The sequence below is a fragment of the Mytilus trossulus genome, chromosome 8 (assembly GCF_036588685.1).
Source record: "Mytilus trossulus isolate FHL-02 chromosome 8, PNRI_Mtr1.1.1.hap1, whole genome shotgun sequence".
Classification (NCBI taxonomy): Eukaryota; Metazoa; Mollusca; class Bivalvia; order Mytilida; family Mytilidae; genus Mytilus; species Mytilus trossulus.
The window spans coordinates 29,450,104-29,520,158 of record NC_086380.1 but is presented as its reverse complement, the minus strand read 5'-3'; the positions used below and the strand labels follow the sequence as shown (position 1 = coordinate 29,520,158).

Sequence of the window (70,055 nt, the reverse complement as noted above, 5' to 3'; positions counted from 1 at the left end):
CTTGTTGCCTATAATTTGGTATCCAAATATCATATGTTGTAATTTTGTTGAAAAATCTACTATTTTTTTCAAGAAGTCATATATTTGTTGCCAAAATCTTGTCATATAAGAACAGTTGAAAAAATAATGAGCATAGCCTTCTTCTATGTTACAAAAATTACACAAGCAGTTCTTAATTATTTCTATTGTAATACATGTTTTTTTATTATTGGTGCAATAAGCTGTAAAAGTTTCCATCTGTATATTTTCAATATATTTCTAGTTAAACATTTGACGTTTTTTTAAGAATTAGAGTAATGACATTAATCATAACACTTTTTTTTAGATGTAATCAACTAGCATACGGCTTTATCCTATATCATTCGTTAGCATGTCATTTTAAAAACACTTAAAGAATATTTGGTTCGAGCGTCACTGATGAGACTTTTGTATACGAAACGCGCGTCTTGCGTACATAAAAAAAATCCTAGTATCTATGATGAGTTTATGTATTTTTTGTATCCAAACGATGTAGTCAAATAATCTTTCCGGCTGATATTTGTCATATCAAGGTCAAAGGTCACGAACGGGCCAAATCTTATTGTTCTAGACATCAGCAATTTAGCTTATCATAATATAGCAAACGTTTAGAACATAGACTCAAATACACTAAAAAAGAGTATTTTCGAGAAATTTTAGTTAAAATGTAAAAATAAAAAAACAGGAAAACCAAAACATTTGAATCTTTTTAATTATTCAGAGGTTAATGTCCAACTATTCTTCATTAAATACTAAGAAAGTTATTGACATATGTATGTGCCTGTCTCAAGTTAGGAGCCTGTAGTTCAGTAGTTGTCGTTTGTTTATGTGTTACATATTTGTTTTTCGTTCATTTTTTTACATAAATAAGGCCGTTAGTTTTCTCGCTTGATTGTTTTACATCGTCTTATCAGTGCCTTTTATAGCTGACTATATGAGGTATGGGCTTTGCTCATTGTTGAAGGCCGTACGGTGACCTATAATTATTAATGTTTGTGTCATTTTGGTCTTTTGTGGACAGTTGTCTCATTGGCAATCATACCACATCTTCTTTTTTATATAGTTAAGATGATTGCTAATTTAAAAACCAGTTAAAAAAAGCCAGTCAGAATAACTAACACAGTTTGTTTCTAATTCCACATTTTCTCTTTTATACCTGTTATCAAATAAAAAATTGAAGTAGTTAATATTGGTTGGAGACGCTTCTTTAAATGTGAGTAATTAAAGCGAATAACACGCAGTAATTTTATTTCATCTTTAATAAAAGGCCGTTCCATAATTATATACAATAATTGTAGTATAAATTGTTGAACATAATTATATAAATTCCTTGAACTATTACCGATAACCTCGTTTATTTAAGAAAAAAATAGATACATGTATTAATCTAAGTAACAAATTCGTAGATTTTGCAGTAATTTTATCTTTGTAATATTTGTAATATTTGTTGGAGAAATACGAATCATAGTATAACATACATATACAAGATCCAGAAAAGACCATTTTGGTTAATTTGTTTTTATTTTTTGCATAATTGAGATAATGGATTTTTTGACATTTGAACATGTTTATATTAAAATTGTACCGAACGATTTATTGACTTTTTAACAAAACCATGAAAACGGAAAGTTCAAATTATTTCTTTTCGAATGATAGATTATATAGCCGTATGGTCAGTGTGTGCATTAAATTCGTAATGAGACTTTTATAAAAAATTCACTGACTTAATTATATATTCAATTTAAAAATGTTTTGTAGTTTACAAAATAGATTAATCCATGTTGCTGTTAGACTTTATTGTTAACGTGTTTTAAAATGTCTTATAGACTTTATGTCAAAACTACTAAGGCAAAGCAATATTTGGTTTCGTTAGCATATAGCATCCAGTGCGGAGACGTACAAAGAGGGGAAAATAAGAATACAGTTTATATCATTAATATGTGTATGAAATTGTAGAAATTATGTATTATATTAAAAAGGTAATTGATAGTATATGTGCATATATATCATTTACCTTTTGAGCTATATTGTTGTGGCTGAAATCAACGTCAAGGTAGCCAAGAGTATCTGTTTAAAAAATAATCATCATTATTAAAAACATCTAAAGAACATATTTTACGGCAAAAAAAATATACTAATACGGTCGGTCTGGCTCACTGCATTGTATGAGTGTTGATTAGCGTATTGTACTTCCTAAAGGTTACGTTTGTTTCAATTACATATATATATTTCCTCTTGGAATATGTATTGTAAAATACTACAGAAATGAGTTTTGCAATAGTGATACTTTCATCCAATATATTCTGTATTCACTTCAAAACCTACTTTTAAGAAGGATTTTTTGAAACAAGAATGTGTCTACTAATGAAGGTGGGGCATAATTAAACCATATTCATTGTGTCAAATACTGAGATGTGACGGTTGTTTTTTTTTGGTTGTATTTTCTACTTTTCGATTAATATACACGAGTTATATATACAATTTTATCAATGGTCTAATGTGCCTCCATACTGGTAAGGGTTTAGGTAAGGGCGATATTACATTTGTTAGTACTGTGACTCATGATCATGTAATATAAGTACATGGTTGGAACAGAAAATCATAGTAACCTTTTCCAAGGACTGGGAGATGGTCCGGATAAAACTGTCGTGCTGTTCTGTCCTCGCATTGTAGTTCCAAAATATTGTGTAAACTTCTTTTGTGATTAGTCAACCATTGTACTTCAACAACATCCTCGATAATTACTAATACTACACCTTGACATGAATCATCAAGATAATAATAACAACATGTTAATAGTGCATTATATTTCTACGTAATGCAATAGTAACAATAGATACACATAGGTAGATCCACAACGTTATACATTGTACATAGTTTACCTAAGTTAAACTTTCCGAATGTCAAGGAAAAGTAAATCTGATTTGTAAAATGATAATACTTTGCATTTAACTTCAAACTGAAATTCGAAACTACACCACGTGTTTCTCTTTTAATTTCTGGAATATAATTGACTGATTTTCTTTCCAATTTGTAAAATATTGGTATAAAGCATATACAATCGAAAAAGGTGCTCACGTTTGTTATTTAATCATCGAACCTTCAATTTTAGTGTCATAGATAGTTTTTCAAAATTGTGTCATTTTTCTATTTTGTTTATTTAAAATAATCATATGGGCTCCGACTTAGTTTTCAAGCTTTATAGAGTTGTTTTCCTATCGTTCCGTTAGTAAATGACGTTTGATTTTGTAATTTATTTTTAAATATCATGTGGAAATTACGTTTGAGATCTGTATTTTTGTCATACATGTTTTCTACTTTTTACATTCAACATATGCCAACAATTTTCGAAATATCGATCACTAGAAGCCCGATTTCAGTCTGAAACGGCCATTTTGGTCTGATCACATCTTGATTGACTGGATTTACCGCTAGAGAAATTCGTCCAGATATTTCAGATCGTTTAGTCGCCGTTCAGATCGATAGCCTCATCAGGTAAATCAGTTCGTTAATGCGTATCAAGACGGAAAAGACTGAATCATCTAGCGGGTTGTTTAGACCCGTTAAGACCGTGTCAGACCAAAACAGACCATGGATACAAAGTTACGTCAAGATGTTGTCAGACCGTGTCCAGTCGTGTTCAGATTTTAATCATTTGGACACAAAACGAGTGAAACTTTCCCATTGTTTATCAGGGGTTGCTCCCCTTTTAAAAATAAAATAAAAGTTAGAAAGAAGACGGTTTATGTTAACTGAAAGTCTACCACGTCCCTTTAATCATGTTAATTAAATAAAAAAAATATTCAATTTGAATTCTTACTACATCCTATTTAACATGTTTTGTATATATTTTAAAAAATAGCTCAAAGTCATACTGCTGAACAAACCGCCGCGAAATGACTAAAAAAAATTCAACAGATTGCCGAAATAACATTTATTTATTGAATGTAAGCACTTGAACCTTTATATTAAAGGTTTACAAGTGATTACAATACATGTTTTTGCAATTACAGACTGTCGTGGTGGTGAAAAATGTGTCATGTTGACGCAATAGATCATTTTTACACCCGTATTAAATAATTACGGATGTCGGCCGTGAACACACAGGCACTTGTCTCTGAAAATAAATTTCCTATATACCTTATTATAATAAGGTATATAGGATTTTTGTTTTCTGAGACAAGTGCCTGTGCGTGAAGACTTGAAAACGCGTGATCTTAATAATTATGTTTAATTAAATTTAAGATGTAACATTTTTTAATATTGTAAATGAATGCATTCATTTTGCATTCATTTAACTTTTAATGTTGGCTATATAAATTGCATTTGAGTGAGGCAGGGAAAAAAATATATATATAACTAGAATCTATGTCTTTTCTCGTTTTCCGTTTACTGTCATGCCATTGTCCGTTCATTTTTGCCAGACTCATGCGTTTGACTTTCCATCTTTATTTTTCACTTAGTCTATAATTCGAGAGCCTTTTATAAAAAAAATATTACACACCAGAAGACTTTGTTAAAAGATAAAGTTTGAATATTATAGCAGAAAAAGACCAGTGTACCTGAAGTACATTTGAAGACCAGGTTATATATATTACATGAATACAGCACAATAAAGCTGGTTTAATTTGAATTACTATCCATTAGGGACATTTTCTGACGATAATTAATCAAATCTGACAAGTTTGATTAAAAACGGAAAATAAGCCCGTAAACGATTTAACGTTACCGTACCCTCTTTACTTGTCGCATGTCGGCATCTTCAAATGGCAAATTTATTTTACACAAATTCGTTGACATGCCATGATGGTAGATGGACACTACAGCACAATATAAGCTGAGCTGGAAATTACAATTGGTGAGTAGAAATGAATAATATTTAAAACATGCCTATCAGACATGAGAATAATCATTGATCCGGCCAAGAGTTTGAAGGAAAGATGTTTACATTTGTTACATTTGTGCATACAGGTATGAATTGACTTTCTAATACACCACATTCTTGTACAGTAACTTGTTCAAAGGTAAAGTAAGAATTTGGGCTTGTAAAAAAAATTATTCCTGTGATTGGACCCCCCCCCCCCCTTTTTGGAAGATCAATGCATGATTTGAAAAAGGTACATATAAACTATGGTTTAAATCCTCCCTTTTAAAAAGGGCTGGATACACACCTGTTTATTGCCTAAACCATTGTGTGTATTCACAATGGTTTGGTTGGGGGGGGGGGGCCTATTACCAGACCTAACCCCCTGATGGAGTAACCCTAGTCCAAATAATTATGACGTCTGGCAAGGCTATTTTTTTTCTTTCTGAGACGCCTGCCTAGGACGTTGTAGGAAGGCGTCCCAGAAAAAAATTTAAATAGCCTTGCCAAACGTCATAATTATTTGGACTAGAGTAACCCTACATATTCATATTTATTGTATGTTTAATAATGTATTGATAACTGTCACGTCCTAAAATTTGCATGAAATATCTGTCACTGGATTTTTTATAACTCATAACCAACCAATCTTCACATGTATGTTACAATGATGATGCACCTATTTATATAGCCACTGGTGGGTGATGTACAATAATTATAATTTATCACATATTTGTTATGAATACCTTCAAGGCTTGGGTTTGCATATATGCAATAACCTCTAAATTGCCGGGGGCAAAAAAAAGAGTATATTGATATTGTGCCCTGATTCCAAATGATGTGACAGCATTGCGTCCTTAACGACAATTTTTTACACTTTTGTGATAAGAAATTTAAGATAATTTTCCAGGCATGTTTCATTAAATTGCAGGCGCGGATCCAGAGGGGGGTTCCAGGGGTTGGAACCCTTTCTCTTTTTGAGGATCAATGCATTTGAATTGGGACATGTAATTGGAACCCCCCTTTGTCCTGGTTTTCAAAATGGCTGGACTCTCCCCTGAATTGTTATCAATGATTTGTTTTGCTCTAAATTTTGTAGAACTTAAATATAACATGTTATAATCTATGCATACCATTGCTTTGTCATGTATGTAGTAATATTCTACAAATTCTATTTTGAAATAAAAAAGTATTATTAAAAGAATTTGTTGAATTATTATTACTACAAATATCACAAATCAAATACATGTAGTTACTGTAAATTCAGAAATTATTGCTTGCAAATTATTGCGAATTTTTCATTTTAGACTTAAATGCGATTTTAATTTTTACGATTTTGTGAAAAATCCTGTTTAATTCATATAAAATATCACAAAATGTGCGTTTAAGTTATTGCGTTTACAACTCAGTCGCATTTTTCGCAATAATAAAAACCTCACATTAATTTCTGAATTGACAGTAGTATATAAAATAGTATTAATGCTATTGACTTATTTAATTTTATACATGTTATAGAAGTCGCATGTAATACAAGTTATAAATACTTAATTCTTAATGTAAATTTTTTTTGTAGATAAGATATCACATTGGTTTTAGCATGATTCCCAGCAAGATTATGAAGGGGCATATATATCATATATACATAGGAAATATATATAGTGTCACTAAATTACTCTCATACGGTACCTCACCTCTGTAGCTGTAAATTGCGAAACGGTGGATTCATTCATAATTTTGAGTTACTTATTGCAATTGGAAATAACGTTGATAAAGCTAACAGCATTATGCCATGATGTTGATGGGATGTTCTGATTGGACAAAAAGGAAATTGTGAATTGAACAAATAGCAAACTTGAAATTCATAGGAAAAAAAGTAGGAAATTGGAATAATGAAAATTCATAGTTTCAGTGATTATCTTACAATCATCATGATCATTGTCAATACTACAAGTGCATCATCATGATCATATATATCTGAATTCACCTTGGATAATTATACATTTAAAATAAGAATTTGGATATAATAAGAATTTCTGTGCTGGCGTTGCTACTGTTGGCTTCATGTACCACCAGCTGGGAGTGTTAAACCTTTTTGACCTTTCGTGAGGGTCTGTCATGGTCCGTCACAATTGGTTAGTGTCATATATGCATGATTATGGAAGTTTCACCAACCTAGACAAGCTTTACAGCCCTGGCACGGTTGTTGGTTGCACTTAGAGTCAAATGCAAGCTTGCTGTATACATTTGTAGTTCAAATAGTCTGAATGAATCTACATGTATGGTGACAATCTTTTAAATTACTGTTCATTCTGAAACTGGCATTTTATACTAGTACATGTAGTAGTCGAACATATTAAACAATTCATGTACTTCAAAGTATCAATTTATTTTGTCTCGCCTTACATGAAAGTCATGAAAGTTGGTTGTATATATGCAAGAAATATGTATTACAGGGGTGATGATGTAAGCTATTTTTAATAGAGCTTTACATTTATAAAAGCTAAAAGAGCTGGTTCAGGGAATGAGTGTAAAATATACTGTTACATTTTATTACATGTAATTGGATACATTTTATTGTATATGAGTACCTTGCAAGGTCTACTTGTCTATCAGGTTAGGTTGACCTGACCTTAATTTTATTTCATGGATAATCTAAGTGATTTAGGTTATTTCAGTTTAATACAATGTTAACATGGTTAGGTTTGTTTCTCAGATACTTCGTAATGAAATTAGAGACTGGAAATGTGGAATGTGCCAATAAGACAACAACCTGACTACAGAGCAGACAACAGCAGAAGGTCATCAATGTTTGAATTGTTTCTCAGAAGCTGTAAGCTACATTGAACATGTTGGAAACAAACATAATTTTTGTTTTGCCTAAGGAGATATGGAATCAGGGGTGAATCCAGCCATTTAAAAAAGGGGGGGTTCCCAACCCAAGACAAAAGGGGGGGGGGGTTCCAACTATATGTCCCCATTCCATGATCATCCAAAAAAGGGGGGTTCCAACCCCCTGAACCCTCCCCCTGGATCCACCATTGGGTATGAATTTTGATGAGTCGACTTGCATTACTTAAACTATAAACCATGTAGACCAAGTGATTTTCTTTTTAGTCACTATATAATAGGTCACTGCACACCCTTCAGCAAAGACCAAAAACTTAAACTTCATGATGAGCACCCTATAAATGGCTCTGCTTGGAAAGAGCTAGGCTTCTAACAGAGTTAATGTAAAAAATTCAGACGAGAACCCAACAGTGATGACAACTTGATTTATACTAGTATACATGAGCTACAAACAAACAAATATGTGATAAACAGCAATCAACAAAAACACTACAGACAAAAAATTAAGGGGAGACTATTTAAATATAAAAAAGAAGATGTGGTATGATTGCCAATGAGACAACTCTCCACAAAAGACCAAAATGACACAAACATTAACAATTATAGGTCACCGTACAGCTTTCAACAATGAGCAAAGCCCATACCGCCTAGTCAGCTATAAAAGGCCCCGATAAGAAAAAGTAAAACGATTCAAACGAGAAAACTGACGGCCTTATTTATGAAAATAAATGAACAAAAACAATTATGTAACCAAGGATTTGTATAGTGTCTCACTATACAAATCCTTGATGTAACACAAAAACAAACGACAACCACTTAATAACAGGCTCCTGACTTGGGTTTATTTACTTTAATGTAAAGTAAATAAAATTAACTAATGTCTTGTACAAGTATTACCCTGACGTTCCGTGAAAATTGTTTTCAAAAATCTAATTTGTCCATAATTCTTTTATGTAATAAACTTATTTAAATAAATTCAGACCTTCACCTGTCTGATCACCAGCATGGCTAAAGGTATTACTCCCAGATGTATTGGCAGGTGACACCTCCAGGTATTCAAGCGATTTCCTGTCGGACTTGCAAGTTCATGCATCATTTCACTTCTGTCAGTGTACACGACCGAAAACTTGAATCTTTCCATTTTAAACTTTCAGGTGCATCGGTAATCATTTGATAATATACATCTCTGTCCTGCGTGTCCGATAGTGATACACTAGTCATTACTGTTTATAAATAACATTTCTGGTGTAAAGAATATTATTCATAAAAATTTAAATAATTCCAAAAAAGAGATTTGAGAAAATAAAAATTTGCTTACACATTTTTTCCAACATGTCCAATGGTAAATTTGGGGAAATGTAAGTACTCGTTGTCAAAAGTAAAGGCCAGTTTGAAACATACAAGAAAAATTGATTTAACAAAAATATATATATACGCACTTATTGCGACCATTCTTTTATATGCCTTGATAGAAAGTTACGGAACTATAGATAGTTGCAATTTAAAATTATATACATTTTTACATTGGACATTAGAAAGAAATAAAATTGAGAATGGAAATGGGGAATGTATCGAAGAGGAAGCGGAAGGTCACCAACAGGTCTTCAATGCAATGTAACGAGAAATTCCCGCTCCTGGAGGTGTCCTTTAGCTGGCCCCTAAACAAATATATACAAGTTCAGTGATAATGAACACCATACTAATTTCCAAATTGTACACAAGAAACTAAAATTTAATAATACAAGACTAACAAAGACCAGAGGCTTCTGACTTGGGACAGGCGCAAAAAATGCGGCGGGGTTAAACATGTTTATGAGATCTCAACCCTCCCCCTATACCTCTAGCCAATGTAGTAAAGTAAACGAATAACAATACGTACATTTAAAATTCATTCAATTCAAGAAAAGTCCGAGTCTGATGTCAGAAGATGTAACCAAAGAAAATAAGCAAAATGACAATTAAACATAAATAAACATGCAATTTGCCCCCTCCCTTTTTGGGAAAAAAATTGGTTCCTTATATAGGGAATCACTGAACCGTGACTGGAGCGGTCCCTCTCTTAGGTCAGTCAGTGGGCCATCACTTACGAAAATTCCTGGATCCGCCACTGAGCATGTTATCATGGGATGTCGATGGACTATTGTATACCAAAAGAAGAAGAAGAGAACCAATTTGAATTAAAAACGGGTCGATATTTAACCTGCTCTGGTTCGTCGAAGTAATGGACAAAGTAAAATCACAGATTTCTATTTAAATAAAATTGTTCTCGAACAAAGGAAGGAATTCGTCATCACAATTGTTGGGTATAATGTATTATAATGTGAACATCGTTCTGAAGTACTGTATGCCAAATTTTCTGTTCCAACATGCACGTTATATATATGCTACTGGACGTCCCAAGAGAATTTTCTGTTCCGACATGCATGTTACCAAGAGATGTGAATATTTTCTTGGAAAAGTATTCAGTAACAAAGTTTCAAATTAATATCGGGATTTATTTTCTTTTTTGATATATTCAGTAACAGCAAAAAGAATAACTTGACTGCTTGTCCGCTAAATTGGGCTGTTCTTGCCAGATAAAAGACTTATAGTTATATAACTCGAAAAACTTTTAATTTGTATTTTTTTTTAATTTATTTTCATCACTAGATAGCTGAAATTTATTGGGAAACTTGCATTTCGGGCATAATCTTTGCTTCTTAGCTCGAATTAAAGAGTGTTATAAACTTTTTCAAATGTTGAATACGCAACCAACAAATGGAAGTTTTTCACGACCTTGACTGGCTATACAGCCCTTGCACGGTCGGCCCTGGCTTGCGCCTTTTTGGGCATTAAATAATTTAATATGTTAACCATGTGGTAATTTAAATAATTTAGAATGATAAGAAAGTTTAATAAAAACAAAAATTTAAAAAGCAAAAATTTGGATAAATAAATGAATAAAAAAAGTAATAAATTTAAGATTAAGTAAATAATAAAATAATAAAAGAATATAATACGCAACCAAATCTCCAAGTATTATTTATGTTTCTGGTAAAGGCGTTTGATTGGGTATTAGTTTGAGGTAGGCGTATTTTCGGAAACATTCCTCCAATCAGACCTATATGACATACATGTGTGCGCTGATGCGTGTACACTGGCTATTGTAACGGCACGTGTGACTGTCTCATATCGAAATCTGTCGAGCGTGACCAATGTTTATTGTAGAATGTTTTGTCATGTGGTCAAATTATTTGACATACAAGTTTTAAATTTGCATTTTGAAAGATTATTTTCGGAAGTTGTCCCGTATATACTATTCTAAAGTGTTAGAGAAAAAAAAACAAGACTTTAAAGGAAAGATACATATCAACGGAGAATATAACCTGAGAAAACTATACTAGTCTACTAGCATAATAGTCAAAGATATAAAACATGTATTATATGGCTCTGATATTAAATTTAACGTGTTCTGGAAAATTTTGACAAAATATAATTGCACGAATTTTTAATCGATCGCTGACCTTTAATTCTAGAAGTGACTTGTGACTGTTATAAACATGCAGAGACAATTCTATGCATTATGGTTTAAGTTTACAATGAACACACTATAGTTATACATTTTCCTTTTAAATATCAAATAGACAATCACCTTTCGGATAGACTTGCTTTTTCTTTCTTTTCGTAAAAATTATCATTCGTCCATTTAGAGACATAAATTACAAGTTATATATGTCTCTGGTTTATTATATTTGATTACTTCAAAAATGCTTCAAAATACTATGAGCCTGTATTGGGGTCCCAACCGATCACACACAAAAAAAGGGGCGAGTTTCAACTATATGTCCCCGTTCAAATGCATTGATCGTCTTATAAGTTTATGACTCAACGGTTTCCTCCAACAATATGGTTTGATAAAGTTCATTACTTTTCACATACTAAAATAAAATGATATTCATCTTCAATTACTTGTTTATCACACATAATACAAAATCTCGGATATGTCTCAATATTATAAAATCGACAAGTTTCTATATTCAAACAGTGAGCAGATATATGCGGTATTTACAAATGAATGGTTTTATAAATATAATTTACAGCATGATCTTAATAAAATTGTTGGGGTCAAATACATCTATGCAACATACATTTAGGCAAGTCTTCAAAAAATAGTACATTTCACTATTAAAGCTACCGTTTAATCTATCTTTGAATTCAAATTAAAACAAATTCACTTTTTTTACACCCTGATGTAACCGTATTTTTAAAGTGTTGTCATCCGTATCAATAAATTGTTTAATAAAATTGAAGTGCATGAGTATTATTAACGTCTAGGATAAGTGTGAAATTTCTCTGTTGATGGGAATAAACAAAATTTAGCTGAATTTGTATTATTTAAATTAATGAAAAGGCAAGCTAGTGTGTGTTTGAAATGATATTGTTGAAATGGATTTATAGCATGAAAAATGTGTGTAACTGATTTTACGTTGACTTGGACTGCGAATTTGAAAATAATATATTTGTGAAATCACATTCTACAAGATGACATATTTTGTAAGTACGTTTAATATACTCTATAACCTTTCATTCTAATTATAGTATCTTTGAAATGCATTTTATAGCGGACTATGCGGTATGGGCTTTGCTCATTGTTGACGACCGTACGGTGACATATAGTTGTTAATGTCTGTGTAATTTTGGTTTCTTTTGGACAGTTGTCTCATTCGCAATCATACCACATCTTCTCTTTTATATTTATATAGCTATTACTTGCAACTGCCACATGTACATGTTCTAGACTCGTGTCGCTGAAAGAGGTCTCCTTTCAAGTTTGAAAATAGGTGGAAAAAAGCCACACCCACTTATAAGATATATACATGCTCTCAGTCTGACTGTTGCATTTTGAACAAACGAGTGAAAGTCCAGCGCCATGTAGAACAAAATAGTTTCAACATTCATTTATCATTATCATGATCTTGACCTGCATGGATATATGCATTTAACTTGCAACTGTACGGTTAAACAAACCGGTTATTGATGGCTGCACAAAAATCTTTAACCTCAGACAAAACATGAAATTAACTGTTCAGGAAAAACGAAGTCCATCTAGTAGTAAAATACGGAAAAATGAAAATAAATATATGCAAAATTTTCCCCTGGATACTGTGTTTTGGACATAAAGAAGCCAATGTCCCAATTTCCCGAAATTCCATTATGTTTGACAACGATTTTGATGTAAAACAAAACTTTAACCACAGACTGAACCTAAATGCTGAATTAGTCGGCGTGAATGCTGACGACGGAACTTTTATTTTTTACCAATTAATTAAATGAAATTGCGCCATATTTACCTGTAAATATTTTTTTACCTATAGCAAAAGAAAAGCAAATGGTATGTTGTCAGAGCTACCTTAAAAAAATAATAAATCCAGAGCTCTTCAAAATTGAAGAAGAAAACTAAGAAAAGAAAGATTTAAAATAGATGCGTCAGTAAATGTATATAGAGAGAAGAAAACTTCACCGGCTCAACTTAAATTCCAGCCGAATTTCACTGAATAGTGGATGCTATTGGTGTTGTTACAAACAAAGATGATGACTTTGTATTGTGTAACGATCCAGAAAGCGGGATCATTTTATTAGGATGCAAAGCTAATTTAGAATTTAAAATTTCTGTGTACAATTTCAGAGGAAGTTTTTGCTGGTATCTATAAAATTTGTCCAAAATATTTCAAACAACTTTATACTATACATGCATGGCTTCAAGATAGGACATTATATATGTGTCTATTCTCAACTACAAATACCAGCCTTTCGTTCAATGATGTACAGAGACATTTTAAGGTGTAACTGTGTATATTTATACAAGTGAACGTTTTAATTCAGCATACTTTTTGTTATTAAAATGACTTTAACTCCGCCAGTCGGTAAACTGCCGATCCCGAGCCCGGATGAAGAAGGAGGGAAGTCAATCATTTAGTTATTTTATATAAATAAAAAAAAATTGGCGCAATTAGATGATTATTTTATTGGCGCAAATGATACCTATAGTTTTGAAAATTAAGTGGCGCCAAAGAAGTATTGGCGCAATTAAGTTGTGGCGCAAATGAGTTACTTTTTGGCACAAATAGATATCGCCCGAAATAATAGCTTAAACCCTTTCAAACTATTCTATTAATCTCTCCATGCCATATGGCATAGGTTATGATTAGCCCTCGGGGAAAAACAGTCAAATGAATGGATAATTATTACAAGTACGTGTATTCCCGACAAACAATGACAATTACCAAATTCGTTCATTACGTGTAAATGAATGCATTTTGTAAAAACATTAAATCTGTATTTATATAACTGTACAAATCACCCATGCAGAAACATATATACACATGGAAAAAAGTATTGCAACACCTTAATTTTTTAAAACATGAAAAATTAGTCTCTTATTTTGGATGGAATATGATAAAATATTTGTAAAATAATATTGAAACGTAGTTAATGATAACATTGGCTTTAAATCGAACAAAAAATGTATGAAAAAAAGGTTTTTTCGAACTAAAATTTTTATAACAAAATGAAGTGTTTTTTGTACAAAAAAATGCATTTTACAAGTTTTACTGTAGACGAACTTTACAATGTCAGACATTTCAAAATTAATCTTTAGAAGATTGTTCACATCATGGTTGGTCGTTATACGCCAAAGAATTAGTACTTTGAGCGCAGCTTCCATTCAATACGACGAAAGCAAGCGATCCATGGTAAAAAAGACATTTAAAGGGCACATATTTATCTTTCGTCTGACAGCACGTATACACCGCAGTTATCGTGAATTATATAAACATATAAAAAAAAAATAACATAATTTTTTTAAGACAAAACAGAGAAAAAGAACTGATAAGTGCGGGTATTCCATGCGCCTTGCCTCCTTTATGTTTCGATATTTTAGAAATTAATTATTCTTTTATCTATTATAACACGTGAAAACTACACCGGTGAGTTTCATATATGTCTTCAACTTACAGCTGGTCCTGAAAATGCATGAAATATTTGCCACTTGGCTTTTAACAACCAACAATCAATCACACTACAACTTAAAGTATATATAGTAGTGAAATACAAAATGAATATTATAATGATACAATTAGCAAAATAAATAGAATACAAATACACACTACTTTATTTAACTGACATAATTTAAAGGAATACTCTGTAAACTATATAAGTAGAGAAGCGAAAAGTTTCTTTTGAATACTTAACAAACTTCCGAACAGTTCATGTTTTTTTGCTCAATTTAAAATCTTGAAAACATAAGCATGTATATTAAAAACTGACGATCAGACATCACTAATACGTGTATACACAAATTCATTAATTCTTTATTAACGTTTAGCCCTACGGCACCTTTCTATTAAGAATGATGATGAGAGTAATTGTAATATATAATAGGCATGTACTTTCTTACGTTACGGATCATTGATTTTGTTACCTGTTGACCCGGTTGATTACTAGCACGTGCCATCGAACTCAACCATTTTAACTAAAATAGATTGTGTTTAAGTTAACGCCATATGTATACTAAGTACAGTATACCTATCATATGGATTAGAAAATGAATATTATACGGTGATACTTTAACACTGTCCCGACAGAGACTGAATGAATGCAGTATGATGATCAGGTTTCGGGATCCGAGAAGTCTTTTTTCGAATTTCCGGATGTCGGGAATATTTTTTTCCAACTTAAATAGAGTAAATCTCACTAAATTAATACACATGCAAACAAAAAGCAACAGCTTCAACGGTTAACTAGGACATATATCAACAGAAAACGAATTAAAGCAAATGTCATACATAAAACCAAAATATGCATGTGTTAATTTGCCTCCGGTGCATTTCTGTGGATCCTTAACTTTTTTAGGTTACGTTTAGGATTTTCCGTTACTAATCTTCAAATACGAAAAACATTTTCACCGGTGTTCACAACATTTTAAGGTTTATGGCATACATTCTGGTGTGTATACAATTAACATACGTCCTTGTATTTAATTACCAATATACATTTATATAAACTAACATTTATTAAAAAATAAACAACATATATAGACGAATAATTTATTAGTTCCTCGACAAAACAAGAAAAGAAATAAAGAATCAACAGAAGATTTAATTTTTCTTTGTAATTAATCAAAATAATACTTCAAACAAATCCTAATATAAAAAAAACATATATACAAATTAATCTAAAATGCATTATCGAGTAGAAGGGGCGCAACTCGTGTTATCAAACCGGTATACTAAACGGATCTAAACAGGGTCTGAACATGTTGAACGTAATTTTGTATCAATGGTCTGTTTTGGTCTGACACGGTCTTAACGGGTCTAAACAACCCGCTAGACGATTCAGTCTTTTCCGTCTTGATACGCCTTAACGAACTGATTTACCTGATGAGGCTATCGATCTGAACGGCGACTAAACGATCTGAAATATCTGGACGAATTTCTCTAGCGGTAAATCCAGTCAATCAAGATGTGATCAGACCAAAATGGCCGTTTCAGACTGAAATCGGGCTTCTAGTGGATGTTTAACCTATTTTTATTTATTATAGAACGTTGTTGACAGTTTTTTCTATAATACATTTTGATTAAGTAATCATTTTGTATATGTTACACACAAAATTCAGAGTAATCGAATGAAACTATATTGAACAAACACTTTTCAAATTTTCGAAAAATATTTGGTATCTATTTGAAAATAGTAATGCCCTTTCACTTCGTCTTGTATCTTTGTTACAAAATTTAATTCCTTATAGAAATTCATATATAACCTGCCATTCAATATACCTGTAATACTATTACCTTTTTTACTGATATCTTTCCGAAGCGAAACTTCTGATTTCTCAAGAATGCCACATGCAAATGCATAGCCTGTCAATTTCACATCAAACCGTGCTGGCATTTCTTTTCTGTTACAAAGAGAAAAAAATACTTTTGTTTTATGAAATCAGCATATTTCTTTAAACCTTTTTAGTGTTCATTTTTTTTAAACTGGAAGGCAGTTATGCTTATTGCAAAATTAATTGTCTATGTTTACATTCACATGTATCTGTTAAAGACAAAAACTCTAAAAAAAAAAAAAAAGGTTTAAAAAACACTTTAGAAAACTAAACACTGAGAATCACGAGTTCTATAATAATTTTAATTTGATAACCTTAGTTCCCCCGCAAATTTCAGCAAATCCTGTTCCATGTGGCACGTTCTTCCGAAATATAGATAAACTTTTAAACCGATCATATTCAAAGAAAAGACTACGTAGGAAAAAGGTATCTTTACTAGATTCAAAACAAAATCAGTCTGTGTTAACATTGATATTTTCAGAATTTCACTCAAACGTGTCTTTTTACAGTGATTTTCAGGATCTAAAGCATACAACACATAACTCATTATTACTATTTTTTGGACATTATGCTAGTCAACACAAATTTTATATCTTAAATAATAAATGTAAATGTCAACGCTTCATTAGAAAAATTAATAAGAAACATCTACATTTCCTTGTTGACAATTTTTCAACTAGATACACTGTAGGACTTAAATCAATAGATTTAATGTTTGGCTGATAAGTTAATGCAACACACTTTAACCTTAGTTTTAAAACAGTCAGAAGTTTAAAATTATTTTCAGGACATTGGTTCTAATACTGTGGGTTCATTATTATTCGTTTTGTACCCTTTTTTCGTGGGTTTCCTGGGTACAGGTAAAATCAAATTTTAAATGTTCAAAGAATATCAAGTTGTTTGTAGATGTTGTTTGCAGGTATTAGCAAACTACGAAAACAAATATCCACGAAAATGCTAGTTTTCCTCAATCCATGAAAATGCTAGTTTTCCTCAATCCAAGAACATGCTAGTTTTCCCCAATCCACGTAATTACCAACAAAAAAAAACAAATCCACAGAGTTTGAATAAAAAAAAACTGATTATAATTACCCTTTCGAATCCTCACTTTGGATTCGACTGAAGATATGGCTGACATTGTGTTCATCAGCCATGTAACAGACTGTGCAAAGATCATAGCTGTCGCAGTGAAGACATTTCCATCGTATTCCACGCAAAGGATACGTATAACATTCATCACATGTTACGTTAGTATGCTTCACTTCTAAAAGAAACAGTGAAATACATTCAAGAAATATATGTATTATACGAAAAACAGATCTGCTACAGAAAAACTAGAGGCTCTAAAGAGCCTGTGTCACTCACCTTGGTATATGTGAATTAAACAAAGGAAGCAGACAGTTCATGACAAAATTGTGTTTAGGTGATTGTGATGTGTTTGTACATCTTACTTTACTGAACATTCTTGCTGCTTTCAATTATCTCTATCTATAATAAACTTGTCCGTGTAGTTTCCGTGGAAAATGTAAGTAAAAATTTACAAATTTTATCAAAATTGTTAAAAATTGATTATAAAGGACAATAACTTCTTAAGGGGTCAATTGACCATTTTGGTAATTTTGACTTATTTTTGAGTCTTAAATTGCTGTACATTATTGCTGTTTACAGTTTATCTCTATCTAAAATAATATTTAAGATAATAACCCAAAACAGCAAAATTTCCTTAAAACTACCAATTTAGGGGCAGCAACCTAACCACGAGTTGTACGATTCATCTAAAAATTTCAGGGCAGATAGATCTTACAAAGTTATCCCTTGTCAGATTTGCTCTAAATATTTGGTTTTAGAGTTATAAGCCAAGAGCTGCATTTTACCCCTATGTTCTATTTTTAGCCGTAGCGGCCATCTTGGATGGTTTGCCCGGTCACAGAACACAATTTTTAAACTAAATAGCCTAATAATGATTCTGGCTATGTTTGGTAAAATTTGGCCCAGTAGTTTCAGAGGAGAAGATTTTTGTAAAAGTTAACTGAGATATACGAAAAATGGTTAAAAATTGACTATAGAGGGCAATACCTCCTAAAGTGGTCAACTGATCATTTTGGTCCTGTTGACTTATTTGTAAATCTTACTTTGCTGAACATTTTTGCTGTTTACAGTTTATCTCTTTCCATAATAATATTAAAGATAATACTAAAATCAGCAAAATTAACTTAAAATTACCAATTCAGTGGCAGCAACCCAACAACGGGTTGTCCCATTCATCTTAAAATTTCAGGGCAGATAGATCTTGACCAGATAAACAATTTTACCTATTTTCAGATTTGCTCTAAATGCTTTGTTTTTTTAGTAATAACCAAAAGCTGCATTTAACCTCTATGTTCTATTTTTGCCGTCGTGGCCATCTTGGTGGGTTGGCAGGATAAAAAAACTCAATTTCTAAACTAGATACATCAATAATGATTGTGGCCAAGTTTGAATTAATTTGGCCTAGTAGTTTCAGAGGAGAAGATTTTTGTAAAAGATCATGGAGATTTACGAAAAATGGTTAAAAATTGACCATAAAGGTCAATAACTCCTAAAGGGGTCAACTGACCATTTTGGTTATTTGACTTATTTGTAAATCTTTCTTTGCTGAACATTATTGCTGTTTACAGTTTATCTCTATCTATAATAATATTCAAGATAAAAACCAAAAACAGTAAAATTTCCTTAGAATTAACAATTTAGGGGCAGCAACCCAACAATGGGTTGTCTGATTCATCTAAAAATTAAAGGGCAGATAGATCTTAACCTGATAAACAATTTTACCCAGTCAGATTTGCTCTAACTGCTTTAGTTTTTGAGTTCTAAGCCAAAAACTGCATTTTACCAATATGTTCTATTTCTAGCCATGGCGGCCATTTTGGTTGATTGACCGGGGAAAAAAACCCACAACTTTTAAACTAGATACATCAATGATGATTGTGGCCAAGTTTGGTTTAATTTGGCCCAGTTGCTTTAGAAAAGAAGATTTTTGTAAAAGATCATGGAGATTTACGAAAAATGGTTAAAAATTGACTATAAAGGGCAATTACTCCTAAAGGAGTCAACTGACCATTTTGGTTATTTGACTTATTTGTAAATCTTTCTTTGCTGAACATTATTGCTGTTTACAGTTTATCTCCATCTATAATAATATTCAAGATAATAACCAAAAACAGTAAAATGTCCTTAGAATTACCAATTCAGGGGCAGCAACCCAACAATGGGTTGTCTGATTCATCTAAAAATTTAAGGGCAGATAGATATTGACCCGATAAACAATTTTACCCAGTCAGATTTGCTCTAAATGCTTTGATTTTTGAGTTATAAGCCAAAAACTGCATTTTAACCTTATGTTCTATTTTTAGCCATGGCGGCCATTTTGGTTGATTGACCGGGAAAAAAAAACACTTTTCAAACTAGATACATCAATGATGATAGTGGCCAAGTTTGGTTTAATTTGGCCCCGTTGTTTTAGAGAAGACGATTTTTGTAAAAGATCATGGAGATATACGAAAAATGGTTAAAAATTGACTATAAAGGGCAATTACTCCTAAAGGAGTCAACTGACCATTTTGATTATGTTGACTTATTTGTTAATCTTTCTTTGCTGAACATTATTGCTGTTTACAGTTTATCTCCATCTTTAATAATATTCAAGATAATTACCAAAAACAGTAAAATTTCCTTAAAATTACCAATTTAGGGGCAGCAACCCAACCATGATAGATATTGACCTGATAAACAATTTACTCCATGTCAGATTTGCTCTAAATGCTTTGGTTTTTGAGTTATAAGCCAAAAACTGCATTTTACCCCTATGTTCTATTTTTAGCCATGGCGGCCATCTTGGTTGGTTGGCCAGGTAAAAAAACACAAATTTTAAACTAGATACATTATTAATGATTGTGACCAAGTTTGGTTTAATTTGGCCCAATAGATTCAGAGGAGAAGATTTGTGTAAAAGTTAACGACGACGGACGACGGACGCCGGACGCCAAGTGATGGGAAAAGCTCACCTGGCCTTTAAGGCCAGGTGAGCTAACTAGAAAAACCTTTCAACAAAATTATTACTTCTGTTTTGCCAAATTGCGGGTGTTTAACTTCATACACATAAAATTATCACACATGATATCCCTTTGATTGTGTTTTTGTTGTTATCTTGTCGATTAAGAATGATATAATAGAATTAAAAGGATATGGGTTATCCATCGACAACAAGAAATCAGTATTAGTATATACACAGCAAAAAATAACTATAAGTAAAGATATATAGATTCTTACATTGATACCAGTGGATTATCGGATTTATCCAATCGAGATAGTTAAATTATCAATTTTAAAGTTCGAGCCGCCTCGGCGAGTACTTTAAAATTTATAATTTAACTATCGAGATTGGATAAATCCGATAATCCACGAGTAACTATGTAAGAATCTGTTTCTCTAATGATTAAAAAGACATTTTCTTTTTTTGTTTACCGAAAATCCCCTTCGAGTGCCTTTCACATTGCACGAAGTTGTCAATTTCATTAACACCTGTTATCATATTTTGGTTCATCAAGTCAGCCAAAAAGGTCATGACCCTTAAAATTATCCAATGATCTTCTGAGATCACCAGCAACCACACGTTGATTAAATTTTTTTATACAATGGGTTCGAAAAGGGATAAATTTCCATAGAATTAGAGAAAGTTTGTTTTAAAGGTTTGATGTGTAAAATGTTGTTGTACATTGTATTTGTCCTTTTCTAGTTTGTGTTGTTTGGTGTTATTCTTCGACTGAACTGGTTTAATTGCCATGAGTTTTTTATGACCTGCATCAAGAGGCTGAATTTATCAAGAGATATATTTTCAGTTATTTTGAACACATTGCTTTATAAAACGGTTAATAAAATCTAGTCCACAATTTAGAGTACATAACACATTATATCTATTAACTACCTGATGGTGAATTGTCATATAGGCGAAGGTCAAGCGGGTTTACTTTTTCCTCAGGCGTATCCCATTTTACGTGAACTTCGTTTTTGGATTGGTTTATGTTGACTATTGTACCGAAAGGTATTTCATCTAGAGTGGTTTGTGTTTTCTTAACTACTCTAGAACCTTTTTCTATTTTATCTATAAATAAAACTAAGATGTAACAACTGTAGACCATCCCTCGTGACATGATGTATATATGTGTGCATGAATTATGGGCTCTAATTTAACTGTAAACGATACTAGTATTCAATATAGTTTTAATCTGTATAACGATCATTATATAACATCAATGACATGGAACATACATTTATAACATTATTCCATATATGCCGTTTTATTTTGAAGACACAAAAAATAAAAAATATCGAGAACGAGGAGTTCAACCTTGTCATAAAGACAAAACCCTTGTACAAATCTTTTTCAAGGCCCTATGCATTACTTCTATTTTAATAGGTAAAGGCAATTGTTTACTTTTCCCTTCATGAAACACACTTTTCTTATGAAGAAGTGAGAGGTTTAGCTAATTACACAACCAGGTTTAAGACACCATTTTCTACATAAATAAACGTCTGTACCAAGTCAGGATTATGACACTTGTTATCAATTTGTTTGATGTGCTTCAGCTTTTGATCTTGATGTTTGATCACAGACTTTCTGATTTGAATTGCCTTCAAAGTCGGTATTTTTATTTTTGTACTTTTTACAACATAAAAACTGTTTGAATTCGAGTTTAATGGTAGACTAAATGGGAGTTTGACGTACCATATAGGCAACAGTGGTATGCCGATTTTCAATAGTCATAAATTGATTGAGCGAAAACAAATTCTTGTCACAAACTAAAACCGAGAGAAAAGAATAAAAAAGGAAGAACAGCAGAAACATTGAACTACAACAAAAACAAATACCAACATACATAGCATAGAAACGAACCTGTTGATGACAACTGCTATATTCTTGACTTTGATACAGGACATCTTAAGAAAAAAAGCCATGCCTAATCAAGTAGACAGCTAATCAAATAAACTCATATTAACGTTGTCGAAATAGTAGTACACCTAACAGAATGGCATTCAGTTGTGATTGTGAATGATGATGGCTTGTTGTGAGACACATCTTCGTATACGTACAAAAAAATGTATGCTGAATTTTTCCAAAAAATTGAAGTCATCTCTAAAAATAAATATAGTAGGTAGGTAACGTTAAAAATATAATTTTGCTATATACCTGTAAGATAATTGCCAACTAAACGTAGTTTACAGAGCTGCACCTTTTCTTCAGGTTGCTTGTCCCACTGAACACGAGCTGTTTGTCTTGTTATGTTGACCTTAACTATTGTACCTACATAACTTTTGTCTTTAGTTGTCCATACTATTTTAACAACTCTTGAGCCTTCTTCTATTTCCCTATCAAGAGAACAAGTTCATGAATTCTTAACCTTACGTGCAAGCAAACATGTTAACATTTGTTTTTGACATTTCAAGTCTAGTAATAACTTATTCCATTCAAGTTTGTGCCAAGTGGAAGCCAAATAAATTTGAACATTAACTAGTACAAAATACACAAATATATAGGGATTCACTGAAACATGACTAGAGCCCCTATCTCCCACTGTTTAGGTAAACATGTCAACCTATAGAAAAGTCTATGAGCTATATCTCAAAATATTGACAATTGTATGCTTAGGTGGTGTATTATTTCTTTTGACAACTGCAAACATACTAATATTTGACCTTTTCAAACCATTCCAAATCACTACTTTACCTAAAAATATTGCCACGTTTTTTTCAATGTAATTTCATCCCTTACTTTCTATTTTATGCATTATAGGTAGAGAAAAAAGGAAAAGGATCACTTGTGGCACACAATGACATAAATATCAACTTTATCATGAAACACCAGAAAGGTCACAAATAAGTCTTAAATGAATCTTTTCAAAAGCCTTTGTGCTGAATAAATAAGTTCGTTTAATAAATTTAAGTAAATAACATTCTCCAAAGTAACCATATGTTGGATATTTTGTCAAAATACGATGATATTGTGCAGTTTTCAGACTTTTAAGCTTTAGAAAAGCTGTTACCGCCACCGATGAAAAGTTTAATAGTACACAGCTATTTTTGCATAGGTTTTATTTCTGTACTTAAAATTTGTAGTACTGGAAATTTACTTGTAATATTCAGTACTATTTCTTCACTTTAAAATTATTGTAAAATTTAGGTACTTGGATTTTCCAGTACTTGATTTGTACTCACAATATTGGTACAAAAATGATACCAACAATGATCACAGTATTCCATGTTTGAAAATCATAACTTCATGAGATTTGAGAAAGACAAACGTTCAAAATGCTGAAAATGTAACCGTGCAACGAAAAATCTGTAATACTTAAATTTGAAGTACAAATCAAGTACTGTAAAATACAGGTACTTGACTATTACAATAATTCGTAAGTAACACAATAGTACTGAATATTAAAAATAGATTTCCAGTACTACATGTTTATGGTACATAAATAGTACCTATGCAAAAGTAGCTGTGTAAAACAATAACAATTACTAGTATCAAATGACAAGTGGCACTGCTCTAGATATTCCCGAAAAGTCCATTATAAAAATCATGAGAAAAGGTTCTGGGTGAAACAGAATGAACTTATTCGATGGAAAAGCAGTTAAAATGAGCAGTGCCTAGATATATTCTCTCTTAAGAAACACAAGAACCATGTATAATTAACCGTTTTCGAATTATATTCACAAAATTTGTTTTAGGTGTAATACCACCAAATCATGGTATTTCACATCCGGTTGTATACGAAAGTAGGTCGAAAAAAATATTCCCTTGAATTTGACCGTTGTAGGTTATGATTCCTAAAATTTATTGCAGTAAAACTATTTCTGTGTCATAAACATATGTCTTGGGTATTTCAAAACACCATTATTTTTTAATTGTGATTTCTATAGAAAATTTTGAAATCTTGAGGTTACATGGTGACTAAACCTTGTGCACAGCTAGAATAAGGGGAGACATTTGATTAGTTAACTTCCAATGATGGTTATTTTCTTATATGCAATGAAATGTTATGTGAAAATTTTTCTGTAGAACTGGACAGGATAAAACTTTACTCATGCCAAGTATTTCTTTATTTGAAACAAAGATAAATTCTGCAAAAATTTTTGAAAAGTGCAAATTTAACAGAGACTGATTGGGGAAAATCAATGGTGGTATTACACCTAATATGGGAAGCTGTACATGCACCTATGGCCTTGTGAGTATTCTCATGTGTTAAAATTTCTTGCTATTTAAGTAAAATGATACAACAAATGAGTTATTCTGAGTGGATTGAGTCTCTAAAACACATTTTATGAGAAAATTGTCTTGAAATAGGCCTGTACCATGAATATTCAGTTGACAGAACAAGCCATATTAAGTGCATATATTATTTTTTTGGAGGGGATGGTTATTTCTTATATTTTGCTATGTTATAACATTTTCCTAGTTAATATACTTAAATAAATATATAGTTATAAGTAGATGAAACTATTTCTAATGTTGTAACAACAAGTAATTCTTTAAAAGAGAAACCTTGTATGTCCCTCTTTTGAACGCCGCGTAAATTTAATTTTTACGTAAGGACTTATTGAAACCTCCTTGGATACAGTAAACTTTTATATGGATTGTTCATTCTGCTAAAATGCTTCAATTACTCATTTCTTATAACATTTCTACCATAAATGAGTGAAAGTTACCCCATTATTTTCATTTATTGGCCTGAAAAGTTGAAATTTTGAGGAAATAAGAGGTATAAATTGACCCAAAGAGACCTTAAAAAGAAGACAAAGAGGTCCATTAGTGATATTTATCTCTCTAAAATCATCTTGTGTATCATATTCAACTGTTTGTAGGCAGATAAGATAGATATTTGATCATTTATTGGTCCACTCTCCATTCTATCTTGATGCGGCTTGGTTTGGATTTGTCGAAGAAATTTTGCTCAAATCGCTGTCGATGTCGTCTTTCATTATACTAGATTTTTCTCAAACTATTGAACTGATTATGACAAAACTTGACAGAAATGCTTGAAATAACCAGTATAAGAGAGGAAAAAAGTCTCATTCAGTTTATTGGACAAAAAGGTCTTCTTTAGGTGTAATACCACCAAATCATGGTATGTCACATCCGGTTGTATACGAAAGTAGGCCGAAAAAATTATTCCCTTGAATTTGACCGTTGTAGGTCATTAATCCTACATTTTATTGCAGTAAAACTATTTCTGTGTCATAAACATATGTCTTGGGTATTTCAAAATACCATTATTTTTTATTTGTGATTTCTATAGAAAATTTTGAAATCTTGAGGTTACATGGTGACTAAACCTTGTGCACAGATAGAATAAGGGGAGACATTTGATTGGTTAACTTCCAATGATGGTTATTTTCTTATATGCAATGAAATTTTATGTGAAAAATTTTCTGTAGAACTGGACAGGATAAAACTTTACTCATGCCAAGTATTTCTTTATTTGAAACACAGATAAATTCTGCACAATTTTTTGAAAAGTGCAAATTTAACAAAGACTAATAGGGGAAAGTCAATGGTGGTATTACACCTTAAACACGCTTTTTTTTCAATAACTAAAACTGGTAGCTTTGTTTTTTTCATAAGTGCCTTCAAACCAATTATCAATATTGAATTATAACTAAACCAACACAAATTTATTATTAACATAATGATTTAAAAAAAAAAAAACAATATCAATTTTGATATTTTTGTTATCCCGTGTAAATTTGGTAAAACGAACAATTGCAATATAGATTGTTTGACTAACAGTATCGATTAAAACCTATTATTGTTCTATTTTTATTTGCTAATTGGAAAAGATTTAAAACAAGCGTTCCTGGACGTAAAGCACTTAAAACATCACCTTCTTAAGCAAACTATGACAAAATCAACATGTACTATCACGACGTCACTAGCCGTGATTAATAGACTTTGTCAATTAGATGACCAAATGTACATTGCAATACGCAGACTTCATTATACATGTTTGTATATTTATCTTTTCGAAAACTCAGAATTCATCACTACCTACTGAAAACAAATATATACAAAAGCTACAATCTAAAACTAAATTAGTATATGCGTAATACCTGTTGGTGCAATTTTGATTATACTCTAAACGAATGTCATGAAGATTAACACTTTCTTCAATTTGATCCCATTGAACAAACACATCTCTTCTTAATGTCTTCATCATAATAATTGTGCCTCTAGGCATTTCTTCTTTGGGTATCCATGATTTTTTTACTACTCTTGATCCTTGCTTTATTTTTTCTATAAAAACAAAATGAACATATAGAGTAGTTAAAGTCAGGCAAGGAATCAGAGCTTTGCAAGATAGAGATATAATCCTCAATATAAAATAATTTCTTTAATTTTGATACATCATCTTTTAATAACATGTATCCCTGTTTTCAACCTAATAACCATACAAGAATTGGCTTGACATTCCTCATTACTCATTACAGATTAACACAACTTATAAAACATACAAGGCTTATCGTTACTCTTTTTGCTCTTCGCCTTTACACTCATCATCAGTGACACTTGAATCAAAACTCAATCTGATTGAAAAACAGATCCTGAGTCAATCCTTTGAAATTACACTGACTAAAGGCTGTTTTACCTCAGAAATAGATTACCTTAGCTGTATTTGTCAAAACTTTTAAGATTTTTTTGTCCTCAAGGCTCTGTACTTTATTTGACAATTTTACCAATTTTTTTTATTCGAACTTCACTGATGAGTCTTTTAAAAACAAACGCGCGTCTGGAACAAATATCAATTTCATCATATCATATCAAATTGTATGCTTTATCTTGAACTTTTTATATACTAGGAATTATCTGATTCATTTAGGCTATCCGTTTTACAATAACGACTAGTTCGCAATCAAAATTGAAAAAAGAAGAAAAAGAAGTGCATACTTATTGGTGCATTGTCTAATAAACGTAGAGTCCCGTTTTTCCCAACCTGCATGCTGCTTATTGTTCTGCTTGGAATAATTGTCCGTGATATTAAAACTACTCTCGAACTTTTCTCTACAAAAAATACAGTCATTAGAAAATGTTAACATACTGTATGTAAATAAATTTTTTCATGTTATTTAGTTAAATCGAAGATAACTGGGACATGTGATTTGAAAATTTAAACTTTTTGTCAAAGCCAATTAAATTATGCTCCAAATAGATTTTGTTTTTCATTCATCTCTATTTAATTATGACAATAAAGTATACAGATTTGTTAATTTGGTTAAGCATGATATTTTATTTTGTCTAAGATGATTCCACCTACATTCAATTCACGACTGCACAAGACAACCTCGTCATAGTGATTTTGTCAATTGAGTATTGTATGGATGGCTGAAAATTACTGCTCAACAAAGTGAGCATGGCTATAAGATGTATAAGAGAGGTTACAATTGATTAAATTCAATTTAGCGGGATAGATTTAAACATAATAGAGTTCAACCCACTATAACTTTGGCGTACTTTTAGTTTTCAAATGAGAAACACCATATAAAATTAAATATTGCAGACAAGCCACAGTTGTAGCAATTTTTGAAACAAACTTTATGCTGATCTTCATGGACAAAAAAAGTTCTTCATGTGTACTGTTTAAAAAATTAATGTAAAATACCAAGGCAGCAATATAAAACAATAGAAAAAGAAACCGTGATAGCAAAATGAACTAAAATAAGTTGAATAACAAAATATAGAAAACTAAAAGTCGAGCCTCAAGAATCACACTAGAAACGGTGATTAACACTGGTGACTTGGAATGGTCAGTAGTTCCTGTTACTCAAGTTACATCTGATAGAAACATAGATTGTGATAAAACGTTAAAAAATCTAATTGTTGAATACCTGCCGTATTGTGAACTAAACGCAGATCAAGAAGGTTTACTTTTTCTTCAAGCTTGTCCCATTGCACATGGACTTCTTTTCCTGATTTCTTTACCCTGACTATTGTGCCTAGCTGCATATCTTCCTTCGGTGTCCATGATGTTTTTACAACTCGTGAGTATTGTTTAATTTTCTCTATTAATGTAAAACAAAAATTCGAAAGTTCCAAGCTAAATTTCAAATATTATTAACATTTATATGTTTTTTTGTTATGTCTGTTTTCTCCGTTAGTTGAATAGTATGAAGATATAACTTTAGTTTTTAAATGTGTTTTTTTTCTCTAATGACATAAGACGATTTTCATACAAAATTATACTTCTTTTCTCATGATCTGCAAACGATTAATATTTGTTTACGTCATCATTTGTTTGTTTTTTTTTTTCCATTAAGACATTATTATAAAAATTTAGAGGAGAGCAGGAAAATTTAACGCAAGAATAAAATTTTGACCAATGAACAACTGACTGCAGTGGAAGCACACATTAGTGACATACAAATTTATCAACAGGTCAGGAAAGGATCAATCAAAAACAGTTACACACATGCAATACAAAATACAAATAATGAAAGTAATTTTACAAATTCAAAAGCTTGCGTCTTGATAACTGTATAATGACATACATGATATAATTCTGTATTTTTTTGACACATTTTTTGATTTTAACAAGATTTCATTTAATTTTTGATTTTCAGAATGCGATTAAAAATTCTCTACTTGTATTTAAGAATTAAAAAAAACATTTTAAATTATAAACACACTTACCTCCAGCAAAGCGATCAGTAATTCGTTCACCAGCAAAAGTTAAAAAATGTGATAAATAACCCTGGACTCGTGGTTTATCTTGAATCTCTGTCTATTAAAATATTTACTTCAATATACATTATTTTCCGATTATCTGAACATTCGCATGAATATTTATATACCAAAAGATATTCTCAGTTTTATTTGTGTGCCTGTCCCAAGTCTCGAGTCTGTAATATAGTGTTTGAAGTTGATTAAAAAATGACTGTCAAATTAATGTGCTAAGTGAAATCGGTATAGCTATCAATGAGTCTTCGGCAATTGCAAAACTAGTTCTTATATATTGGAGATTTAATTCTAGTAGTTATCTTTTGTGCTGCGTACCAATTTATTGAGTTGAGCCGTTTAAAACCAAATTTTACGATTCATGGTGCTCTCTGGATTCACAATAAACTTTGGATGGTTGAACGCTCCAAACATTTATAAAACCTTCCATATTCCTAAAATGTATATTAACCATCAGAAGTCTGCTTTTGCAGAAGTTGTCGGTGGTGCATGTAACTCATACAGTCATGTTGGTTGTTTTTTTCGTTATTGATATTACTATAATTTTGGAATTTTATCGTTACATTGTTTTTCATCTTTAACATGTTTAATTGACTTGTTGAGCAAACAGTTTTGTATTTTATCATTTTTTGCACGCATTACGATGCACGACGTATAAATCGATCTGGTGAACAATAATTCACTATTTGCAAATTAAACTTTGTATAATGAATTCATCAAAATCGAAATCAGTTTCAATCAGTGTCAAAAGCTCAATATTCTCTAAGAGCTAATTTTGAAATGTTTGTAGAGTAAGATGTTGGTTGGCTTATTTGCTTTGTTTGAATAAAAGTTTGATCAAACAATGTTATTCAGATTAATACCTTCAAACAATATACATAGAACGAGTTATACATGCTTTGTTTAAATTTAGATTTCGTTACCAAGCATTATATAATAAGTTCTAAGAAGAACAAAGTTACCAATAAAAACGGGCGAATCGCATGAACTCGAAAAGGGGTAAAAGGACATACAATATATAAATTAGCATACAGATAGGTCGAAGGTATAGCAGTCGTGTTCTTTTGGGACCTGCTGTGCTTGCCCTATGTCGTCAAACCCGCCAGTACTCGATCTTTCACATGGTGAAATATTTGATGTCTCTGTTCCAAAATCATCTTTTAACGTAGAAACTGTTGTCATACCTATAAATAGAACAATAATTGTTTTAACTACAACAAAACTGAAACGACATTTCTCAACTGAAGAAAGTTCATTTATGATATTGCAAACGCGAGGCTTGTAGAGCTTTTTAACTTATCTTATATTTAACTGTTGAGAGTTGAGAAAATATCGTAATAGACGAGTAATAGTGGTTGAATCTGTTTCTCCAATAATTGTTTTCTTCCTTTTCGAAAATTTTTAGAAAATTTTATTTTTTAAATGTGACGTCATCATGCATGATCGCTTTTTTCAAATATGAAAATTAAGAAGAAACCAAGCAAAGTTTTACATCATGCATGAATTTATATTTCAACCAATTAGTTGCCAAGAAGAGAGTCTTGACCAGCTTTTAAATGACGGAAAAATAAACTATTAAATGATTTTCAGTTGTCTGGTTCATTTCAAAACTACAAAACGTTTGACCAGGGAGTAATGACGTTTCAACGAATCTGCAGCAAATACTTTCATTTCCTTCTAAAATTAGGACACTTTGATAAATAGAAGCTTTTCATAAAGAATTCTTGAACAAATTCTGAACATTTCTTAGGAGAAAAAAAAATCATAATCATATTACAAAAATCATAAATTTTTAATCTTTTGAAACAAAAAAGCTACATATGTCTGTTCAAAGCATACAAATATAAAACACTACTTCTTAGTAAATATCTTAAATTTCGAACCCAATTATCTTTATATTAGGCAAATGCAGGTATTCTTTGTATTACACATTATTATTGAGCAGGTGAAAAAAAGCTTTATGCAATTTCAAAAAAAATAGCGTGGGATCAGAACTGTCCGATATGCCCTTAAACTCACCTAGGCAAAGTTGACATCAGATGGATTTCGCTATTTTTATGTCTTTTTATGTCTTTTTCTGCTTATATAGCTATTTATCTGTTTCGGTTCTTATAAACCTTGGCTTCCAAATATTTGGCTCTAATTATTCCTGATGATGGTACACCCACTAACGCGTTTTGGAGGTATAATATTTAAAGTGTGTTGCTTTCCGTTTTAGAAAAAGAAATTTGCCTGTTTGCCTTAGTATTTAAGGTGGTACCTAACACTACAGGGAGATAACTCTGTAATATCAGCTAAACGTTTTAATTACGTTGTGTTGTAAAAGGAATATTAAGCTTCTCAATGATCAAAATTGGTGTTTGTCAAATTGCTATATAACCAGTGTAATTTTTCTGACAAAACGGTAGGTTCAAATGTTTTTATATTTTAATATTGTTGTTAAAGGGTCAAAGAAGATACTTTGACAAAATTTGATGAAAATTAAACGAGCCAAATTAATTTAAGTGAAAGTGTTGGGTACCACCTTAAATGAGATACCAAGATCATTATAATGCAGAGAATGGATTTTTGATATAAAAGAAAACAAACAATATGCAACAATTCTTTTTGAATACATCAGTATTTAAATAATTAAATACTTAAATTTTCACCCTGATCATCTATCAGAATTAGAAAACTTCATTGAACCTTCCTACATAATATTTTTGGAGGTCGTTATGTACACAATGATACAACAGCGTTTAATTGTAAAGTTGTAATCTGAACTCTACTGACCGACTAATATAAATGACAATGTGCATTTTAGCTATTAATGTTTTAAAGTTCACGAATAAACATGTTAGAAAGTGACATACATTGTAGATCTATTATGTATAGCTTTTCTTTCCAAGCGTTAACAAGTATGCCGTCGGATTAAAACCACATCTTTAATAAAGAAACATCTGTTTAGAGTTTTAGTATCATATTTAACGGGTCCGGGAATGAGCAAATACTCATCATCTGTTGTGATGTGTTTAACATAATTGATAAGATATTGAGTTATCAATAAGACTAATGTATAGCTGAGACATTTCTTGGCTAGATTTTGACTTCAACAATCTGTTTTAGAGTGTACGTTACCATGGCAACCACTTGTATTTTCCCACACATATTTATTTTTTGAGCAGTATTCAGTTACTGCTTCTTCTAGGCCATTTATAGATAAAATCTGAAACCCTCATAAATCACATGTATATGGCACTCTGCCTGGTTCTTACGAAGAGCTGTACTTAATTATCATTTGTGTGCCTAAAATTCGGATTTAAATACTTAAAATGCATTCACACACTTGCTTGCTAACAAAAATGGGGAGAAAGGGGAAAAAATATTCACAAAGACATAACTGTTAATAAAGGCAACAATAGTATACCGCTGTTCGAAACTCATAAATCGATTGAGAAGAAAAGGGAATCCGGGTTACAAACTAGAACTGAGGAAATCGCATCAAATATAAGAGGAGAACAACGACACAACAGAAACACAACATGAAAATGTTACACACACAGAAACAGACTATATCTTTTGTGGATAGTTGTCTCATTGGCAATCATACCACATCTTCTTTTTTATATAACACGGTTCGATACATAGGAATTATTAACTTTCATTTTAGTTACAGAAGGAATTCTGTACAACATATAAAAAGTAATACGATCAATTCGTAGTTGTGTCTTTTGCTATCACATAAATAATGATTTTCAAACAACAATAGTTGATCTGCGAAGCTTATGCAAGTGCACTTTAACATTTACATGTATAACATTTGCAATCATTCAAAAACGAAATAAAAGTTAAATATTATTCTTTTTTTAAAGTTTTCTTATAGCAACTTAACGTTCTGTCAATTAAATAATTTGTATGTAGATAATTGTTTTACATGTGTATGAGATCGATTTCTACCCGACGAAGCTCATACATGTTTTATAAACCAAATGATCTGCTTTAAACTTTAAATTGTTTCACAACTGTCACTTGTTTCAGAATTCAGAATTCATTATTTGTAGTCACTACAGAGTTTTGATTCAGGGTTATATTTAGCTAAATTTAAAGTATACCACTGCAAATTATAAACTATACACCGCTTATTGCTCAGGTTATATACACTCATAAATAGATTTTCTCGTTACGGACCAAAATTAACTCATTCTGAATATCAACAGGGCGATATAAGTAGTATTGAATATGCTGATATATTAGCACTTAGGCTGATAATCTCATGCATGCTTTTTTTCTCTCAAATACTTATGTATTGACGTGCTGAAATACAATATAAAATACACTTACTGTTTAAAAAGCAGTATTCCAATCCTACGGATTGCAAAATTGATGTTGTCTTTTACTCAATTCAGTTATATATAAAACATTTTTGGTAAAGATCGTCATTTAAGGTAATTAATTGACCCATTGTTTTCTTCGAACAATGTGATATCTTCAACCTTAATTTATGGGTAAAAATATAATATGCACTTTCCAATACTCTTTGTTTATCAAATCAAAAGAATCAGTTATGTGTAAAATACAAAATCAGATATGATATCATTAGGTATCACTGTCTATTTAAACACTGAAGTAGACAGAAGGAATCATTGACAAAGCCTTGTTATGGAAATGATGTTCATGTAATTGGATACTTTAAAGTTCCTCATATATCAACCTAATCATCTGTTTTATTTGTGATACATAAACAGACCACTTGCGTTGAAAATTAACACACAACTCAATTAATACAAAATATCTATTCTCAAATGCAACAAGTGCATAAATAAAATCATGAGTAATTTGTGGATTTTAAAAGGCCGCAAATGAAAATGTTTTTTCCAGTTCCAGTGATACAAACAACACAAGAGCTAATGAGATGTCACTATTACCACAAGTGGAGGGAATTCCTCTCGGTAACAACGGAACACTGAATAATTCTATACCTTTCAACATGGAGATTGTAGTGAAGATTTATCTGCCAGATGGGGTAATTTCTATGTCCATTTAATGTCTCCTTGATCAACCCCCTTAGAGATCTACGTCTTCCCAGATGCCTTGCTAAACCTTATATTTTACGTTTACAATACTAAGAAATGATCGATATTATTTAACTGTTTTGCCTAACTTCTTTGAATATGACACAAATGTTTAAAGTTTTTCTAAAACTTTTTAATTTCTTATCGTCACTATATGAACAAAACAAAATGTTTAATGTTTATCCAACACTCAAAGCTATGATATAATTCTTTCTTCACATCACCTCAACTATCAAAGTATATCAATTCATCAACGTCATTCACGCAGCGTGAAGCTGAATTTAAAGAAAAATGGCACAGCAGTAGCATTCAAATATTTTTAGTATTCAAGATGTATAAATTTAAAATATCTTAGTTGGATATTAAAGTGGCAGGTGGATATGTTTGATAATCTAAATGTTTGTATACAGTCAAACAGTTGCTGCAAACAAATTTCAGTTTTTCGAGTGAGACATTTCGATGTGTTTTAAACGTTTACGAATGGAGAGAACGTGATGATAATAGATTGAGAACAACAAAGGCGTTCGCAAAAGGGTGTCAGCATTAGAAGACATATTTGCATTATAATACTAACAAATTAAGATAAATAAAAACGGACGCCAATGAAATCATTAATATCATATCTTATATACAATAAGTTCTATTATCATTACAAAGTACTGGGGAGTGTTTGGGGAAGCCTATAGAGTTTACAAAAAAAACCAATCAAAATACATTTGCCTTGACTCATAAAATAGACAGTTCCTTCTTTGTTCAAGTCCTTCAAACGGAGGTACTGGTGTCGATCAAAACGTCCAGAATTCAGATGAAATCGTCGATATATTAAGTTTTTGAAATTAATGTGATTTATCACAACATAAGATTGTTCATGACCTAAAACAAGAATTTTGTATTTACAACTCCTTTTCTTGTAGCAGAAGTTCTGTTCATTGAGACGAAAGATTTGATATTTAATAACGCATAGTTCAAAGTCAAAGAATATTATCTTTTAACCTAATATCAATAGAAATAATTGTGGTTTGAACTAATTCAGTAAGAAATAAAGTCCAATATCTTGGCGATTGGGTTTTTAGCGTTAAATATTATGACTTTCAATCAGTTGAACTTAGAACACCATGACTGCTCTTTTGACTTGTGATTTTGTCAAGCTCGGTGAAGCTCAAGTATTTTGTAGTCCTTGAGATACCATTACTTACGCCTATTTACTTTCGCAAATTCATCGAACCATTGATTCTGTTATCTTTACCTATAGTTTTGTCTATTTAAATATTATCATAACACTTAATACGTGCATCACAAGGATTACATGGATAAGTGTCGTACTTATCTACTTTTACATGTATTCAATAGATGACCGAAATATATTCCCTTACACATTTTATTTTTATAACATATTTTAGAATATGATAGACAGTTGTAGATTTAATCAACCTATGCAGTCTTTTAATGATAACTTTATTTTAACAATACGGCGGTGTCAAATATAACGTAATCTTTTCAATCTGTGCAAGTGTGCAATGTTTTGCAACATTAGACAAACAATATAAATATCTTTAAACTTAATGCTTTTATAGTAGTCACTTTATAAATCTACATTTTTTAGCTATAAGGAGTCATGGTGAAATAAATATTTTTCTTTGCTTTCGAATGATTCAGTATCTGTATAACAAAGTTACAGAAATTAACCATAATATATGTTTCATGTGCTTAGAAGTTATTTTTGTAAATGGAAATTAGTGGAGGAGTTCATTGTAAATATTCTTATATGAAGATGTCATGCATGCACTAATTACTGTACACATTTCATTTTTGATTTATTAAGTCATTTATGTTTAAATGTCCAATACAAATAAAGGTAACAGTAGTATACCGATGTTCGAAATTCATAAATCGATTGAGAAAAAAAAAAAAAACGAGTAACGAGTTAAAACTGAGGGAAACGCATCAAATATAAAAGGAGCTCTACGACACAACATAAAACATTAAAATGTAACACACACAGACACGAACTATAATATAACGATGGCCATTTTCCTGACTTGGTAGAGGACATTTAAAGAAAAAAATGGTGGGTTGAACCTGATTTTGTTGCAATGTTAAATATAACATTAAAATGACTACAATGTATGACAGGACTTCAATACAGATAAATGGAAGAACATATAGGACAGAGAAACACACAAATAATAGCTAACAAAAGGTACAAGATTTAAAATTTAACACGCCAGACACGCGCCTCGTCCACAAAAGACTAACCGGTGACGCTCAAATTAACAAACTTCGAAATAGTACAAATTGAAGAGCGCAGAGGACCAAAAGTATAACCTTGCCTAAACCACATATATACATTTTAGTTGTGTTTCTAGCTTCATGTATTTGAATGAATAATATTATAAAACATGAAAATATTTAACATGTTAAAACAATAATCTTCAATTTGATTATTTCGTCAATAGTGAAAAAAAAAACGATTCTACATCACCATCTTTTTAGTAGTAGAAACTCAGCATCTTCTCTCCATACTTCAACAGCAATGTTGAGCGAACACCATTTGAATAAGTTACATGGTGAATTTTAAACAAAACGACAATTTATAATGATAGTATTGCTCTTTTACAAAAGTATTGCAAATCTTTCATACGTGCGAATATTAAAATACAGAAAACACCAACGCGTCGTTTTTTAAAACACTGCCAGATGATGGTTTTTTTTTATAAATAAATAATGAATTTTTTTTGCAGATCTTTTCATAGACTGTTCATAGAAAGTGTTATGGTTGCAATATTGATGGTGTGACAATTTCAAATCCAAATTCGAAGCTGATTTATTTCGATATATATGCCGATATTGAAGGAGGCATACTCGAGCGTAAACACTGTCATTCAAAAAACGTGTTAATCTACTTGAAACGAGTGCGTGCCAGTGACGAAATCAAAACAATCTAAACATTATGTTGTGTGTACAAGAAAATGTGTTTTTGAACTTTAAACACAATTAAGACTTTTTAAAACATTTTAGAAACAATTGAAAAGGAGATGTTTATACCAGTTACATAGAATCAATTTCGATTTATTACAATACAATAAGAATTTAAAATCCTAAATGGAAAGTAGGACTATTAATCAAATTAGTATGAATTCAAATACAATTGACGAAGAATAACTGCGTGGTCAAACTTAGATGACATTTCTGCTATAGAAATAGAAAAAAACATCAAATCAGGATAATGGAAATGCTGCTGTTGGTGGAAAGATGCAGGTAAAAAAAGAAATTACGTCGAATAGGTGAGGGTCGAGCGTGTTGGGGAAAACATTTTAAAAATGTGACCTGAAGGTGGTTTGTTTTACCAAGAAGGAGCTAAAACACTCTTGTTAAGAGAAGTTATTGGATCAAGTTACATCGGGTGAAACGATTCAATCTTCATAAATTAGCGATAAAAGACGTTGAAGACGAAATTAAAATAAGTGATAGACGCTCGATGTTGTACTTGTTACGGCCACCATTAAACCTGTGAATCAACATGATTTAAATACGCTTTTAAAGGAAATTGAACGCTGAATTTTTAGTAAAATGACAGATGCATTTAAAATAAAGGTGTATATGTGCATAAAAGGCCAACAGTAGTATACAGCTGTACGAAACTCATAAATCAATAGAAAACCAGTAACAAACCCACGTTACAAACTAAAACTGAGGGAAACGCATTAAACTTAAAAGGGAAACATCGACACAACAATATATTGTAACACACACACAGAAACGAACAAAGCATTAGACAAAATTCAATGAGAATAACATATATAACATCAAAACTAAATATATGAATTTGGGATAGAAAAGTATCGTGAAACGTCTTATAAAGGCAACAGTAGTATACCGCTGTTCAAAACTCATAAATCCATGGACAAAAAACAAAATCGGGGTAACAAACTAAAACCGAGGGAAACGCATTAAATATAAGAGGAGAACAACAACACCGAAACGCAACACACACAGAAAAGGACCAAGCATCAGACAAAATCCCACCATTTTCTACATTAGAAAATGCCTGTACCAAGTCAGGAATATGACAGTTGTTATCCATTCGTTTGATGTGTTTGGACTTTTGATTTTGCCTTTTGATTTTTGATTTTCCTTTTTGAATTTTCCTCGGAGTTCGGTATTTTTGTGTTTTTATTTTTTTTCCCATGGGGAATAACACATATAACATCTAAACCAAATTCATGAATTTGGGATAAACAAGTACCGTGCCACGTCTTATCTTAATAGCTCAAAAATAAGAGAAAACAAACGACACATCATTAAAATGCAACACACACAGAAACGAACAATAATATAACAATGGCCATCTTCCTGACTTGGTAAAGGACATTTTTAAAGGGGATTAAAAATGGTGGGTAGAACCTGGTTTTGTGGCATGCCAAACCTCGCACTTTAATGGCACAGTTAAATTCAAACTCAAATATAAGAGGAAACAAACGACACAACAAAAATACAACGTTAAAATGAAACACACACATAAACGAACTATAATTTAACAATGGCCATATTTCTAATATGGTAAAGGACATTTTTAAAGAAAAAAATGGTGAGTTGAACCTGGTGTTGTGGCATGCCAAATCTCCCGCTTTAATCATGTTAATGACAATGTTAAATATACATTAAAATGACAACATTACATTACAGGACTACAATACAAACAAATAGGAGAACATATTGGACAAATAAAGACACGAATAATAGCTAACAGAAGGCACTAGGTTTAATATTTACACAATATAATACGACAGAACTACGTTTCGTCCACACAAGACGAACTAGTGACGCCCAGATAAAAGAATTCGAAAGCCAAAACAAGTACAAAGTTCAACGGTACTGAGGACCAAAAGTTCAAAAACGTTGTCCCCAATACGGCTAGGGTTTTCTGCTTTGGATTAGAACATACTTATCATATAGAATGCAAACAGTAAATTTTATAAAATGGCTGTATAATAGATATAAATGTTAAATATAAACTAAATACAGGGAAAAACGAATACATAATTACATAAACCAACATAATCCAACACCAAAAAATTACACACCAGAGTTAGTTAACAGTTTTTTAAGTTGGGCTGGTTGAAAGAAATCCCGTAAGTAGAGAAACTACGTACTGACCCCTTCTTTAGATCGTCCGTTCAAACTACCATGTAATTGAGATTGCATTTATAATGGGGGAGGGGGAAATGAAAAATATGTCAAAGTATTGCGTTCAGACTCTGGATGAACATTTTGTCACATGAAAAAAAATCTGAACAAGTTTAAGCCACACAATAGGTCTCTCACATAGCATCTCACACAGCACTTTCCGAAAGAACAATAGTGTTAGCTTGAGAAACGAAGATGGGCAACGTTTGGTCCTAGTTTGAACAAGTTTGCATTATACTTGCATTTGCTGCCTACCATTTTTTTTTATTATAGATAACAGATTAGCAAGTGTGCAAAAGAAAGGCAAAAGATACTCATAGATCGAAAATGAACTAACAACGCCATGGATAAACAATAAAAGTCCAAACTGACAAATAAGAGTACACAAGACACAAAATAGAAAACTTTAGACTAAGCAACACAAAAAACACAAAAAAACTTGGATTGATTCCAGATGCTCCAGAGGGATAGCAGATACTGCTTCACATGTGGCATCCGTCGTGTTGCTCGTTCTATAAAACACCCGGAAAATAGTATAATTGTGTAGGTCATATTCATGGTGAAAGGGAAAGTGGATTGTAGTGACGTCGACATAAGGAACATATCCGATATCATCTGTGAAACGGTTATTCCATAACGGTAAACAAACTCATGATGGCGTCCGTAAAATTTACGAAGAGATATTTTTTATTCACCCATTGAAATTCTTGGTTTAATAGCTTCCTAGTGAGCAGCAATCCTCTATCAAAGAAATCAGGATCGGATATAATGTATAGATTGTAAATTTTAGATTTTGATAATGTTTATTCAAATGTTTGTAAATCAAACTTTTAATTTTATAGGTCTACGAAAGCGGTTTTCTTAATTTCTTCTGTAATTACGTCGTCCCGTCTGGCCCACACGTTACTACTAATATAAAGTTGAACGCTTTTCTGATAATGTCACAGGAAAAAGACATTCCAACAGCTCTCCCATTATGTGGCTAGATATCCACGTGAGCTAAGCAACCTAGCAAGCAGATACATAATTAGTATCAGAAAACACAAGCACGTGATGAAAAGAATAAACAACCAAAAATGTTCTCTATAACTCTTGTGTTGCTTAATTTTAGCGTAAATGTGAGTTAATTAATTACAACATCGTGGCATCGTGAGAAGTATTTGCTTACCCTTCCGTAGCACCTGATGTCACCCCCAGTTTTTATTTTGCTTAGTTGTCTTAAATGTGTGTTAATATTTGTCTGTTTGTATTTTCTGTTTAAGCAATGGCGTTGTCATTTTATTTTCATTTTACTTAAACCTAATATCAAAATGTTTTGCCTTAACTTTGAACAATAACACTTAGCTGATTGATATTAAACGGTTTAAATAGAATGTTAATAACACATGCGAAATTATGTTATTCTCAAAGTGCATCACCTTCCACCTACATATGATGTACCCATATTTTGACTTTTTTATTAATTGTGACTGTTTATTTAACGCATCATGTAAATATAACGGAATTTGATGAGACTGTTATTAAAGTGAGAGGGTTAGCGCTATAGAACCAGGTTTAATCCACCATTTTCTTCATTTGAAAATGCCTGTACCAAGTCAGGAATATGACAGTTCTTGTCCATTCGTTTTTGATGCGTTTTGTTATTTGATTTTGCCATGTGATTATGGACTTTCCTTATTGATTTTCCTCTAATTTTAGTATTTTTGTGATTTTACTTCCTATCTTGAATGGTTATTTTCAGATTTGTTATTCTTAAATGTCACACATGTAGGAGTTTCCTAAAACGAAAACCAAGAACCACTGAAGAGGTGATACTAAGTTCGACTGTGACCAAGCTTGGTGCAGTTGGGTCAAAATCTTTAATTGTTTTTACATAGGCGGTAATGGTAACGTTTTTTCCTGTAGCTCAGTCCATATCGTTAACTTCGATATGTATGATTGCTTGTTTCGAAGCTGTGACATTTTCACATATGTGGTTAAATTTTCGGGGTACGAAGTGAGATTACTTTTTCCGTAAATTAGCAAACCCCGAACATCCTGTTGTGATGCGGCTCCTTGTGGTAAAATATCCCCTTTTTAACACAATAAGTTCTTTGAAAATTTAATACTTTGAATACATTCAATAGCTCCATAGTTTTTACACATGTATTCTATGTTCCTCTACTTTCCTAATCACCACAAATAATTAAGTTCAGTCATTTGCTAAAAATAGAAACATGTCCAATATCACTACACAGAGATTTTTTCTTTACACGTGACTTTTGAGTTCCTCATTTCAAGGCGCATTAGGGATGTTGTCCCAGTTGTAACAGATGCCATCAGGTAAGGTTTTCGCTATCCGTTGGTCCAAATGGAGGGTTACTGTTGATACTTTTTTAGTCTTTCGTGATGTTGTTGATTGAATCTGAAACAATAAGAGCTGTAGCTGCAGCTGCAGTCGTTTTATAAGGATCAGATAGTTTCCTCTCCTTAAAACTCCTGATAGCTCATTTTTATTTGCCGAACTGATGCTTTTCTCGTTTATGGAATCGTGCGCAAGACGGTTTGTAAGCTTACGGAATACTTGTTTTCAATGCGGATGAGTTTATTCTGCTTCTTAACTTTGAGGATAACCTTATATAAATTTAAGAAATGCTGCATCCTCTGTCGGATGACATGATTTACTACAATGAATTGTTGATAAATTAAAACATTCATAAAAGGCTACATTCAAACTTCCTGAGGCAAAGTTAGCCTTAGATGAATCTGTGTTTTCTGTTTGGATCTGTTTACATACTTTCATACCTCATAACTTTGATCTATATTTATAATACCTAGCTTTTAAATGTTTTTTTTTCATAAACATTCCTGATGTATGTGAAAAAAAGTTTCAAATACACAAACTTTAAATTAAAATTAACGCTACCAATTGCTCAACCCTAAATGTGCATTTCGACAATAAATATCTCTTACGCGATGTTCGAGGCCAAAATAATTAAAAATCCAAAACTAAAAGAAAAGCTTTTAAACCAGAAAAGGCAAGAATAGCAAAGCCAGGCAAAATGTTTGTTTTTATCAACTTACACTGAGCTTTACTATATTTAAAAGTTGCAGGTTTACAGGTATTTTAACCAGATATCACTAGCCAAGTAGTCAGTGCTTCGTCACATTAAATTAGAACTAAATTAATATAATATTTATATTGCACCTGAGGCAATATATTAATTGGTAGGCTGTGTTTGCTAAACTAACCAATCACAAATTGTTAAATACATGCCATTATATTTTTTTCATTCTGACAGAAAAATCAATTTGTGGTATAGTTGAAACAGAGAACACAACGCTACTTAGTATGTTTCACTGGCTTCTTAATATTTCTTTTCAGCGTTCCTTGGTGAAGGTGAATTATGAAAAATTCTACAAATGAATGAAATTTATCCAGTCTTATTTTCATTAGCTTACACTGGATCGATACAGCTGGTACGATATATACAAAACAAGTTTATTTTATGTATGTATGTATGTTTTTTTGAATGATTTTATCTTACTATTAGTAATTTAAAGTACCCACAGAAACCAGTTGAAGAATTACCAGGTTTAAGATTTTAAGTATCCCGTGTTACACTTAAATGTATGAAGACCGCTGACTAATTCAATAGTACGAGTGTATTCCTGCATTTTGAAGTCAAATTGATGCAGCAGTTGTATTTATGAATTTAATATATGTAAACGCTGCTCATATTTGCACTATCTTATGAAGATATCTGTGTTATCAGAACAGTGTTTGTTTCTTTGGATTACTGACCCATACAGTATAATATATTTACAATATATGTTTAATGGGCTACAGTACCTGTCATAGTACCATTACATACTTTGTATTTTTTAAATACGTGTATATATAAACTATTCGAATATATGATGGTTAGCAATAAAGTACATAAATACTTCGTTGTTATTCTTTTGAAAAAAATCGCCGTTGTTAAAAAAATTTAATAAACAGTGCTTTTTAAATGTTTTGTGCCAACGGCGAATGGTGCTCTGACAGGCACTATAGCTCATTAGATCTATAGTGTATTTTATAGTTCGTTTTTATGTTGTACTGTTATGCGACAATATATGGTTGCAATGACAAACTTGATGGTAGAGGTATTCTATCTAGTCCTTAAATTCTCCCTCATGAATTCGTCCGAATTTAAAACATTTCTATACTAAATACATGGCTAAATGAGAGACAAGTCATAATTTAGGTTTGTTTGCTCGCAGTAACTTTCTTATTTTCTCAGCGAAACAACATTTAATATCTTGTAAACATTTTTCAAATTACAAAAATATACCACAATTCCATCTATATACATTCACAATGTCCTCTAAATACATATCAATACAAACATAACTGTAATATATTATGCAGAGCTTAACGTTAACTTCGTCTATCAAAGTTACTCGAGCACATCGATTATTATCAAACGTAATCAGGACTTATATATGCCTATAAAACCCCACCCGTACTACCGCCCTCGAAATATTCGTGCAGAAAACAACAGTAACATCAGACCACTTCTGATTTACATACTAGCCAAACTTGTACCACAAGTCTAAAGATAGAAATAGAATAGGGAAATTCCAAATATAACGGAATAGAAATAAATTTCCTGTATCTCGATGAATGTTATGTCCTGGACGTAGACACAGTCATTGTCATCGTCATAATACATCACCTACTTTGCATGATGTCTCTATTAATGACTTGCTGCCATTTATACAAAAGCCGTTAGGTATTCATCACATTCCAACAAAACTTAATTCATTACCCCTTTCAAAACGTCATTCTCTGTTCAATTTATGTTTGAAAACCACTGGTACAAACCCTCATTCAAACCAATACAAACTTACAGTTATCATTTTGGATATTGCAGTTCACTGACTTTTCAAACCAGTTCGCATAGGAACAGATGAAAAAGAGAAAATATATTTTCTTAAACCGTCCTTTGCCAACAAAGGTCTCGATGGCGTCAACTTCGGCAATATCATTCATCATAAGTTAGTTCAGTCGAAAATCTCTCCTTATTTTAATGATCAGTCTGTACCAATAATTTCTTACATCTAACCCAAACCAATTGCAACTAAAATTTGCAATTACAAACACGTTTTGCAGGATCTCAACATTGTCGACTTCAAGTCTAAACATCCTGATTGCACCTGTGCTAGTTCCAAATTCACATATAATCCGGCTGGCCACGTTATTACCGGAGACCACTTACCTGCGAAATTCGTTATCGAAAGGTCCGAAATATCGTGAGCCTAAATCCATCAATTCGAAATACAACTTCAAATTACTGATGGATTCAGTCGAGAACTATGCCAGGCAATAGGCTAAACGCGAGAAAGATGACGTAGGTACTCTTTCCGAATGTATTGAGGCTGTGAGGTTCGAATGAAGAAATTAAATGGGTCTATCAATACCCACGCTACGTCAATTTTTAAAGACTCAAATGTTGCAAAACACTTGTCCTACCTCTATGACAAATATGTTGTCGTCCCCGCAGATACAGCCCCAAACAGCATCGTGTTTGTGTGTAAATATTACATAAACTGCTTGATAAATGAATAAGTTTGGGCAATTCACTTGGAAACGCAAAATATACCCTTACGACACTTATCAAAGAAGAAATCCTTGATAATCATAGGTCTGTTCTATGTTCCTTTGGAATTTCAACCAAAGATGAAGAACTTGATCTTCCATCACTGTATATCTAAACTACATAAGTGTCTTTACAAACAACGGTATATTGCTGGGTAATCCAAGTGCTCCACCAAACCTCTTTCTAAATTATTAACATCTATTTTATTGGCAATCAAAGCCAGACTCCAAAGTTTTTGTGAAACTGCCTATTCTAGAGGTGGCGTGAATCAGATGTGGATACTAAACAATTCCAAAGATCTTTTAGAGTACATACAATCTAAGACTCGCTAATCTTGCAATAGTATTACAACGTTTGACTTTTCTACACTTTACACAAGTATTCCCCATTCCAAACTAAAAGACAAATTAAAAGAGTTGGTATTATTTTGATTGGTGACTATGTTGAACGAATCTATCCCATCTAACTAAAGATAAAGGATACTACAGAAACAGCCAAGTCTGCCTCATATCTTGACTTACATCTAGAAATTGACATTGAGGGTCGGTTAAAAACTAAAGAGATGATTTCAGCTTCCCAATTGTGAACTTTCCATTTATATGTAGTAGCATTCTAGCAGCGCCTGCATACGGAGTATATATCTCCCAATTGATACGTTATTCCCGGGCTTGTGTTCGCTATCATGATTTCCTTGATGATAATATCGGATATGTTCCTTATGTCGTGACTACAATTCCCTTCACTATTCATGCCTTACGATGACCTATAGCTGTTATTTGCTGTGTCATTTGGTCTTTTATGGAGAGTTGTCTCATTTTTAATCATACCACATCTTCTTTTTTATTTAATACAGTATCAAAAACAAACCCGTAATTGCTTTTTAGTATTTAAAAGATAAGTGTTTGTCTAACATGAGTTTTGAAATAACATTGAATAATGTATTGTATCTTAGTGTTGTTTCTTAAATCTTATTGAGGATCATATTATAATTCACTGCATACCTAAAAAAAAACGTGATACTGAATAATAAAGTAGTTTGTATATCCCTTATTTGGTGTAAGATTTCTCTTAGATAAAATGCTTAAATACCAAAGAAGCCAATAGAAACAATGATAGAGATTGTAGACTGATGAAGTAAATACAATAAATAATCTTATCATAGATACCAGGATTAAATTTATTATTTACGCCAGACGCGCGTTTCGTCTATAAAAAACCGGTGACGCTCGAATCCCAAAAAGTTAAAAAGGCCAAATAAAGTACGAAGTTGAAAAGCATTGAGGACCAAAATTCCTAAACGTTTTGCCAAATACAGCGAATGTAATATACTCCTGAGGTAGAAAAGCCTTAGTATTACAAACCATTGTGATCATAATCAAACATTTTGTTATTCATAAATGATATCAATTTGCAACATTACTGTTGCACGATTTGGTATTAAGGTTATCCATGCACATATATATTGTTAAGTATCAACATCATTATCTCGTCTTGATTTGATAACATAATTTGAAGTGTCGAAGATGAGTGATGTATTTACAAACATTTCAAACAATGTAACTAAAACTGCTTCTTCTGTGTTTTTAAATAAGACAGTTTTTAGAACATGATTAGTGAATACTTTTAAAGTTTTATATCTATATGTTTACTAGAGACGAACAGACTTCCAAAAACCTTAATATTACTCGGGATCAAATGTTCGCTTATGTATGTTTCCTTATGATTTGGAAAAAGAAATTGTCGGTTTCCGTGGCTTAAAACAGAGATATCAGATACCTTATGTATCAAAAATAGTGGCATACTGGATTCATTCAAAGAAGGTTGTTCGTTTGCCTTATAACGACCTTTTAACTACGTTGCAACGAATCAAATTGCCACAAAAATGTAAAAACTGTATCTTGCAAAGAGTTTCAATTTTGATTTTAGGATCATGTCCTGTCACCTGAATACCATATTTTAGTGAGTGCTTTATATCCTATACATTAAGGAATTAACCGAATCTTTAAGGTCTGCTCCATATCTTGAACTTTTCCTTTATATTAACTAGTAAGGCAATTTCAAGCTTATATATATATTTAGGAAAATCTGATGATTTATGAGTATCAAGGACTGATTTCGCGTTTCCAAAAGTGTTACGGTCAAAATAACGTATTGGTTGACAGACACGTTTTGTCTTTGTCTATTCTGTTTCTATAGTCTGAGATTTTTAAACACTAGAATAGTCATCTAATCAGTAATTTTGCGGATTATGACATTTTGAGTGTGGATTTGCATATCGGGTTATGTATGCATAGTATGAGACTCTCAGCACTCGATTCATGCCGTGTTGTTTCATGCGATCCCCTCAGGTTTGTTGCATTCATTTGTTTTCTGAATCGTTTGATCAGTTTTAAACATGGTAAATTATTTAAAGTTTGCTTATAACCTCCTAAATTTAAACCATGAATGGTAATCTTAAGGGTTTAAATGGGTGCATAAATTCTTCGGTTTTCCGCCGACCGACAGAAATACCCGGAGCAAAGTGAAGCGACAGTTTGTGTGTTCGGGCTGTGTAAACCTGTAGTCCACTACAGTCAGAATATGGACGTTTGATTCATTGTATCGGGAAGAGAGGTTGCAATAATATCTGAACGTTAAGAACTCAAGAATAAACATTAATAATTACCTTAAGTTTATAACTGGTATTAGAAAATGCTTTCTTCTAAACACAATTATAAAACTTCTCTGACGAGTTAAAAGACAGATACATGTAAACATCGAATGAAAATGAGCTTCCCACCTGTTTTTTTACAACTTTACGGGGAGAAAAAAAATATTTAATAACACATAGTTGACCTTAGTCTGAATCTCATGACAATAATTCATTTAATTCGATTTGATTTCCATAATGAAAAGTGTTTTTGGTAAATTTTTATCAGTTACCATTAAACACCTTTAACATGCGTTATAGCCCCTTTATGTAACAAATCATGTATATCCACGCTACATGTATCCCATAAAATCTAATTTTTCAGGGGTAATGAAATTGTCAAAATACTTTTTGTGATACATTTATTAGAACAAAAACTAAACGAGGTTATTAGATATTTGACATTTGAAAATTGAAATAATGTATAACAAACAAATGCTTTGAAGTGTTAGACATGTGGTATCAGAATATTTTAAGAAATCATTAAATAAATTCCACGAATGATACATTTGATATACACACCAGTAAATATACTTGAAACAATTTGTTAGATACCAAATATACTCATCTATCAAACAAATCATAACGAGAAAAATGTATTTACGATAATTAATATTAATATCATCACATATAATAGTTACTTACAATTGGGAAAAGTGAAATATCAAACTTTCCTATCTAACAAAATCTATAATCAAAATCAAAAGATCAAACACATCAATCAAATAGAAAGCAACTGTCAATAATTTGATTACATTTGTATTTCTGACTTTATGCAGTAAAACAATGCTGCCATTAATTTGATTTTCAAAAATGTTAATATGATTCATGTACATGTACTTAGTCGAACGGATGACTTATTGTAATTTATAAAAATCTGACCTGCCATTTATGTTTTTTTTGTTCATTGTTGAAATATGAAGTATTGATCTAGTGACGATATGTTGATTACTTAAAACAAATTTATAATGATCAATAATGTTAGTTTAAACATAATGTGTCCCTCAATGTTGTGAATTTATTTTCGGACTTAATTTTAACACCTTGACTTTCCAATAACTTCTTTGCTGAGATTCAGGTAGGAAATATTTTGAATCATACATTTTCACTTTAAATACCACACTATTCAAATTGAACAATACACTTATATAATTTGATTCAACCCATAGACTGGTTTCATCCACAAAAAGAATTAATCATTAGAACATTGTAATGTGTTAATGGCAGTTTATTATCAGTTTATTAGTTGTTTAATTTAAGGGAAAAAAAAATGACCATCAAATTGGTAGCAGAAAATATACTTTATCGAAATCTACTAAACACATAATGAGCTAAAATATAAAAACGAAACAAATCATTTTTATAAATGCATTGCAAAACTTAACACGTAATAACACTTAATAACACATAAAAAAATAGATTTAGAAAAATAAATACAATGTAAGTGCCTTGAAGTGTTACAAGATGAAACAAATTTAACAACACACTATATATATAGGTTGATCAGTAATGTAATAACTTTGAACAATTAATTTTACAAGTTAGGTTGTCTCTTCTTCTAGTTATAATCTATCGAACAGCTTCGAATTCTACAGAAAAAAAATGTATTTTAGATTATTATCTCATAACCATTATTATTAGTGTTAGTAATTCTATTCCATTAACCATGTTTACCAGAGTATATCAAACGGTACTCTAAAACAGTCTCTTACATGTAATTTCTAAAGAATTATTTTCTTGTTTTTGACGAAAAGACTAAAATGATAAAGTCTATAACGATAAATGGTGAAATCATGTACAATCCAAGCTTGTTTTGTATAACTATTTACAATTGTTTTTACCAACTTTACTTTATATTTACGTCGTAATGTTTGTCTGCCAAATAGTTAACAATAAAACAGGTGAATATCAGTACAAATGTGGTTGCCATTTTGGAACAGAATTGCATTGCTTAAGGCAGAGGGAGATAAGAAATTTGTCAAAATTGAACGTACGTGACATCAATAAATAAGTAAAATGATATATGAAAAACATTCGCACAAAACGATATGTTTGTACCATCTATTTTGTAACCGATATTTTGTTTCAATAAGAATTTTCGAATAATGTGAAACATATATCATGATATTTCTCATAGAATGTCTCTAGCTGTGATACTTTTAATTATTTGATAAAAGGGGAATTTGAAAAAAAAGTTCACATTTAAAACATTATCAACGTCAAGTTATTGCCATTTTTTAAAAATTGTATATACTTTGATTATGCTTACAATTAAAGCTCACAGTAAAATTAAATCATACGCTTTCGTTTAGTTTTGTTCTCATGTAATGTTGTAATGTGATTTAATTCTGACTGCTTGCTAAACGACTTATACTTGTGGTCTTTCTAATTGTTGTCTCTATGAAATAAAGATAGGAGTGATATCAGAAAGCAAGTAGTTAACAGATAACCAAAATACTAATGAAAATTAAGTATATCTCAACAAAGGGCATATTTTGTTTACAGCTCTATTTTCCCATATCAAACTGAACGTCTAAAGCAAATGTTTTAGAAATTATTGTGTTGATTGTTTACACTTTGCTTGGATTTTTATTGAAGGAATAATAAGTGACCTTGTCATGATTTTCTTATTCATTTGCTGTTTAGAACCATATTGTTTTGATGTTTTAAACGAAAAACCTCTAGATGGTTCTAACGTAACGTTGATTGAAACATGCGATAATTTCAGGTATTGTGCCCATAAATTATACTGAAACATAGTCTTTATTCTAAACGACTAAGTAATGGACATACATATCTTTAAAACGAATTTTGAAACAATAGTCCAGCTACATAAGAAAAAAATGGTTAGGTAGTGTTATTTTTTGTATGCGTGTTTGCTCAAGCACGATCAAGAATATTACAAACCATAGATCTTATCTCCTTCAAATTTTTGTGGTTTATCTTCATAATTTCTTTGATCATCTTCAACATCTTATACATGAAACGTAATAACATTTGTATTAAATTTATGCCACAAAATACCTACAATGTATTATTTTCTTTTTTCGTTTTTATGAAACTTTGTGTTCAGATTTTTTATATCATTTTTGTGAAAATAAAATGAAATAATATGATACTTGAAATGCTGGCCACTATCATATGACGGAACGATGCATTATCTTTGAGTGATCTAAAATATTGTTCGATTTGAGAAAATCTGTATCGGGTTCAACTGAAATATCTGGCTTGTATGTGTTTAAGGTTTTATTAGTTTGGTAATCGCTTGATCAGTCTATCGGTTAAAAGGTCGCATGTTTGACACGATATGTAAAATGTTCGGTTGCGATCTTTTGTTTTCTCCAGTGTATCGGTTAATTTTTTTCGAATGAACAACGGATTTTATCGAGTAACATTGGATACGAAAAACTCAAATGAGTACCGCAAGTATATCAGTTCAATTGAAAAATGTCGAAATTAGTTAAGCTTGGAGCTTGATATAAACATAATTTTCTTATCTTTGTTTCAAATCAAGCTTTACACAAGTAGGACATTCATATTGTCCGTCGTTCCATTGACGTTTACCGACATAGTTTATTGAAAATAGAAACATTGTGTAGTCGTATATCTTAGAAAAAAATATATCAGGAATATTCCAATGCTGGTATGTTCCATTTCGTCCATTAAATTTTTTCTAAACGTTTATAAATAAAATCTAGCAGTTCTCGAAAAAAAATATAGATATATTGAATTAATTTAATCTCTAAACGACCGTAATTAGTATATTCTAATATTTCTGTAAATGATAGAAATTCAAGCAATAGCTAAAATCTCCTGAATAGAAAGATAAAAAAAATCAAAATCAAATAAAGGTATTGTAACAAATCCATAACAAAAGTACATTTTAAACCCAATGTCACGTAGGAGAACTGAAAAAAAAATATAGTCATTTTATAATAAGACTTAAAATCAAGCCATATATTACAATTTCTTCTTTACTTAAAGACAGACCAACTTTGAAACATCTAATAAAATCTAACTATTACCTCGTCATTTCTTTCATACTGGTCCTCAAATTTCCTGTCCATTTGATTTTGAAGTTTCTATGTGGGAGACATAAAAAGTAGAAAAAAATTCATGTTACAGTTATACTCTACTTTTTGTATTTATTATTGTTTAAAATAACCGTAGGAGTACAACTAAACAAATTAGGGATCCATGATACGTGAATTATCACCTAAGTCGGTAGAATCAAATTAATATTTTCTTAAATATATTAAAGTAACATATTATGATATGCCATGTGACTTAAAACATCATTATTTTACTTCTGTAAATTAGTTTTTCTAACAGATGTATGCGGAATATAATATCTGATATACGAGAGGTAAAATACATGTATACCAAGAGATCATTCAAAACTCATAAGTTGAAGATATTTGATAGAACACGAAAATTAGCGAAACGACAAACAAGGGATAAAAGTACTATTATATGAAATTTAAGACAGAACAACCCAAATCCTAACAATAAACAAGGACTGAAATCAGGTTCTCTGGTAGAGTAAACAGTTTCTGGTACATAATTTGCATCGTCATGATTATGCAACTAAATAAATATTTTTTTTTGAAAAATTATCATGTCTTAAGCATTCTTATTGTTCCCTCGTCACTTCTTTTATGCCTGTTTTCAATCTCTCTGTTCAAAACTTCTATCTGATTCTGAAGTTTCAGCAAAGGAGACATAACAAGTGGTATAATGTCTTGTTACATCAATATTAAACTATTTATTGTATTAATTAGTGTGAACACCTCCACCAGGTGGAACAACTGAACAAAAAAGGGTTTCTTGATTAGTTAGTTTGCAGCTTAAGGCGAAGTCTACGTAGTTTACTAATCCACATGATTTGTTTAAATTTCACATAAAGAGTGAACACATTCAAAAACTGTAATTTATAAATGAATAATGAAGATACATGACAATGGCATGGCAAACATCGAAAAACGATTAGAAGCCGAACAAGTGCACACACACTATTTAAGAAAAAAGGTCTTGGCAACACGAAACCAACCAAAACCAATGATCAACATCAGTTACAACGGTAAGGTTTATCGGTTCCTGGTATATAATTGCACCCAAGGCGGTCATCAGGGAGACAGACAGTTCTTATCGTCAACCAACTCGTAATGGCGAAGTAAAATTTTGAAGGACAGACTTTACGACTTGGAACCCTTGGTTCAATTACTTATTTGTAATAAAGTATATGCTAAAGGAAATTTATACTACATGTACTGAGGTAACTTCTATCAAGATATATAAAATTGAGAATGGAAATGGGGAATACTAGTATGTCAAAGAGACAACAACCCGACCAAAGAGCAGACACCAACCGAAGCCCACAAATGGGTTTAAAACGCAGCAAAACAAATCTCGCACACGGAGGTTGTCCTCAGCTGACCTCTTAATAAAATAAATAGTCAGTGAAAATGGACGTGACACTTAACTCCAAAACATATAAAAAACCGAAATTGAAAAATATATAAGATTAATTAAGGCCAGATGCTCTTGGGACAGGCGCAAAAATGTGGCGAGATTAAACATGTTTTGTGAATTCTCAACCTTGAGCCAATATAGCCTAAAAAAACACATGGCAATACGTAAATAAGTAAAACTCAGTTTAAAAGAATTCCGAGTACAATGTCAGAATAGGTAACAAAAATTACTAAGCACAAATGACAATGATACATAACTTAACAAAGGACTACTAGCAGTTACTGACATGCCAGTATCATACCTCAATTAAACTAATTGAAAATGTATGTTTACATCAGTTGAACAGCAAGTACAATCTCTACCGTTAGGGGTAAAGTATAAATACCATCATTAACTATATTTGGAGATTTGGTTAGCTTTTGAGTTGAATGCCGACATTTTTGTGCTTTGTAGAGAATACTAATATAAAATACTGGGTGTGAAATACTTCAAGGTATATGTCTGCATGTTGATTTATATTTATGAATGATGTCCTTGTACAGATGATGAAATTATGTAAATGTTTTCATTATCTAATGTATAATCCATAGCCTGACAAATGAATTAAAAATAATACAAAAACACAATTAAATGTGAAATTTTAAATAATTTTTAAGACTATTCTTAGATACAAATTTCATATGTTGTTATATACACTATGATTACCTTCTTCGGGAACAATGAAAGAAACAATAAAAAGATACGTTATTGTATAGTATCAAATCATATATATGATGTTGCTACATTAGCAATGCACATATTTGGCGCAATTGTTAAACAGTATGAATAGATACAATCAAATAAGGAATAAAGACGACAGCTACTGTTTATGTTTCAAACTAACAATTGAACCGATCAGCATATGGAAATATTTCAAGTAGGCATTATCTGTTTTAGTACGTTCGTTTCATGCTGCTTAATAACACCCAAAGAATTTAATATATAAACCTTAAAAAACGTATTGCAACATTTTCATTGAAAACAATGCAAAATGAAATGACTGTAGAATGTGGATAATTTGGGTTTTACAAAATACTTTTCATCTGTTTATGGTTTAAAAAGGGAATTTGTGTTATTAACTTACATTGCAGGCAAACTAAGGACTAGCTATATATAGAGAAACGCATCATTATAGCTGTACTAAAAAATATTCAAGCGTTGTCTTGTCTTCAATAACGGCATTTTTTTTTAAATACTGTTTACAGCAAACTAAACATCTGATACAGGAATTGTGTGTTAAACTAGCCATTTCAAACAGTTCTGAATGAGTTTAATGCATAAAAAATCTGTATTTATTGGAGAACCAATATTTTTGAAAAAAATGAGTCTTACAAAAATTGCATTTTTTGTGAAAAGGGCGAGTCACTATTTCAATGCAGCTGTAATGTCCTATCCATGCAGCATTATTATTGGATGAAAAGTAAATTAATACAAATTGAATGTTAAACCATAAACGGATTAAAGTATTTGGTAAAACCAAAAGTATAAACTTTTTATATTCATGTCATTTTACAGTGTTTTCCATTTTGAATTTGATCCCGCCATATGATAATTGATTGGCTGATAATTGTTAAACATCGAGTGGCAATAACTGAATGTGTTATGTACTAAGTTGTAAATTACAGGTACATTGTATGTGTATCGACATCAATGACGGTTGCAAAGGCTTTTTTACATCTTTAATATGTTATACGTCATGTCATTCAACATGAAAAAAATCTACTCGAGCTATTTGTGGAATTGTCTATTATATAAAAAAAATTGAATTGTCTATGATATAAAAAAAAGAGTAAAATAACACAAAATTCTGGGGAAAAACTCAAAACAGAGAGTCAATTATCAATTGCAAAATAAAAATATTTAATACATCAAAGGAATAGAAACAACTGCCTAATGCCTAACTAAGTACCACTTCACACCAGTAAAATTCTTAAATAGCCTATATTTATACTCGACTGTTCTAATTTTAACTCGACAAATCTGATTTTGGCTTGATATTACTCGACATTACTCGACCCCTGTCTGAACCATACTTGGCTGTACAAAGTTCTACCCTTATAAAATTGCCATTGAAAATAGTCTGAACAATTACGCTGACAGTATAAAATATGCTTAACCCTTTAGACTTGTACTCGAACAATACTCGACCAGTGTTCAACCTATGTTTCAGCCTAAACCATTGTCGACCTAAACTGTAAACTGTCCACCCAAACCATAAAGAGGTTAATTTTATGTCTGTATTTGATTTATTTTTTACCAAAACAAAGAATCTTTGTATTACATGTATTTTTGATAAACACTAAAAACACGATAGGAAATTTGTAAAACAATTCTTAAAGCGTTCAGTGATTATGTAAAACCACTAGACATTTTCATGAATTATATAAAATCACTTGGATTAAGTGATTATACCGAATATACGGAATCCCTTATAAAAAGGAATTCTACACACTCCCTGATTGTACAAATTCACAATATATATTTATAACATGTGTTTTGCTGCTGATGCCAATATTATTTTTTCTCTCAAATTACAATCCCTTGTTTTCAGTCTGATGTGATTGGTCAGTGCTACATTGTCTATTTTATCATCGATGTCTTTTTTAAATGTAGTTTTTTTTATTGATTTTTATCCTGGTCTATCTTTGTATGTTTAGAACAAATTTCGCGGAGCAATGTTATGCCACATAAAGTTCAATCAGTTATGTACCATTAAATATTAAATACCGTTATTTTATCTTCTTCTGTGATCTCAATTTTCCTATTATAATCACAAAACAAAGTTAAAGCTGTCAGTCGTTCACTTATTCGAAATAGTACAAGCCATACCGATTTCAAAATGAGTCCTATTGGCCGATTTTACGCGTTTTTCCACATACAAAATGTATAACAGTCAGGGGCATTACTTAAACAAGTAACAATTAAAATTACCTATACAAGTAATGTTGAAAACGAGGCTATTTTAAATATTACTTACATAAGTAACTTTTCTGAATATTATTTTTATAGTTGTCCAAAAATACCGATTTCACTTGCTTTAACTAATGTGCACAGTCTTCTGGTTATTTTTCCCGTGAAATATAAAATCTAATTCTTCTGAAACACTAATTAACCTTTTGACGCACTGATCTTTTATACCGACGCTTCTGGGTCAAAGATTGGTCTCTTGGGACTATTAAAATATCATTTTCCTCCAAAATCTTGAAGGTAGACTGATATAAATAGATAGATACTTGTGAATCAAGTAAGATTTGAAGTTTTTTATAATTTGTAACCAAAATCAATTACATATGTTCCTTAGATAAGTGTAAGTACTATTATTTTTCAAAAATGTATAAAATACCTTATTTAAGTAATATTGTTGTCAATTTTTTTTAAAGTAACCCTTTATCTCTTTACACCCCTCAAATCTGACAAATTTATTTTCTGATATAAAATGATGTAAAAATTCATGAAAACTACATTAAGTCTATGTTTTTATTGAAAATTAGATAACTCTATTAAGTAATTTTATTATTTTTAAAAACAAAAATTACTTAAATAAGTAACTTAAAAAAATGACTTGTTTAAGTAACGCTCCTGACTGTAAGGGGTTAATAAACCATTTTAAAATATTAAAAAATTAGTAGAAAATATGCTTTTCAAAATATCATACTTTCTTACAAATTCATTGAGTCCAAAAAATGGCTTACTAACTAATATCGTAAGCCATAACATATTTAAAAACAATCGTACACAACACGTACCTTAAATCTTTAGAAAGAAATTACTGATCTTTTAATGAAAAAAAATCATAATGATGGTTGGAAGCCTACCTTTATGTTAATATAGTTTTACAGTTTAAGATGTTATAAAAAAATATGCTTCATTAAAAAGGAAAATCCCCCCCCTAAAAATAAAAGAAATCCAGGGATATTCAAAACGGAAAGTCTCTAATCTAATTTCAAAATCCAAAGCAAACGAATGGTCAACAACTGTCATATTTCTGACTTGCAATTTGAACAGGCATTTCTTAATTAGAAAGTGGCAAACTAAACCTTGTTTTAAAGCTAGCTAAACCTCTCACTCGTATGACAGTCTCCAAAACATCCATTATATCGATGTGTGATCAAAACAAACAGACATAATAGGTAAATGTCAAAAGTAGTGGCACAGCAGTTAACATTGTGTTATCATACATAGTATAGATAAATTTTATTTTTCATAAACAGAGCTTACTTTTACTGTACAGACATATTAAGAAAACTATAACTGTATTACCCTCTTGATCTCATCGCTGCAATTCTCTCCGCTTCTTCTGTTGATTTTAATTTCAGATCGTTGTCTGCGTTGTACAAAAATACTATGATAAAAAAAAAATCTTTACAATACTTGTTATACGAAGAGGTTTCGATTTTAAGCTTGAGGTTCGTATATTAAATTAGACAAAGGTCTCAGGCGTTTACGGATATTCCTATCATTGAAAGAGTATTTTTAGTAAATGACAATGAGATTACTAACCAAAGAAATATTGGTAACATACAGACTTGAAAAAAACGAATGTCTAAATCAAATGACAACTTCTAAAATAATCCGTTTATATGATAGTTATAGGTTAATAAACCATAAAGTATAATAATCCGTCCAGACATCAACTTATACAAATAATAACCCAACAATTCATAACTATGACATGGAACGATCATTGGAAAGGGAACTGAAAAGATACAGACGTATAACTTTGTGGTTTGAGTAAACAAGTTTATCGTAGGTCAAACTGCTTAAATGTCAGTGAGTGGTTAAAAATCGGACATTCGTTAATAGCTGTCAGTAGCTTTGAATACTCGCAGATCTATTTTTTTAGATGCACAATTACATTGCCATGTCTGGTCTGTGTTTTTGTTCGATGTAATTCTGCTTTGTATCGATCTGAATATTGTTCCTTTATCAAACGTTTTGATAGTATGATCTTATGTTGTGCTATATAACATAAGATTGTTAAGAGGGTTGCGAACACACAAACATGTTATGTGCCAGTCCCAAATTGTTTTCAGTGTTTGTAGATGTTTGTCATCTTTATTTTTCGTTAATTTTATATTTTTTGTCTAAATTATGTCGTATATTTTCTCAATTGGAATGTCATATTTTTCATGTCAGTAGATATAGGAAGATGTGGTGTGAGTGCCAATGAGACAACTCTCCATCCAAATAACAATTTAAAAAGTAAACCATTATAGGTTAAAGTACGGCCTTCAACACGGAGCCTTGGCTCACACCGAACAACAAGCTTTAAAGGGCCCCAAAATTACTAGTGTAAAACCATTCAAACGGGAAAACCAACGGTCTAATCTATATAAACATAGCGAGAAACGAGAAACGAGAAACACGTATATATTACATAAACAAACGACAACTACTGTACATCAGATTCCTGACTTAGGACAGGTGCAAACATTTGCAGCGGGATTAAACGTTTTAATGGATCCAAACCTTCTCCCTTTTTCTGAAACAATTGCATAACATCACAACATAGAAAAACACACGATAAAATATCAATTGGTAGACTTAACTCAATAAAATCCGGTATGAGTTTTCTAATTATCGAAGAAGCTACGATTGTACATAATATGTAAGTAACCTGATGCTGTATCAACCACGAAAAGTTCTCTCTCCTATATCAAAACATAGAGAAGCTTTTGATGTAATAGAAATTAAACCCTTTTTCCATGTGTAACCATGTGTAACCAAAATGTCTTATTCTTAGTGTTTATCATAATGTATCAGATATTTAAAGAATATCTTAATAAAGAAAGAAACAGTGTATTGAAAAAATAAATTGATGGACTTGTGAATCAATGTATTCAAATTCTTACATTTTTGTAATTTTCAATAATTTAACGTAATAAAATTCGAAATAGCCCAATCTGAATTAAAACTTCACATTCTTGAGAGGTTTTTTTGTTGTTTTTTTTGTTTTGCTTAACCGAATTATTGAAGAGCGGTTAACTGATGTTGTCTTATATAACAAGTGTTAATAATATCTAAATAATGTACGTTCTTTCTTTATAAGGTCGGATATGAACATAATCAATAAGACACTTTATCTCATCGCGGATTAATTAGCGCGTTGTAATACGTTGAACACCGTCACGTAGTGACATATGTTTCATAGGGGATCAGGACGTCAAGTCTACTCTTAAAGGAGACCTCATCTATTGATGTTGTTTTATTTCAATGTTTATTTTTGAATAAAACGCAGCAGGAAAATGCCTGCATTGCGATATATTTGTTTTACAGTTCACTACTGACCCCCTTCGAACCATAGAGCAATGGCATTACCCCCTATTGATTTTACTAACCCTCTAGTGGGTCAGTAGCAAACCATACAATTTTTAATTTGTTCTGTTGAACACATTGTTACAGCAGGAAAACATATGATCTTAATAATATCTGCCTTCATTTACATTTTTACCTCGTACAAACATTGGATTTTTCTTCATCTTGTCCCTTTTCCTTGCGTTAGAACTTGAACTATCATGGTGATCTCCATTTTGGATTTTATTCATTCTTCGATCTCTTATTTTTAAGCAACAATACTTGGCACACCAAATAATGCAGTGAACAAGACAAAAAGGTAGCACTAGAAGCTGTAAATGTATCGGGAAAATTGTCTCTATGCTATACTCTTCAAGGAAATCGGTCGTAAGCTGCGCCCAATGAAACTTACATTCATCATTCACTTTCTGATATGTATCACTGAAATGATATGTTCAATATCAACACTTTGCTATATACACATGGTTCACAACAAGTTGTTAACATACATGTATTGCATATGGCAAAAGAGGTATATAAATCAGTTATTTGATAAAACTGTAAGTTAAGTTGAAAGTGTGTGTAAAATTAGTTCAGTGACCGCTGAGATAAAACAAAACTGTCCAATTTATTTTCAAAAACAAATATCATACACAGAGACCCTATATATAAGCATAAACTGTTGGCAATCTTACCTGTAGATTGCTATGAGCAGATTCAATAGTATAATTACTGCAATCAATCCATAGAGGGCTTTTAGATATGGTGTATAGTTTTCTCCCAATTCCACAGGACACCTTGGCTGATCACCACTAGTGTAAACATGGTAAAGGGGTTTATCATCCCTACATTGTTTTCTTTCTGAAATGAATACATATAATTGAAATCATTGTCACTGTTTCTTGTTGTACAGGCAGAAAAAGCAAATGTATCCCGATTTCTTTGAATATATTGAATTACTGAATTTAATAAGAATTCATTGGGTAAACGATGTTCTGGAAGCATTCTGTATAAGTACATGTGCTTTTGAAATTATATTAAGGTATGAAATATTTTATTAATTCACAACATTTCATTGTCTGAAGTGTGTCAAATTGCAAGTATAGAAATAAACTAGTAAACGATTTATATGAAAATTATTTGTTAACACTCTATGCGATACAAAATACCTCTGAGAATTTTTTGTATCCTTTTATGCATATAAAAGGTGGAAAGAAACCAAGGCTAAGCTTCACATACATTTTAAAGCATACCTTAATTAATTTATAAACAAACTTCAAAATAGAACATATATCAAATTTCTTTTCTGACAATAAACATTTAATATATACCTCTATAGTATTGTGTTTACATATCTCAATTGGTACGATACGCAAGTGCATCTTTATACACTACGCCTCTGTGATTATTTGGATATGCATGTGTCATGAATACTATACTTCAACAGAATGATGGGTAAAAACTACATAATTTTACGTAATATTAGAAAGTGGTAAAAATTCTTAAAAGGTTATCATTATCCCTATGGGTCAGAAAGTACCGTGCCACATAAGCAGTCCTAAACGGATGGCTGATATATGACTTTAAAGTCCGCCTTATGACGGAAACAATATTTGGTCGCCCTTATTTTCGTTTTCCTCCCAAATAATTCAAACTGAATAGTCATAAGCGAGGATGACACATGCGACTAGGTATGGTTTCCTAAGGACATAGACGATATAATTGCGAAAGGAAGAGAAGCAACACACAAAATGAGATCATCTCCTTTAAACGTTCAGCTATATCTATATATTATAATGACAGCTTAAGTGAACTATGACCCTACAAGGTATAGTTTCTTTAGAGAAAGTTGTAAAAAATAGCGTCGACAGTTATCAATGGAGTTTCAATGATGGAAATAGATTAAATGGCAAAGTACCTTTCAAGAGATGAGACCAAGAGAGGGACGAAAGATACAAGTGGGACAGTCAAATTCATTTATCGAAAATAAAATGACAACGCAATGGGTAAAAATGAAAAGGACAAAGAAACTATAGTAAACAAGATACAACATAGACAATTTCAGAATAAGTACCACGAACCCCACCAAAATCTAGAGGTGATCTCAGGTGTTTGTTTCGGAAGGGTACAGTTGATTATGAACACACGTGCATTACCATCTAAATCATTTTCTCCAAAAAGTATCCAAAAACCATGTTGCATAATTTTTTCTATCTCTTCCCAACTAAACTTAGAGTATGGGTAATTCAAGGAATGAAATGAGACGTTGTAGCTCGTCATGATAACTGTTAGAATAATCAAAAAGACAAATGTGTCCTTGAACTGAAAAGAGAAAGGTTATCAATGTTATCAAGTAATATTTACACTAGTATTGTAACAATTTGGAATAATATCCAGTTATCATTTAGTCTGTATTGTATAATTATTTTTTTTATATATATATTGTGCCACTGACTTTGACTTACACTAAATAATGAATTTTTTTAACATTGAAAAGCAAACCCGTTTAAATCTTTATACATATATATATATTTATAATGTCTGAATAACAGCCAAAGATAAACCTTACGGGTTGATGGATCATATAATTTTGATACATTACACATTATAATATAATATAGAATAAGCAAGTCAAAATTGTCTACTGGGTCCGAAAAACACTGGATATTGCTATGCAGCTCCTGATGTGGTATACCTTTTTCCAGTATCGATGTGGCATGTATATCAATTCGAAAAACACATGAATGCTCATCGAATTTACTACACCTGCAAATACTATCTTTACGTAAGTTCATTCAAGATCACATGGGCATGCCCAAGCTGATCTAAAAAAAACATACCATCACTATCATAGACACAACAAATGTGATCAATGACCGACAGACTAGTTTTAGAAAGTTTTTGGATAATAAAATTAAGGAAATGTTCGCCAGATGACATTTATGAACAAACATGGAATGAGTCCCTAGTTTTATGTGAGTGAAGCAACATATGCAATACTGTTATTTATATTCTTAGGCGAAATAAACACAAATATTCCTTATTGATAAAATTTGGTGCATAACTTTGGTTAAAAAGTGTTTGATGTACAATTGGTTTCGGTAAATGATAGCGATTACATACATTTCTTTCGGAATATGGAATAAAACAATTACTGTCTTTTGTTTCGGTGAATATGGGGTTCAACTGATTTTTTAAAAACTGATATTCACTTCGGCTGTTGGCTACAGAGAATATCAGTTTTTCAAAAGTCAATATAACTACATGTTTAACTCATTAAAAGATTGCTAATTTTAGTTTCATATTGCAAAAATGCTTCTTTCTTCAATATGTTGAGTATTTCTTACCATTTTTTGAATTATAACAAGTTTTGGTCCAAGATATTCAGATATACTAAACATGTTTAATATACGAATGCTGAGTAGAATGAATGTTAAGACTAATAATAAATTGGACGGGTCTCGATCATCTTCAAGTATTTGACTCATTCCATTTGCGTACACAATCATCACTGCCCAATCTAGAAGATTCCACATATTACATATATATCTTTTTAATCTTTTTCTTCTAGCTGAAACAAATGCCTTTCAAAACAAAAGGTTGAAATAAAATAGAATCATAAATCTATGTTTAAATGAATATTATATAGTTAACATGAAAATATCTATGCCCCAACTATCAACATTTAAGTTGCAATTTAAAAAAGTGGTGTACGTTTCACCAAATTCTTTGAAGGAACAATGAGCAGAGCCAGGAACATTAACAAACGGCCATGTATAGGTGATTATTGAAACTTCAATTATTTAAGTTTGCTTTAAGTTAATCTAATGGGCATGTAAAATGCTTAAAAGTGTAATACGAAAAAATATACATCTGCTTCATATGTATTAATAAACAACTTAGCTTTAAAAAGGAATAGGTTTTAACATAAGTTTTGATTGAAACATTATGACAGTTTAACGTATGATCGAATCAAATTTTCACTACATTGCATGATCAACTATTTTCAGATATTTAGGGCCAATCTAGTGAGATAGCGAACCAACTCCTTTGAAAAACAAATTTTAATAAACAACTAAACATTGTTTATAACATTTTAATCTTCGTTTCATCTAAGGAAATGTATATTTCACCAACAGAAGAAATTATATGCACATTCAGTTGTAAGAGATAAATAGCTTGATGATTATACACAAGGATAAAAGTGCATCTGAAAGAGGATGTTAGGCGACACTGATTATCAGCTCAGACACTGATGTAGTAGTTTCGGTAGTGTCTCCATCAAACTTATTGGTTTTACAATTCCTGTCTATTTAACCTATTAGCAAGTTAAAAAAGTCTGGATCTCATGATGATCTACACCATCAAGCGAAATAATGCAAAAGAGTCTTTTTTGTGTAAAAAAAAACACACGGAGTGGTTATGAGTACGGCTAGCCGAACGAGTAGTGTTAGGGCTGTTTTACCTGCCATTGTCATGCACATGTTGTTTTATGTTCGTACGAAAGTGAGTGTAATATTATTTTCAGCAGCACCAAGGGGTCGCATGTAGTCTGATCACTGATTTTCAATTTTGTGATAATGACTCAAGACGGCAATATCAATATTGGGGATAAGTTTTCCAGTTTTCAGAACTAGACAATGGAATACGATAGTGTGACTATCACAGAATGATATAAGTATATAGAAATTGAAATTACTAGTAAAAAGGGAAATAAAAGATCATTAGTCGGAGAAATATAGTTTTACCAAATTTTTCGACTCGCTATAGCGATACAAATGATTGAAAGATTATAGAAGCAAGTGTCATTGAAAAAGTCCCAAGTTGGGGGAATTTCACGGCCTTTGACAATGGGCTAAAGGTGGAGGGGGTGTACAAAAAGTGGGGATATGAAATATAGGGGATAATAAAGTTGGGATCAGGGGGAAACATTATAAATAAATCTCCTACCTCTCACTCACCATATGAATATCTTTGTGTTTAGGGTGTCTATAATTATGTTCGTCAGCTTCAAAAATAGTAATTGTGTTACTTTTTCAAACAGACCAAATTTAATACGTCAACTTAACTTGCATGAGTCAATTACGACACAAGTTTGTTATACAAGTAGTTTCTTCTCTCCCCTGATAATGTGAAGCCATAGATGAAGAAATACATAAAGAATATATTCCAAAAAAAAGTCTAATTATACGTTGTCCACATTGACTATATGTTGGACTCAGATCGGATCCAATCTCTTATCGACGTCAGTTCCTAAAATCAACGTCCGAATCTGAAGTCACGGTCTCAAATGATTGTCCAATATCTTATCGTCTAATCGACGTCCAACGTGACGTAACACATACTAATATCAACGTCCGTTCGATGAGGAGAATGTTATCAAGATTTCTAATTTCCTTGATACATTTATTTTTTAAAGTTTATTTATATCAATAAAATCTTCATCGTTGTTTGTGTGTGAAGGGAAATATACGTTTTTCTTATATTTCTATCAAAACAAAAGAACAGAGCTAAAAATAGCAATAAGAAAATCATCAACATCATATTGATATATTAACATGTACATACATATGTATATATAATTTGAATGCTATGTTGAAGACTTTTATTATGACGTAAGATTTGGATATCGATTTCAGGAACAAACGTCGCATATATATGAAGAAAACAACAATTTCGATTACAAGATTGAGGCTCAACAACTTAGTATGGCAGAACTTTGCTTTTTAATGTCTATAAATAGATATAAGAATGTGTGGTATGAGTTCCAATGAGAAACTCACAATATGTAAAAGTAAACCATTAAAGGTCAATGTGCTGTCTTCAACACAGAACCTTGGCTCAAACCGTAAAGCAAGCTATTTAAAAGGCCCCAAAATTTACTAGTGTAAATCATTCAGACGAGAAAATAAGAGGTAAAATCCATCTAAAAACGAGAAACGAGAAACACTTATCAATCACATCACCAAATGACAAATACTGAACATTAGAGTTTTGATTTAGGACAGTGGCAAACAATTAGAGCGAATTTTACACGTTTAAATAGGTGCCAACCTTCATCCTTAGTGTAACATCAAAACTTGAAAATATACACAAGATATACTTTGTGACCCCCTGGTGCTACTGAAGATAATATTACAAGCACACAAATAGTAATATGCGCTTTGTATTGACCGCACAACTAGTCCAGGTTCTATTCGTCAGGCCAGCCGGAAAAATATCAACTTCCATAAAAAACTGCATTCTGGTCAATAACTTACTCTATGCAATTATCATTTGTTATGTCACGGTCGTGTTTTTCATACATAACGGATTTATGAATGACATGTATATGCTCGTCACCAATAACTAATCCAAAACAAAGTGTTGGTATCTCAACTAGATAGAGACATGTCTTCGTTTTTTTCTACTTAAATAGGCGGCTTATATGTCAATCTACCGATTGTGGCATATTTTCAATTGTGACATTTTGTCCAATACGGATGTATATGGTGGTTAATCTTGCGTTAAAAGAGATGATTAACATGTCGACACACACCACGGTCGCGATCCTTTTGGATTTTTGTGTTTTTAATTTAGAGTTGTATCTTCCAAATTATTTAAAGATTTTTTAACAGCAGAAAACAGTTGCTGCTTAAAAAAAATAAATTATATCAATTTTTCCTCATCTATTTTCCCACAGATGTAGGCAAAAAAATTGCCAGAATTATATATGTCTATCCTGTCTTTCATCAACATTTCCCGATGTTCACGCTGTTGTTTAAAATTATTATATATTTTACCCAACAGCAGTGATGCAAAACGACTTTTTTTAACGGCAAAATTATATTAATATATTTCTGAAAGGATAAATCATTAGGATAAAGCATTAAATCTCAGATCAGTTAGTGTATGATCGATTATTCTCAATAATAAGACACCACACATCTGTAATATACATAAGGCAAATAACGCGATTGTGGCCATTCCTTTAAACACAGAGAGCCTATATTGACTTTTTAGTCCTAAAAAGACGTAACATTGGAAAGAAACTATTAAATATAACTGTTGCGGACAACATGAGTTTTTGGACCATACGCGTATGGTCATGACCATATGGGTATATACTCATATGGTCCGACCATACGCGTATGGTTGGGGTAATTAACACTCTGTTACACTCTGTTACAGTTTACTTTTTGAACTTATTATCTATTCATATAGTATGACAGTTCATTAAAAAGACGCTATCATATAGATGATTTCCTTATTATAATATAATAAAAATTAGCTAAATAAGAAATAGAAGTTTCACATAGTTAATTTTATTTCATTTACTATGCGAAAACTATGATAAACATATTTTATAGCGATGGTCATAACCGATGGTCATAACCGACTTTAGAAAAAAATCAAAAAAAAAAACTGTTACAAAAGATTTGAAGGCACAGGAAAGTAACATAGTTTATTTCATTTGCCTTGTGAATATGGTGTATTGCAGTCATGTTACGATATTTGATATCTATAGCTTTTTTTAAAACACCGTAGACATTTCGGAATGACCCAAGACCTCGTTATCACTGTACGCAGCTACAAAAAGGCTAGCTTTCACTCGCAAATAAAATGTGTAAATGAAAAGATCGTGCACAACCAAGACTCGCAAATAGATAAAAAAGCTACGATATCGTGCGGTAGTAAATGTTACCCCAAGCCTACATACAAATATGTTATTAGAGATGAAAACTAACTATGCCATTAATGTTTAATTTTTAAGGAGTATTTGAATTATAAAACTAATAAACTGTCATGTAAGTAAACGATCATTGTTTTTTTAGATAAAGTTTTTGTATTATTGAAACTTTTAAATGTAACTTAAAAATACCTATATGGTAAAAATACTCATATGGTCCAGCCCGTTAATAACCAAACGAGTATTATACTCATAGTGTCCGACCATACGTGTACGGTCGGACCATACGCGTATGGTCTAACCATATGAGTATACGCATATGGTCATGGTCATACGCGTGTGGTCCAAATACTCATATGGTCCGCAACATAACCATAATTCCTCCAACTGTTTATTAGATAGTAGAAAAAACGTAACAACTATTTATTGATACCTGCTTAATTTCATTTAGCCATAAACTGATCATCCATCCAGCTATTGCAACGTGTGTGAAATAAATGTTTTCAACTTTTGCATAGTCAAACAGCAACATGTATGCATATACCAGCAGAAAAGTCAAGTATCCAAACTAGAATATCAACATAATATATTAAATAAAAACTCAAACTGATAAATGCCATTTTTTAATTAAATGTACGTATAATTCTTGATTTAATGAGTTAGTATATTGTTTATAGGTTTAGCGCTATAAGACCAGGTTCAATCCACCATTTTCTACATTTGAAAATGCCTGTACCAAGTCAGGAATATAAGAGTTGTCCATTCGTTTGATGTGTTTTATTATTTGATTTTGCCTTTTGATTAAGGACTTTCCATTTTACATTTTGCTAGGAGTTCAGTATTTTTGTGATTTTACTATTTTCTTTACTTAGTAAGTTGTTGTCACTTTATTCATCAATATGTTCTAGATTTTTGAAAATAATCAACTATAGTAACTGTTACTTTCGCGATTGTTTTTCTTTTATTTAAAATTCATAAATTGAGATCATAAGGTATGCAAAATTCATATATGCACGTTTTATATTTCTCGGATGATTTGTAGCTGAAACAATATTTCTGTATATCATGAAACATGTCTATATTTAACTGAAACAAATGTTTCTTACCATCTGTATGAATGCTTTCATAAATGGGAGATTGTATTTCTGGTATAACCTATAACAAACAAACTGTTATATTTAATAAATTTCCTTATTTGAGCATCCACCTTTTGAACTAGTCAGTTTAACACAGTTTGTTAGGAAAATACCTTTAAGTTAACTGCTTAACACTACACAGCGAACAGAGATATGTTTAACTACAATAGGTCAAAAAGGACAATTTCATTTGATAGCATACATGTTGTATATTGCGTATACATGTATAGTGCTTGACAACTTAACTGAGTTGTTCATAGTTTAAAGTGACAAGTGAAAATTGAAATAAAATGAAACAGCGAATTGTGATTATTGCTGTATATCAATTGCATATGTATTGTTTATAGCATTAACATTGCACTAGTAAATTTTCATTTCGGCAATTTATGACAATTCAATGATGCTCATAGTAAAAATGTTTTATTATCCAACTCCTAGCAAATTATTGACTAACTGATAAAACCAATAAAACAAAACAGAACCTTACATATAGACAAACCAAGACCTTAAAATACATCATCTTTTAAATCTTTCAATTTATGAAGTTCTTTTGCTAACAGCGAGATATATAGTACATACCATTTGAGAGGAGGTGCTGTTGTGTTCATCATCAATACTGGCATAACAAGTAAGTGTATAAGAGCTAACAGGATAAACAATACAACCTATTCAAAGATGATTAACTATAATACATGTTTATTTGTTTGCATAATATACAAATATATATGTGTTCCAAATTTTAAGAAATATGAAGAATCATTCTAGGATGTACTTTTTGTCAGGATTAGGAATTTGTGTACAATGTTCGGACTTCTAGGGTTTTTACATGTAACTATACGGTTTAGGTTAAAAATTGTTTGCCCCATGCCACTAATTTTTTCTTTCATATAAAACTTCAATAGCTCATAAAAAAAATCATATCCAAAATTTAAGCAGATTCTATTTTTTTTTCTGACGATTTGAGACCCAAACGATGCCAATGCTCAATGTAAGGTAAAAGTTCAAGTTAGCCGTCTCCCGCCATTAGATAAAATCATAAAAAAAATCTTCAAAAATAGTTCCATTACCTAACTATATTTTAAGCTAATTTTGTTCCCTACGAAATGCTCTTCTGGCTTATTGTATCAATTCTTAATTCAAGAATTTTTAAAACCCTTTACTGGATTATGTTTATCACTAGCATTGCAAAAAAATGTGATTTAGGGCTTTGAAAAAAAATGTATGCAGCGTCCTTTTATGGTTTTTGCACCAAATCTGCTATTCGATATGGTAAAAAATCTTATAGAAATGAGAAGATAGTTTTCAAAGGTACCAGGATTACAATTAAATACGCCAGACAGTCAAAGTTCAATTCAGGGATTGAGAGGAAGAAAATAATCGTATCTGCCTTTCCCTTGTTACGGTTTGTTCATATGTGATAGTTAAAGACAAGCATTTTCGAATAAAATGAAAGTCATTCTTCAAAAAAATATTTCGGCACAACAAAAGGCTTTGTCAGTGTTATTTGGCTCTTAAAAAATTGAAATGCAACTC

At 31.4% G+C, this 70,055-nt stretch overlaps 2 protein-coding genes across 2 annotated transcripts; both read right to left on the bottom strand.

The window, feature by feature from the left end:
• Nucleotides 1–15,081: 15,081 nt before the first annotated feature.
• On the bottom strand, nucleotides 15,082–26,866 carry LOC134727555 (uncharacterized). Its single transcript, XM_063591936.1, has 6 exons — nucleotides 26,739–26,866; nucleotides 22,822–23,000; nucleotides 21,559–21,735; nucleotides 17,688–17,859; nucleotides 16,558–16,664; nucleotides 15,082–15,107 (listed from the first exon to the last, which is right to left on the bottom strand). The coding sequence occupies exons 1-6, from the start codon at nucleotides 26,864–26,866 to the stop codon at nucleotides 15,082–15,084; spliced, it is 789 nt and encodes a 262-aa protein (XP_063448006.1).
• Nucleotides 26,867–48,300: 21,434 nt separating this feature from the next.
• On the bottom strand, nucleotides 48,301–60,555 carry LOC134681811 (uncharacterized). Its single transcript, XM_063541450.1, has 7 exons — nucleotides 60,413–60,555; nucleotides 59,875–60,158; nucleotides 57,684–57,765; nucleotides 56,151–56,184; nucleotides 51,938–51,994; nucleotides 50,820–50,885; nucleotides 48,301–49,501 (listed from the first exon to the last, which is right to left on the bottom strand). The coding sequence occupies exons 2-7, from the start codon at nucleotides 59,966–59,968 to the stop codon at nucleotides 49,475–49,477; spliced, it is 360 nt and encodes a 119-aa protein (XP_063397520.1). The 5' UTR covers nucleotides 59,969–60,158; nucleotides 60,413–60,555; the 3' UTR covers nucleotides 48,301–49,474.
• Nucleotides 60,556–70,055: the final 9,500 nt, after the last annotated feature.

Excerpts from the sequence above, each read along its gene's own strand:
- LOC134727555 (XM_063591936.1), bottom strand. The coding sequence starts at position 26,866 with ATGCCTAGAGGCACAATTATTATGATGAAGACATTAAGAAGAGATGTG. Across the intron at positions 16,665-17,687 it reads CAAAGTGAGGATTCGAAAGG|AAAAGAAATGCCAGCACGGT; the intron begins GTAATTATAATC and ends TCTTTGTAACAG. Across the intron at positions 15,108-16,557 it reads GAAAGATATCAGTAAAAAAG|AAAGGTGCCGTAGGGCTAAA; the intron begins GTAATAGTATTA and ends CATTCTTAATAG.
- LOC134681811 (XM_063541450.1), bottom strand. The coding sequence starts at position 59,968 with ATGAATAAAATCCAAAATGGAGATCACCATGATAGTTCAAGTTCTAAC. Across the intron at positions 50,886-51,937 it reads AGTATGAAAGAAATGACGAG|ATGTTGAAGATGATCAAAGA; the intron begins GTAATAGTTAGA and ends TTCATGTATAAG. Across the intron at positions 49,502-50,819 it reads TGAAGGAGATAAGATCTATG|AATTCGAAGCTGTTCGATAG; the intron begins GTTTGTAATATT and ends TTTTTTCTGTAG.